This window comes from Pleurodeles waltl, chromosome 5 (assembly GCF_031143425.1).
Source record: "Pleurodeles waltl isolate 20211129_DDA chromosome 5, aPleWal1.hap1.20221129, whole genome shotgun sequence".
Lineage (NCBI taxonomy): Eukaryota > Metazoa > Chordata > Amphibia > Caudata > Salamandridae > Pleurodeles > Pleurodeles waltl.
This window is the reverse complement of record NC_090444.1, coordinates 367,385,298-367,455,742: the sequence shown is the minus strand read 5'-3', so window position 1 is coordinate 367,455,742 and position 70,445 is coordinate 367,385,298.

Sequence of the window (70,445 nt, the reverse complement as noted above, 5' to 3'; positions counted from 1 at the left end):
GCTAGAGGCCAAAATCTACAGGTAGGCACTTCGCAAAAAACACCTCTGTTTTCTTCCAAAAAGATTGATGTGTCCACGTTGCGCTTTGGGGCGTTTCCTGTCGCGGGCGCTAGGCCTACCCACACAAGTGAGGTATCATTTTTATTGGGAGACTTGGGGGAACGCTGGGTGGAAGGAAATTTGTGGCTCTTCTCAGATTCCAGAACTTTCTGCCACAGAAATGTGAGGAACATGTGTTTTTTTAGCCAAATTTTGAGGTTTGCAAAGGATTCTGGGTAACAGAACCTGGACCGAGCCCCGCAAGTCACCCCATCTTGGATTCCCCTAGGTCTCTAGTTTTCAGAAATGCACAGGTTTGGTAGGTTTCCCTAGGTGCCGGCTGAGCTAGAGGCCAAAATCTACAGGTAGGCACTTCGCCAAAAACACCTCTGTTTTCTTCCAAAAATTTGGATGTGTCAACGTTGCGCTTTGGGGCGTGTCCTGTCGCGGGCGCTAGGCCTACCCACACAAGTGAGGTATCATTTTTATCGGGAGACTTGGGGGAACGCTGGGTGGAAGGAAATTTGTGGCTCCTCTCAGATTCCAGAACTTTCTGCCACAGAAATTTGAGGAACATGTGTTCTTTTAGCCAAATTTTGAGGTTTGCAAAGGATTCTGGGTAACAGAACCTGGTCCGAGCCCAGCAAGTCACCCCTCCTTAGATTCCCCTAGGTCTCTAGTTTTCAGAAATGCACAGGTTTGGTAGGTTTCCCTAGGTGCCGGCTGAGCCAGAGGCCAAAATCTACAGGTAGGCACTTCGCAAAAAACGCCTCTGTTTTCTTTCAAACATTTGGATGTGTCCACGTTGCGCTTTGAGGCGTTTCCTGTCACGGGCGCTAGGCCTACCCACACAAGTGAGGTATCATTTTTATCGGGAGACTTGGGGGAACGCTGGGTGGAAGGAAATTTGTGGCTCCTCTCAGATTCCAGAACTTCCTGCCACAGAAATGTGAGGAACAGGTGTTTTTTTAGCCAAATTTTGAGCTTTGCAAAGGATTCTGGGTAACAGAACCTGGTCAGAGCCCCGCAAGTCACCCCTCCTTAGATTCCCCTAGGTCTCTTGTTTTCAGAAATGTACAGGTTTGGTAGGTTTCCCTAGGTGCCGGCTGAGCTAGAGGCCAAAATCTACAGGTAGGCACTTCGCAAAAAACACCTCTGTTTTCTTTCAAAAAATTGGATGTGTCCACGTTGCTCTTTGGGGCGTTTCCTGTCGCGGGCGCTAGGCCTACCCACACAAGTGGGGTATCATTTTTATCGGGACACTTGGGAGAACGCTGGGTGGAAGGAAATTTGTGGCTCCTCTCAGATTCCAGACCTTTCTGCCACAGAAATGTGAGGAACATGTGTTTTTTTAGCCAAATTTTGAGGTTTGCAAAGGATTTTGGGTAACAGAACCTGGCCCGAGCCCCGCAAGTCACCCCATCTTGGATTCCCCTAGGTCTCTAGGTTTCAGAAATGCACAGGTTTGGTAGGTTTTCCTAGGTGCCGGCTGAGCTAGAGGCCAAAATCTACAGGTAGGCACTTCGCAAAAAACACCTCTGCTTTCTTCCAAAAATGTGGATGTGTCCACGTTGCGCTTTGGGGCGTGTCCTGTCGCGGGCGCTAGGCCTACCCACACAAGTGAGGTATCATTTTTATCGGGAGACTTGGGGGAACGCTGGGTGGAAGGAAATTTGTGGCTCCTCTCAGATTCCAGACCTTTCTGCCACAGAAATGTGTGGAACATGTGTTTTTTTAGCCAAATTTTGAGGTTTGCAAAGGATTCTGGGTAACAGAACCTGGTCCGAGCCCCGCAAGTCACCCCATCTTGGATTCCCCTAGCTCTCTAGTTTTCAGAAATGCACAGGTTTGGTAGGTTTCCCTAGGTGCCGGCTGAGCTACAGGCCAAAATCTACAGGTAGGCACTTCGCAAAAATCACCTCTGTTTTCTTTTAAAAATTTGGATGTGTCCACGTTGCGATTTGGGGCGTTTCCTGTCGCAGGCGTTAGGCCTACCCACACAAGTGAGGTATCATCTTTATCGGGAGACTTGGGGGAACACTGGGTGGAAGGAAATTTGTGGCTCCTCTCAGATTCCAGACCTTTCTGCCACAGAAATGTGTGGAACATGTGTTTTTTTAGCCAAATTTTGAGGTTTGCAAAGGATTCTGGGTAACAGAACCTGGTCCGAGCCCCGCAAGTCACCCCATCTTGGATTCCCCTAGCTCTCTAGTTTTCAGAAATGCACAGGTTTTGTAGGTTTCCCTAGGTGCCGGCTGAGCTACAGGCCAAAATCTACAGGTAGGCACTTCGCAAAAATCACCTCTGTTTTCTTTTAAAAAATTGGATGTGTCCACGTTGCGCTTTGGGGTTTTTCCTGTCGCGGGCGCTAGGCCTACCCACACAAATGAGGTATCATTTTTATCGGGAGACTTGGGGGAACGCTGGGTGGAAGGAAATTTGTGGCACTTCACAGATTCCAGAACTTTCTGCCACAGAAATGTGAGGAACATGTGTTTTTTTAGCCAAATTTTGAGGTTTGCAAAGGATTCTGGGTAACAGAACCTGGTCCGAGCCCCGAAAGTCACCCCTCCTTAGATTCCCCTTGGTCTCTAGTTTTCAGAAATGCACAGGTTTGGTAGGTTTCCCTAGGTGCCGGCTGAGCTAGAGGTCAAAATCTACAGGTAGGCACTTCGCAAAAACGCCTCTGTTTTCTTTAAAAAATGTGGATGTGTCCACGTTGCGCTTTGGGGCGTTTCCTGTCACTGGCGCTAGGCCTACCCACACAAGTGAGGTATCATTTTTATCGGGAGACTTGGGGGAACGCTGGGTGGAAGGAAATTTGTGGCTCCTCTCAGATTCCAGAACTTTCTGCCACAGAAATGTGAGGAACATGTGTTTTTTTAGCCTAATTTTGAGGTTTGCAAAGGATTTTGGGTAACAGAACCTGGTCCGAGCCCCGCAAGTCACCCCATCTTGGATTCCCCTAGGTCTCTAGTTTTCAGAAATGCACAGGTTTGGTAGGTTTCCCTAGGTGCCGGCTGAGCTAGAGGCCAAAATCTACAGGTAGGCACTTCGCAAAAAACACCTCTGTTTTCTTCCAAAAAGTTTGATGTGTCCACGTTGCACTTTGGGGCGTTTCCTGTCGCGGGCGCTGGGCCTACCCACGCAAGTGAGGTATCATTTTTATCGGGAGACTTGGGGGAACGCTGGGTGGAAGGAAATTTGTGGCTCTTCTCAGATTCCAGAACTTTCTGCCACAGAAATGTGAGGAACATATGTTTTTTTAGCCAAATTTTGAGGTTTGCAAAGGATTCTGGGTAACAGAACCTGGACCGAGCCCCGCAAGTCACCCCATCTTGGATTCCCCTAGGTCTCTAGTTTTCAGAAATGCACAGGTTTGGTAGGTTTCCCTAGGTGCCGGCTGACCTTCGAGGCCAAAATCTACAGGTAGGCACTTCGCAAAAAACACCTCTGTTTTCTTCCAAAAATTTGGATGTGTCCACGTTGCGCATTGGGGCGTTTCCTGTCGCGGGCGCTAGGCCTACCCACACAAGTGAGGTATCATTTTTATCGGGAGACTTGGGGGAACGCTGGGTGGAAGGAAATTTGTGGCTCCTCTCAGATTCCAGAACTTTCTGCCACAGAAATGTGAGGAACATGTGTTTTGTTAGCCAAATTTTTAGGTTTGCAAAGGATTCTGGGTAACAGAACCTGGTCCGAGCCCCGCAAGTCACCCCATCATGGATTCCCCTAGGTCTCTAGTTTTCAGAAATGCACAGGTTTGGTAGGTTTCCCTAGGTGCCGGCTGAGCTAGAGGCCAAAATCTACAGGTAGGCACTTCGCAAAAAACACCTCTGTTTTCTTCCAAAAATTTGGATGTGTCCACGTTGCGCTTTGGGGCGTTTCCTGTCGCGGGCACTAGGCCTACCCACACAAGTGAGGTATCATTTTTATCGGGAGACTTGGGGGAACGCTGGGTGGAATGAAATTTGTGGCTCCTCTCAGATTCCAGAACTTTCTGCCACAGAAATGTGAGTTTTCTAGCCACATTTTGAGGTTTGCAAAGGATTCTGGGTAACAGAACCTGGTCCGAGCCCCGCAAGTCACCCCATCTTGGATTCCCCTAGGTCTCTAGTTTTCAGAAATGCACAGGTTTGGTAGGTTTCCTTGGTGCCGGCTGAGCTAGAGGCCAAAATCTACAGGTAGGCACTTCGCAAAAAACACCTCTGTTTTCTTCCAAAAAGTTTGATGTGTCCACGTTGCGCTTTGGGGCGTTTCCTGTCGCGGGCGCTAGGCCTACCCTCATCAGTGAGGTATCATTTTTATTGGGAGACTTGGGGGAACGCTGGGTGGAAGGAAATTTGTGGCTCTTTTCAGATTCCAGAACTTTCTGCCACAGAAATGTGAGGAACATGTGTTTTTTTAGCAAAATTTTGAGGTTTGCAAAGGATTCTGGGTAACAGAACCTGGACCGAGCCCCGCAAGTCACCCCATCTTGGATTCCCCTAGGTCTCTAGTTTTCAGAAATGCACAGGTTTGGTAGGTTTCCCTAGGTGCCGGCTGAGCTAGAGGCCAAAATCTACAGGTAGGCACTTCGCCAAAAACACCTCTGTTTTCTTCCAAAAATTTGGATGTGTCAACGTTGCGCTTTGGGGCGTGTCCTGTCGCGGGCGCTAGGCCTACCCACACAAGTGAGGTATCATTTTTATCGGGAGACTTGGGGGAACGCTGGGTGGAAGGAAATTTGTGGCTCCTCTCAGATTCCAGAACTTTCTGCCACAGAAATTTGAGGAACATGTGTTCTTTTAGCCAAATTTTGAGGTTTGCAAAAGATTCTGGGTAACAGAACCTGGTCCGAGCCCAGCAAGTCACCCCTCCTTAGATTCCCCTAGGTCTCTAGTTTTCAGAAATGCACAGGTTTGGTAGGTTTCCCTAGGTGCCGGCAGAGCCAGAGGCCAAAATCTACAGGTAGGCACTTCGCAAAAAACGCCTGTTTTCTTTCAAACATTTGGATGTGTCCACGTTGCGCTTTGAGGCGTTTCCTGTCACGGGCGCTAGGCCTACCCACACAAGTGAGGTATCATTTTTATCGGGAGACTTGGGGGAACGCTGGGTGGAAGGAAATTTGTGGCTCCTCTCAGATTCCAGAACTTCCTGCCACAGAAATGTGAGGAACATGTGTTTTTTTAGCCAAATTTTGAGCTTTGCAAAGGATTCTGGGTAACAGAACCTGGTCAGAGCCCCGCAAGTCACCCCTCCTTAGATTCCCCTAGGTCTCTTGTTTTCAGAAATGCACAGGTTTGGTAGGTTTCCCTAGGTGCCGGCTGAGCTAGAGGCCAAAATCTACAGGTAGGCACTTCGCAAAAAACACCTCTGTTTTCTTTAAAAAATTTGGATGTGTCCACGTTGCGCTTTGGGGCGTTTCCTGTCGCGGGCGCTAGGCCTACCCACACAAGTGGGGTATCATTTTTATCGGGAGACTTGTGGGAACGCTGGGTGGAAGGAAATTTGTGGCTCCTCTCAGATTCCAGACCTTTCTGCCACAGAAATATGTGGAACATGTGTTTTTTTAGCCAAATTTTGAGGTTTGCAAAGGATTCTGGGTAACAGAACCTGGTCCGAGCCCCGCAAGTCACCCCATCTTGGATTCCCCTAGGTCTCTAGTTTTCAGAAATGCACAGGTTTGGTAGGTTTCCCTAGGTGCCGGCTGAGCTAGAGGGCAAAATCTACAGGTAGGCACTTCGCAAAAAACACCTCTGTTTTCTTCCAAAAATTTGGATGTGTCCACGTTGCGCTTTGGGGTGTTTCCTGTCGCGGGCGCTAGGCCTACCCACACAAGTGAGGTATCATTTTTATCGGAAGACTTGGGGGAACGCTGGGTGGAAGGAAATTTGTGGCTCCTCTCAGATTCCAGAACTTTCTGCCACAGAAATATGAGGAACATGTGTTCTTTTAGCCAAATTTTGAGGTTTGCAAAGGATTTTGGGTAACAGAACCTGGCCCGAGCCCCGCAAGTCACCCCATCTTGGATTCCCCTAGGTCTCTAGGTTTCAGAAATGCACAGGTTTGGTAGGTTTTCCTAGGTGCCGGCTGAGCTAGAGGCCAAAATCTACAGGTAGGCACTTCGCAAAAAACACCTCTGCTTTCTTCCAAAAATGTGGATGTGTCCACGTTGCGCTTTGGGGCGTGTCCTGTCGCGGGCGCTAGGCCTACCCACACAAGTGAGGTATCATTTTTATCGGGAGACTTGGGGGAACGCTGGGTGGAAGGAAATTTGTGGCTCCTCTCAGATTCCAGAACTTTCTGCCACAGAAATGTGAGGAACATGTGTTTTTTTAGCCAAATTTTGAGGTTTGCAAAGGATTCTGGGTAACAGAACCTGGTCAGAGCCCCGCAAGTCACCCCTCCTTAGATTCCCCTAGGTCTCTTGTTTTCAGAAATGCACAGGTTTGGTAGGTTTCCCTAGGTGCCGGCTGAGCTAGCGGCCAAAATCTACAGGTAGGCACTTCACAAAAAACACCTCTGTTTTCTTTCAAAAATTTGGATGTGTCCACGTTGCGCTTTGGGGCGTTTCCTGTCGCGGGCGCTAGGCCTACCCACACAAGTGGGGTATCATTTTTATCGGGAGACTTGGGGGAACGCTGGGTGGAAGGAAATTTGTGGCTCCTCTCAGATTCCAGACCTTTCTGCCACAGAAATGTGTGGAACATGTGTTTTTTTAGCCAAATTTTGAGGTTTGCAAAGGATTCTGGGTAACAGAACCTGGTCCGAGCCCCGCAAGTCACCCCATCTTGGATTCCCCTAGCTCTCTAGTTTTCAGAAATGCACAGGTTTGGTAGGTTTCCCTAGGTGCCGGCTGAGCTACAGGCCAAAATCTACAGGTAGGCACTTCGCAAAAATCACCTCTGTTTTCTTTTAAAAAATTGGATGTGTCCACGTTGCGCTTTGGGGCGTTTCCTGTCGCAGGCGTTAGGCCTACCCACACAAGTGAGGTATCATCTTTATCGGGAGACTTGGGGGAACACTGGGTGGAAGGAAATTTGTGGCTCCTCTCAGATTCCAGAACTTTTTGCCACAGAAATGTGTGGAACATGTGTTTTTTTAGCCCAATTTTGAGGTTTGCAAAGGATTCTGGGTAACAGAACCTGGTCCGAGCCCCGCAAGTCACCCCATCTTGGATTCCCCTAGCTCTCTAGTTTTCAGAAATGCACAGGTTTGGTAAGTTTCCCTAGGTGCCGGCTGAGCTACAGGCCAAAATCTACAGGTAGGCACTTTGCAAAAATCACCTCTGTTTTCTTTTAAAAAATTGGATGTGTCCACGTTGCGCTTTGGGGCGTTTCCTGTCGCAGGCGTTAGGCCTACCCACACAAGTGAGGTATCATCTTTATCGGGAGACTTGGGGGAACACTGGGTGGAAGGAAATTTGTGGCTCCTCTCAGATTCCAGACCTTTGTGCCACAGAAATGTGTGGAACATGTGTTTTTTTAACCAAATTTTGAGGTTTGCAAAGGATTCTGGGTAACAGAACCTGGTCCGAGCCCCGCAAGTCACCCCATCTTGGATTCCCCTAGCTCTCTAGTTTTCAGAAATGCACAGGTTTGGTAGGTTTCCCTAGGTGCCGGCTGAGCTACAGGCCAAAATCTACAGGTAGGCACTTCGCAAAAATCACCTCTGTTTTCTTTTAAAAAATTGGATGTGTCCACGTTGCGCTTTGGGGTGTTTCCTGTCGCGGGCGCTAGGCCTACCCACACAAGTGAGGTATCATTTTTATCGGGAGACTTGGGGGAACGCTGCGTTGAAGGAAATTTGTGGCACTTCACAGATTCCAGAACTTCCTGCCACAGAAATGTGAGGAACATGTGTTTTTTTAGCCAAATTTTGAGGTTTGCAAAGGATTCTGGGTAACAGAACCTGGTCCGAGCCCCGAAAGTCACCCCTCCTTGGATTCCCCTCGGTCTCTAGTTTTCAGAAATGCACAGGTTTGGTAGGTTTCCCTAGGTGCCGGCTGAGCTAGAGGCCAAAATCTACAGGTAGGCACTTCGCAAAAAACACCTCTGTTTTCTTCCAAAAAGTTTGATGTGTCCACGTTGCGCTTTGGGGCGTTTCCTGTCGCGGGCGCTACGCCTACCCTCACAAGTGAGGTATCATTTTTATTGGGAGACTTGGGGGAACGCTGGGAGGAAGGAAATTTGTGGCTCTTCTCAGATTCCAGAACTTTCTGCCACAGAAATGTGAGGAACATGTGTTTTTTTAGCCAAATTTTGAGGTTTGCAAAGGATTCTGGGTAACAGAACCTGGACGAGCCCTGCAAGTCACCCCATCTTGGATTCCCCTAGGTCTCTAGTTTTCAGAAATGCACAGGTTTGGTAGGTTTCCCTAGGTGCCGGCTGAGCTAGAGGCCAAAATCTACAGGTAGGCACTTCGCCAAAAACACCTCTGTTTTCTTCCAAAAATTTGTATGTGTCAACGTTGCGCTTTGGGGCGTGTCCTGTCGCGGGCGCTAGGCCTACCCACACAAGTGAGGTATCATTTTTATTGGGAGACTTGGGGGAACGCTGGGTGGAAGGAAATTTGTGGCTCTTCTCAGATTCCAGAACTTTCTGCCACAGAAATGTGAGGAACATGTGTTTTTTTAGCCAAATTTTGAGGTTTGCAAAGGATTCTGGGTAACAGAACCTGGACCGAGCCCCGCAAGTCACCCCATCTTGGATTCCCCTAGGTCTCTAGTTTTCAGAAATGCACAGGTTTGGTAGGTTTCCCTAGGTGCCGGCTGAGGTAGAGGCCAAAATCTGCAAGTAGGCACTTCGCAAAAAACACCTCTGTTTTCTTCAAAAAATTTGGATGTGTCCACGTTGCGCTTTGGGGTGTTTCCTGTCGCGGGCGCTAGGCCTACCCACACAAGTGAGGTATCATTTTTATCGGGAGACTTGGGGGAACGCTGGGTGGAAGGAAATTTGTGGCTCCTCTCAGATTCCGGAACTTTCTGCCACAGAAATGTGAGGAACATGTGTTTTTTTAGCCAAATTTTGAGGTTTGCAAAGGATTCTGGGTAACAGAACCTGGTCTGAGCCCCGCAAGTCACCCCTCCTTAGATTCCCCTCGGTCTCTAGTTTTCAGAAATGCACAGGTTTGGTAGGTTTCCCTAGGTGCCGGCTGAGCTAGAGGCCAAAATCTACAGGTAGGCACTTCGCAAAAAACACCTCTGTTTTCTTCCAAAAAGTTTGATGTGTCCACGTTGCGCTTTGGGGCGTTTCCTGTCGCGGGCGCTAGGCCTACCCACACAAGTGAGGTATCATTTTTATTGGGAGACTTGGGGGAACGCTGGGTGGAAGGAAATTTGTGCCTCTTCTCAGATTCCAGAACTTTCTGCCACAGAAATGTGAGGAACATGTGTTTTTTTAGCCAAATTTTGAGGTTTGCAAAGGATTCTGGGTAACAGAACCTGGACCGAGCCCCGCAAGTCACCCCATCTTGGATTCCCCTAGGTCTCTAGTTTTCAGAAATGCACAGGTTTGGTAGGTTTCCCTAGGTGCCGGCTGAGCTAGAGGCCAAAATCTACAGGTAGGCACTTCGCCAAAAACACCTCTGTTTTCTTCCAAAAATTTGGATGTGTCAACGTTGCGCTTTGGGGCGTGTCCTGTCGCGGGCGCTAGGCCTACCCACACAAGTGAGGTATCATTTTTATCGGGAGACTTGGGGGAACGCTGGGTGGAAGGAAATTTGTGGCTCCTCTCAGATTCCAGAACTTTCTGCCACAGAAATTTGAGGAACATGTGTTCTTTTAGCCAAATTTTGAGGTTTGCAAAGGATTCTGGGTAACAGAACCTGGTCAGAGCCCCGCAAGTCACCCCTCCTTAGATTTCCCTCGGTCTCTAGTTTTCAGAAATGCACAGGTTTGGTAGGTTTCCCTAGGTGCCGGCTGAGCTAGAGGCCAAAATCTACAGGTAGGCACTTCGCAAAAAACACCTCTGTTTTCTTCCAAAAAGTTTGATGTGTCCACGTTGCGCTTTGGGGTGTTTCCTGTCGCGGGCGCTAGGCCTACCCACACAAGTGAGGTATCATTTTTATCGGGAGACTTGGGGGAACGCTGGGTGGAAGGAAATTTGTGGCTCCTCTCAGATTCCGGAACTTTCTGCCACAGAAATGTGAGGAACATGTGTTTTTTTAGCCAAATTTTGAGGTTTGCAAAGGATTCTGGGTAACAGAACCTGGTCCGAGCCCCGCAAGTCACCCCTCCTTAGATTCCCCTCGGTCTCTAGTTTTCAGAAATGCACAGGTTTGGTAGGTTTCCCTAGGTGCCGGCTGAGCTAGAGGCCAAAATCTACAGGTAGGCACTTCGCAAAAAACAACTCTGTTTTCTTCCAAAAAGTTTGATGTGTCCACGTTGCGCTTTGGGGCGTTTCCTGTCGCGGGCGCTAGGCCTACCCACACAAGTGAGGTATCATTTTTATTGGGAGACTTGGGGGAACGCTGGGTGGAAGGAAATTTGTGGCTCTTCTCAGATTCCAGAACTTTCTGCCACAGAAATGTGAGGAACATGTGTTTTTTTAGCCAAATTTTGAGGTTTGCAAAGGATTCTGGGTAACAGAACCTGGACCGAGCCCCGCAAGTCACCCCATCTTGGATTCCCCTAGGTCTCTAGTTTTCAGAAATGCACAGGTTTGGTAGGTTTCCCTAGGTGCCGGCTGAGCTAGAGGCCAAAATCTACAGGTAGGCACTTCGCCAAAAACACCTCTGTTTTCTTCCAAAAATTTGGATGTGTCAACGTTGCGCTTTGGGGCGTGTCCTGTCGCGGGCGCTAGGCCTACCCACACAAGTGAGGTATCATTTTTATCGGGAGACTTGGGGGAACGCTGGGTGGAAGGAAATTTGTGGCTCCTCTCAGATTCCAGAACTTTCTGCCACAGAAATTTGAGGAACATGTGTTCTTTTAGCCAAATTTTGAGGTTTGCAAAGGATTCTGGGTAACAGAACCTGGTCCGAGCCCAGCAAGTCACCCCTCCTTAGATTCCCCTAGGTCTCTAGTTTTCAGAAATGCACAGGTTTGGTAGGTTTCCCTAGGTGCCGGCTGAGCCAGAGGCCAAAATCTACAGGTAGGCACTTCGCAAAAAACGCCTCTGTTTTCTTTCAAACATTTGGATGTGTCCACGTTGCGCTTTGAGGCGTTTCCTGTCACGGGCGCTAGGCCTACCCACACAAGTGAGGTATCATTTTTATCGGGAGACTTGGGGGAACGCTGGGTGGAAGGAAATTTGTGGCTCCTCTCAGATTCCAGAACTTCCTGCCACAGAAATGTGAGGAACAGGTGTTTTTTTAGCCAAATTTTGAGCTTTGCAAAGGATTCTGGGTAACAGAACCTGGTCAGAGCCCCGCAAGTCACCCCTCCTTAGATTCCCCTAGGTCTCTTGTTTTCAGAAATGTACAGGTTTGGTAGGTTTCCTTAGGTGCCGGCTGAGCTAGAGGCCAAAATCTACAGGTAGGCACTTCGCAAAAAACACCTCTGTTTTCTTTCAAAAAATTGGATGTGTCCACGTTGCTCTTTGGGGCGTTTCCTGTCGCGGGCGCTAGGCCTACCCACACAAGTGGGGTATCATTTTTATCGGGACACTTGGGAGAACGCTGGGTGGAAGGAAATTTGTGGCTCCTCTCAGATTCCAGACCTTTCTGCCACAGAAATGTGAGGAACATGTGTTTTTTTAGCCAAATTTTGAGGTTTGCAAAGGATTTTGGGTAACAGAACCTGGCCCGAGCCCCGCAAGTCACCCCATCTTGGATTCCCCTAGGTCTCTAGGTTTCAGAAATGCACAGGTTTGGTAGGTTTTCCTAGGTGCCGGCTGAGCTAGAGGCCAAAATCTACAGGTAGGCACTTCGCAAAAAACACCTCTGCTTTCTTCCAAAAATGTGGATGTGTCCACGTTGCGCTTTGGGGCGTGTCCTGTCGCGGGCGCTAGGCCTACCCACACAAGTGAGGTATCATTTTTATCGGGAGACTTGGGGGAACGCTGGGTGGAAGGAAATTTGTGGCTCCTCTCAGATTCCAGACCTTTCTGCCACAGAAATGTGTGGAACATGTGTTTTTTTAGCCAAATTTTGAGGTTTGCAAAGGATTCTGGGTAACAGAACCTGGTCCGAGCCCCGCAAGTCACCCCATCTTGGATTCCCCTAGCTCTCTAGTTTTCAGAAATGCACAGGTTTGGTAGGTTTCCCTAGGTGCCGGCTGAGCTACAGGCCAAAATCTACAGGTAGGCACTTCGCAAAAATCACCTCTGTTTTCTTTTAAAAATTTGGATGTGTCCACGTTGCGAATTGGGGCGTTTCCTGTCGCAGGCGTTAGGCCTACCCACACAAGTGAGGTATCATCTTTATCGGGAGACTTGGGGGAACACTGGGTGGAAGGAAATTTGTGGCTCCTCTCAGATTCCAGACCTTTCTGCCACAGAAATGTGTGGAACATGTGTTTTTTTAGCCAAATTTTGAGGTTTGCAAAGGATTCTGGGTAACAGAACCTGGTCCGAGCCCCGCAAGTCACCCCATCTTGGATTCCCCTAGCTCTCTAGTTTTCAGAAATGCACAGGTTTTGTAGGTTTCCCTAGGTGCCGGCTGAGCTACAGGCCAAAATCTACAGGTAGGCACTTCGCAAAAATCACCTCTGTTTTCTTTTAAAAAATTGGATGTGTCCACGTTGCGCTTTGGGGTTTTTCCTGTCGCGGGCGCTAGGCCTACCCACACAAATGAGGTATCATTTTTATCGGGAGACTTGGGGGAACGCTGGGTGGAAGGAAATTTGTGGCACTTCACAGATTCCAGAACTTTCTGCCACAGAAATGTGAGGAACATGTGTTTTTTTAGCAAAATTTTGAGGTTTGCAAAGGATTCTGGGTAACAGAACCTGGACCGAGCCCCGCAAGTCACCCCATCTTGGATTCCCCTAGGTCTCTAGTTTTCAGAAATGCACAGGTTTGGTAGGTTTCCCTAGGTGCCGGCTGAGCTAGAGGCCAAAATCTACAGGTAGGCACTTCGCAAAAAACGCCTCTGTTTTCTTTCAAACATTGGGATGTGTCCACGTTGCACTTTGAGGCGTTTCGTGTCACGGGCGCTAGGCCTACCCACACAAGTGAGGTATCATTTTTATCGGGAGACTTGGGGGAACGCTGGGTGGAAGGAAATTTGTGACTCCTCTCAGATTCCAGAACTTCCTGCCACAGAAATGTGAGGAACATGTGTTTTTTTAGCCAAATTTTGAGCTTTGCAAAGGATTCTGGGTAACAGAACCTGGTCAAAACCCCGCAAGTCACCCCTCCTTAGATTCCCCTAGGTCTCTTGTTTTCAGAAATGCACAGGTTTGGTAGGTTTCCCTAGGTGCCGGCTGAGCTAGAGGCCAAAATCTACAGGTAGGCACTTCGCAAAAAACACCTCTGTTTTCTTTCAAAAATTTGGATGTGTCCACGTTGCGCTTTGGGGCGTTTCCTGTCGCGGGCGCTAGGCCTACCCACACAAGTGGGGTATAATTTTTATCGGGAGACTTGGGGGAACGCTGGTTGGAAGGAAATTTGTGGCTCCTCTCAGATTCCAGACCTTTCTGCCACAGAAATGTGAGGAACATGTGTTTTTTTAGCCAAATTTTGAGGTTTGCAAAGGATTCTGGGTAACAGAACCTGGTCCGAGCCCCGCAAGTCACCCCATCTTGGATTCCCCTAGCTCTCTAGTTTTCAGAAATGCACAGGTTTGGTAGGTTTCCCTAGGTGCCGGCTGAGCTACAGGCCAAAATCTACAAGTAGGCACTTCGCAAAAATCACCTCTGTTTTCTTTAAAAAATTGGATGTGTCCACGTTGCGCTTTGGGGCGTTTCCTGTCGCAGGCGCTAGGCCTACCCACATAAGTGAGGTATCATCTTTATCGGGAGACTTGGGGGAACGCTGGGTGGAAGGAAATTTGTGGCACCTCTCAGATTCCAGAACTTTCTGCCACAGAAATGTGAGGAACATGTGTTTTTTTAGCCAAATTTTGAGGTTTGCAAAGGATTCTGGGTAACAGAACCTGGTCCGAGCCCCGCAAGTCACCCCATCTTGGATTCCCCTAGGTCTCTAGTTTTCAGAAATGCACAGGTTTTGTATGTTTCCCTAGGTGCCGGCTGAGCTTGAGGGCAAAATCTACAGGTAGGCACTTCGCAAAAAACACCTCTGTTTTCTTCCAAAAATTTGGATGTGTCCACGTTGCGCTTTGGGGTGTTTCCTGTCGCGGGCGCTAGGCCTACCCACACAAGTGAGGTATCATTTTTATCGGGAGACTTGGGGGAACCCTGGGTGGAAGAAAATTTGTGGCTCCTCTCAGATTCCAGAACTTTCTGCCACAGAAATGTGAGGAACATGTGTTTTTTTAGCCAAATGTTGAGGTTTGCAAAGGATTTTGGGTAACAGAACCTGGCCCGAGCCCCGCAAGTCACCCCATCTTGGATTCCCCTAGGTCTCTAGGTTTCAGAAATGCACAGGTTTGGTAGGTTTTCCTAGGTGCCGGCTGAGCTAGAGGCCAAAATCTACAGGTAGGCACTTCGCAAAAAACACCTCTGCTTTCTTCCAAAAATGTGGATGTGTCCACGTTGCGCTTTGGGGCGTGTCCTGTCGCGGGTGCTAGGCCTACCCACACAAGTGAGGTATCATTTTTATCGGGAGACTTGGGGGAACGCTGGGTGGAAGGAAATTTGTGGCTCCTCTCAGATTCCAGAACTTTCTGCCACAGAAATGTGAGGAACATGTGTTTTTTTAGCCAAATTTTGAGGTTTGCAAAGGATTCTGGGTAACAGAACCTGGTCAGAGCCCAGCAAGTCACCCCTCCTTAGATTCCCCTAGGTCTCTTGTTTTCAGAAATGCACAGGTTTGGTAGGTTTCCCTAGGTGCCGGCTGAGCTAGAGGCCAAAATCTACAGGTAGGCACTTCGCAAAAAACACCTCTGTTTTCTTCCAAAAAGTTTGATGTGTCCACGTTGCGCTTTGGCTTGGATGTGTCCTGTCGCGGGCGCTAGGCCTACCCACGCAAGTGAGGTATCATTTTTATCGGGAGACTTGGGGGAACGCTGGGTGGAAGGAAATTTGTGGCTCTTCTCAGATTCCAGAACTTTCTGCCACAGAAATGTGAGGAACATATGTTTTTTTAGCCAAATTTTGAGGTTTGCAAAGGATTCTGGGTAACAGAACCTGGACCGAGCCCCGCAAGTCACCCCATCTTGGATTCCCCTAGGTCTCTAGTTTTCAGAAATGCACAGGTTTGGTAGGTTTCCCTAGGTGCCGGCTGAGCTAGAGGCCAAAATCTACAGGTAGGCACTTCGCAAAAAACACCTCTGTTTTCTTCCAAAAATTTGGATGTGTCCACGTTGCGCATTGGGGCGTTTCCTGTCGCGGGCGCTAGGCCTACCCACACAAGTGAGGTATCATTTTTATCGGGAGACTTGGGGGAACGCTGGGTGGAAGGAAATTTGTGGCTCCTCTAAGATTCCAGAACTTTCTGCCACAGAAATGTGAGGAACATGTGTTTTGTTAGCCAAATTTTTAGGTTTGCAAAGGATTCTGGGTAACAGAACCTGGTCCGAGCCCCGCAAGTCACCCCATCATGGATTCCCCTAGGTCTCTAGTTTTCAGAAATGCACAGGTTTGGTAGGTTTCCCTAGGTGCCGGCTGAGCTAGAGGCCAAAATCTACAGGTAGGCACTTCGCAAAAAACACCTCTGTTTTCTTCCAAAAATTTGGATGTGTCCACGTTGCGCTTTGGGGCATTTCCAGTCGCGGGCACTAGGCCTACCCACACAAGTGAGGTATCATTTTTATCGGGAGACTTGGGGGAACGCTGGGTGGAATGAAATTTGTGGCTCCTCTCAGATTCCAGAACTTTCTGCCACAGAAATGTGAGTTTTCTAGCCACATTTTGAGGTTTGCAAAGGATTCTGGGTAACAGAACCTGGTCCGAGCCCCGCAAGTCACCCCATCTTGGATTCCCCTAGGTCTCTAGTTTTCAGAAATGCACAGGTTTGGTAGGTTTCCCTAGGTGCCGGCTGAGCTAGAGGCCAAAATCTACAGGTAGGCACTTCGCAAAAAACACCTCTGTTTTCTTCCAAAAAGTTTGATGTGTCCACGTTGCGCTTTGGGGCTTTTCCTGTCGCGGGCGCTAGGCCTACCCACACAAGTGAGGTATCATTTTTATTGGGAGACTTGGGGGAACGCTGGGTGGAAGGAAATTTGTGGCTCTTTTCAGATTCCAGAACTTTCTGTCACAGAAATGTGAGGAACATGTGTTTTTTTAGCCAAATTTTGAGGTTTGCAAAGGATTCTGGGTAACAGAACCTGGACCGAGCCCCGCAAGTCACCCCATCTTGGATTCCCCTAGGTCTCTAGTTTTCAGAAATGCACAGGTTTGGTAGGTTTCCCTAGGTGCCGGCTGAGCTAGAGGCCAAAATCTACAGGTAGGCACTTCGCCAAAAACACCTCTGTTTTCTTCCAAAAATTTGGATGTGTCAACGTTGCGCTTTGGGGCGTGTCCTGTCGCGGGCGCTAGGCCTACCCACACAAGTGAGGTATCAATTTTATCGGGAGACTTGGGGGAACGCTGGGTGGAAGGAAATTTGTGGCTCCTCTCAGATTCCAGAACTTTCTGCCACAGAAATTTGAGGAACATGTGTTCTTTTAGCCAAATTTTGAGGTTTGCAAAGGATTCTGGGTAACAGAACCTGGTCCGAGCCCAGCAAGTCACCCCTCCTTAGATTCCCCTAGGTCTCTAGTTTTCAGAAATGCACAGGTTTGGTAGGTTTCCCTAGGTGCCGGCTGAGCCAGAGGCCAAAATCTACAGGTAGGCACTTCGCAAAAAACGCCTCTGTTTTCTTTCAAACATTTGGATGTGTCCACGTTGCGCTTTGAGGCGTTTCCTGTCACGGGCGCTAGGCCTACCCACACAAGTGAGGTATCATTTTTATCGGGAGACTTGGGGGAACGCTGGGTGGAAGGAAATTTGTGACTCCTCTCAGATTCCAGAACTTCCTGCCACAGAAATGTGAGGAACATGTGTTTTTTTAGCCAAATTTTGAGCTTTGCAAAGGATTCTGGGTAACAGAACCTGGTCAAAGCCCCGCAAGTCACCCCTCCTTAGATTCCCCTAGGTCTCTTGTTTTCAGAAATGCACAGGTTTGGTAGGTTTCCCTAGGTGCCGGCTGAGCTAGAGGCCAAAATCTACAGGTAGGCACTTCGCAAAAAACACCTCTGTTTTCTTCCAAAAATTTGGATGTGTCCACGTTGCGCATTGGGGCGTTTCCTGTCGCGGGCGCTAGGCCTACCCACACAAGTGAGGTATCATTTTTATCGGGAGACTTGGGGGAACGCTGGGTGGAAGGAAATTTGTGGCTCCTCTAAGATTCCAGAACTTTCTGCCACAGAAATGTGAGGAACATGTGTTTTGTTAGCCAAATTTTTAGGTTTGCAAAGGATTCTGGGTAACAGAACCTGGTCCGAGCCCCGCAAGTCACCCCATCATGGATTCCCCTAGGTCTCTAGTTTTCAGAAATGCACAGGTTTGGTAGGTTTCCCTAGGTGCCGGCTGAGCTAGAGGCCAAAATCTACAGGTAGGCACTTCGCAAAAAACACCTCTGTTTTCTTCCAAAAATTTGGATGTGTCCACGTTGCGCTTTGGGGCATTTCCTGTCGCGGGCACTAGGCCTACCCACACAAGTGAGGTATCATTTTTATCGGGAGACTTGGGGGAACGCTGGGTGGAATGAAATTTGTGGCTCCTCTCAGATTCCAGAACTTTCTGCCACAGAAATGTGTGTTTTCTAGCCACATTTTGAGGTTTGCAAAGGATTCTGGGTAACAGAACCTGGTCCGAGCCCCGCAAGTCACCCCATCTTGGATTCCCCTAGGTCTCTAGTTTTCAGAAATGCACAGGTTTGGTAGGTTTCCCTAGGTGCCGGCTGAGCTAGAGGCCAAAATCTACAGGTAGGCACTTCGCAAAAAACACCTCTGTTTTCTTCCAAAAAGTTTGATGTGTCCACGTTGCGCTTTGGGGCGTTTCCTGTCGCGGGCGCTAGGCCTACCCACACAAGTGAGGTATCATTTTTATTGGGAGACTTGGGGGAACGCTGGGTGGAAGGAAATTTGTGGCTCTTTTCAGATTCCAGAACTTTCTGCCACAGAAATGTGAGGAACATGTGTTTTTTTAGCCAAATTTTGAGGTTTGCAAAGGATTCTGGGTAACAGAACCTGGACCGAGCCCCGCAAGTCACCCCATCTTGGATTCCCCTAGGTCTCTAGTTTTCAGAAATGCACAGGTTTGGTAGGTTTCCCTAGGTGCCGGCTGAGCTAGAGGCCAAAATCTACAGGTAGGCACTTCGCCAAAAACACCTCTGTTTTCTTCCAAAAATTTGGATGTGTCAACGTTGCGCTTTGGGGCGTGTCCTGTCGCGGGCGCTAGGCCTACCCACACAAGTGAGGTATCAATTTTATCGGGAGACTTGGGGGAACGCTGGGTGGAAGGAAATTTGTGGCTCCTCTCAGATTCCAGAACTTTCTGCCACAGAAATTTGAGGAACATGTGTTCTTTTAGCCAAATTTTGAGGTTTGCAAAGGATTCTGGGTAACAGAACCTGGTCCGAGCCCAGCAAGTCACCCCTCCTTAGATTCCCCTAGGTCTCTAGTTTTCAGAAATGCACAGGTTTGGTAGGTTTCCCTAGGTGCCGGCTGAGCCAGAGGCCAAAATCTACAGGTAGGCACTTCGCAAAAAACGCCTCTGTTTTCTTTCAAACATTTGGATGTGTCCACGTTGCGCTTTGAGGCGTTTCCTGTCACGGGCGCTAGGCCTACCCACACAAGTGAGGTATCATTTTTATCGGGAGACTTGGGGGAACGCTGGGTGGAAGGAAATTTGTGACTCCTCTCAGATTCCAGAACTTCCTGCCACAGAAATGTGAGGAACATGTGTTTTTTTAGCCAAATTTTGAGCTTTGCAAAGGATTCTGGGTAACAGAACCTGGTCAAAGCCCCGCAAGTCACCCCTCCTTAGATTCCCCTAGGTCTCTTGTTTTCAGAAATGCACAGGTTTGGTAGGTTTCCCTAGGTGCCGGCTGAGCTAGAGGCCAAAATCTACAGGTAGGCACTTCGCAAAAAACACCTCTGTTTTCTTTCAAAAATGTGGATGTGTCCACGTTGCGCTTTGGGGCGTTTCCTGTCGCGGGCGCTAGGCCTACCCACACAAGTGGGGTATCATTTTTATCGGGAGACTTGGGGGAACGATGGGTGGAAGGAAATTTGTGGCTCCTCTCAGATTCCAGACCTTTCTGCCACAGAAATGTGAGGAACATGTGTTTTTTTAGCCAAATTTTGAGGTTTGCAAAGGATTCTGGGTAACAGAACCTGGTCCGAGCCCCGCAAGTCACCCCATCTTGGATTCCCCTAGCTCTCTAGTTTTCAGAAATGCACAGGTTTGGTAGGTTTCCCTAGGTGCCGGCTGAGCTACAGGCCAAAATCTACAAGTAGGCACTTCGCAAAAATCACCTCTGTTTTCTTTAAAAAATTGGATGTGTCCACGTTGCGCTTTGGGGCGTTTCCTGTCGCAGGCGCTAGGCCTACCCACATAAGTGAGGTATCATCTTTATCGGGAGACTTGGGGGAACGCTGGGTGGAAGGAAATTTGTGGCACCTCTCAGATTCCAGAACTTTCTGCCACAGAAATGTGAGGAACATGTGTTTTTTTAGCCAAATTTTGAGGTTTGCAAAGGATTCTGGGTAACAGAACCTGGTCCGAGCCCCGCAAGTCACCCCATCTTGGATTCCCCTAGGTCTCTAGTTTTCAGAAATGCACAGGTTTTGTATGTTTCCCTAGGTGCCGGCTGAGCTTGAGGGCAAAATCTACAGGTAGGCACTTCGCAAAAAACACCTCTGTTTTCTTCCAAAAATTTGGATGTGTCCACGTTGCGCTTTGGGGTGTTTCCTGTCGCGGGCGCTAGGCCTACCCACACAAGTGAGGTATCATTTTTATCGGGAGACTTGGGGGAACCCTGGGTGGAAGGAAATTTGTGGCTCCTCTCAGATTCCAGAACTTTCTGCCACAGAAATGTGAGGAACATGTGTTTTTTTAGCCAAATTTTGAGGTTTGCAAAGGATTTTGGGTAACAGAACCTGGCCCGAGCCCCGCAAGTCACCCCATCTTGGATTCCCCTAGGTCTCTAGGTTTCAGAAATGCACAGGTTTGGTAGGTTTTCCTAGGTGCCGGCTGAGCTAGAGGCCAAAATCTACAGGTAGGCACTTCGCAAAAAACACCTCTGCTTTCTTCCAAAAATGTGGATGTGTCCACGTTGCGCTTTGGGGCGTGTCCTGTCGCGGGTGCTAGGCCTACCCACACAAGTGAGGTATCATTTTTATCGGGAGACTTGGGGGAACGCTGGGTGGAAGGAAATTTGTGGCTCCTCTCAGATTCCAGAACTTTCTGCTACAGAAATGTGAGGAACATGTGTTTTTTTAGCCAAATTTTGAGGTTTGCAAAGGATTCTGGGTAACAGAACCTGGTCAGAGCCCCGCAAGTCACCCCTCCATAGATTCCCCTAGGTCTCTTGTTTTCAGAAATGCACAGGTTTGGTAGGTTTCCCTAGGTGCCGGCTGAGCTAGAGGCCAAAATCTACAGGTAGGCACTTCGCAAAAAAACACCTCTGTTTTCTTTCAAAAATTTGGATGTGTCCACGTTGCGCTTTGGGGCGTTTCCTGTCACGGGCGCTAGGCCTACCTACACAAGTGGGGTATCATTTTTATCGGGAGACTTGGGGGAACGCTGGGTGGAAGGAAATTTGTGGTTCCTCTCAGATTCCAGACCTTTCTGCCACAGAAATGTGTGGAACATGTGTTTTTTTAGCCAAATTTTGAGGTTTGCAAAGGATTCTGGGTAACAGAACCTGGTCCGAGCCCCGCAAGTCACCCCATCTTGGATTCCCCTAGCTCTCTAGTTTTCAGAAATGCACAGGTTTGGTAGGTTTCCCTAGGTGCCGGCTGAGCTACATGCCAAAATCTACAGGTAGGCACTTCGCAAAAATCACCTCTGTTTTCTATTAAAAAATTGGATGTGTCCACGTTGCGCTTTGGAGCGTTTCCTGTCGCAGGCGTTAGGCCTACTCACACAAGTGAGGTATCATCTTTATCGGGAGACTTGGGGGAACACTGGGTGGAAGGAAATTTGTGGCTCCTCTCAGATTCCAGACCTTTCTGCCACAGAAATGTGTGGAACATGTGTTTTTTAGCCAAATTTTGAGGTTTGCAAAGGATTCTGGGTAACAGAACCTGGTCCGAGCACCGAAAGTCACCCCTCCTTAGATTCCCCTTGGTCTCTAGTTTTCAGAAATGCACAGGTTTGGTAGGTTTCCCTAGGTGCCGGCTGAGCTAGAGGCCAAAATCTACAGGTAGGCACTTCGCAAAAAACACCTCTGTTTTCTTCCAAAAAGTTTGATGTGTCCACGTTGCGCTTTGGGGCGTTTCCTGTCGCGGGCGCTAGGCCTACCCACGCAAGTGAGGTATCATTTTTATCGGGAGACTTGGGGGAACGCTGGGTGGAAGGAAATTTGTGGCTCTTCTCAGATTCCAGAACTTTCTGCCACAGAAATGTGAGGAACATATGTTTTTTTAGCCAAATTTTGAGGTTTGCAAAGGATTCTGGGTAACAGAACCTGGACCGAGCCCCGCAAGTCACCCCATCTTGGATTCCCCTAGGTCTCTAGTTTTCAGAAATGCACAGGTTTGGTAGGTTTCCCTAGGTGCCGGCTGAGCTAGAGGCCAAAATCTACAGGTAGGCACTTCGCAAAAAACACCTCTGTTTTCTTCCAAAAATTTGGATGTGTCCACGTTGCGCTTTGGGGCGTTTCCTGTCGCGGGCGCTAGGCCTACCCACACAAGTGAGGTATCATTTTTATCGGGAGACTTGGGGGAACGCTGGGTGGAAGGAAATTTGTGCCTCCTCTCAGATTCCAGAACTTTCTACCACAGAAATGTGAGGAACATGTGTTTTGTTAGCCAAATTTGGAGGTTTGCAAAGGATTCTGGGTAACAGAACCTGGTCCGAGCCCCGCAAGTCACCCCATCATGGATTCCCCTAGGTCTCTACTTTTCAGAAATGCACAGGTTTGGTAGGTTTCCCTAGGTGCCGGCTGAGCTAGAGGCCAAAATCTACAGGTAGGCACTTCGCAAAAAACATCTCTGTTTTCTTCCAAAAATTTGGATGTGTCCACGTTGCGCTTTGGGGCGTTTCCTGTCGTGGGCGCTAGGCCTACCCACACAAGTGAGGTATCATTTTTATCGGGAGACTTGGGGGAACGCTGGGTGGAATGAAATTTGTGGCTCCTCTCAGATTCCAGAACTTTCTGCCACAGAAATGTGAGTTTTCTAGCCACATTTTGAGGTTTGCAAAGGATTCTGGGTAACAGAACCTGGTCCGAGCACCGCAAGTCACCCCATCTTGGATTCCCCTAGGTCTCTAGTTTTCAGAAATGCACAGGTTTGGTAGGTTTCCCTAGGTGCCGGCTGAGCTAGAGGCCAAAATCTACAGGTAGGCACTTCGCAAAAAACACCTCTGTTTTCTTCCAAAAATTTGGATGTGTCCACGTTGCGCTTTGGGGCGTTTCCTGTCGCAGGCGCTAGGCCTACCCACACAAGTGAGGTATCATTTTTATCGGGAGACTTGGGGGAACGCTGGGTGGAAGGAAATTTGTGGCTCCTCTCAGATTCCAGAACTTTCTGCCACAGAAATGTGAGTGACATGTGTTTTTTTAGCCAAATTTTGAGGTTTGCAAAGGATTCTGGGTAACAGAACCTGGTCCGAGCCCCGCAAGTCACCCCATCTTGGATTCCCCTAGGTCTCTAGTTTTCAGAAATGAACAGGTTTGGTAGGTTTCCCTAGGTGCCGGCTGAGCTAGAGGGCAAAATCTACAGGTAGGCACTTCGCAAAAAACACCTCTGTTTTCTTCCAAAAATTTGGATGTGTCCATGTTGCGCTTTGGGGTGTTTCCTGTCGCGGGCGCTAGGCCTACCCACACAAGTGAGGTATCATTTTTATCGGGAGACTTGGGGGAACGCTGGGTCGAAGGAAATTTGTGGCTCCTCTCAGATTCCAGAACTTTCTGCCACAGAAATGTGAGTAACATGTGTTTTTTTAGCCAAACTTTGAGGTTTGCAAGGATTCTGGGTAACAGAACCTGGTCCGAGCCCCGCAAGTCACCCCATCTTGGATTCCCCTAGGTCTCTAGTTTTCAGAAATGCATAGGTTTGGTAGGTTTCCCTAGGTGCCGGCTGAGCTAGAGGCCAAAATCTACAGGTAGGCACTTCGCAAAAAACACCTCTGTTTTCTTCCAAAAATTTGGATGTGTCCACGTTGCGCTTTGGGGCGTTTCCTGTCGCGGGCGCTAGGCCTACCCACACAAGTGAGGTATCATTTTTATCGGGAGACTTGGGGGAACGCTGGGTGGAAGGAAATTTGTGCCTCCTCTCAGATTCCAGAACTTTCTACCACAGAAATGTGAGGAACATGTGTTTTGTTAGCCAAATTTGGAGGTTTGCAAAGGATTCTGGGTAACAGAACCTGGTCCGAGCCCCGCAAGTCACCCCATCATGGATTCCCCTAGGTCTCTACTTTTCAGAAATGCACAGGTTTGGTAGGTTTCCCTAGGTGCCGGCTGAGCTAGAGGCCAAAATCTACAGGTAGGCACTTCGCAAAAAACATCTCTGTTTTCTTCCAAAAATTTGGATGTGTCCACGTTGCGCTTTGGGGCGTTTCCTGTCGTGGGCGCTAGGCCTACCCACACAAGTGAGGTATCATTTTTATCGGGAGACTTGGGGGAACGCTGGGTGGAATGAAATTTGTGGCTCCTCTCAGATTCCAGAACTTTCTGCCACAGAAATGTGAGTTTTCTAGCCACATTTTGAGGTTTGCAAAGGATTCTGGGTAACAGAACCTGGTCCGAGCACCGCAAGTCACCCCATCTTGGATTCCCCTAGGTCTCTAGTTTTCAGAAATGCACAGGTTTGGTAGGTTTCCCTAGGTGCCGGCTGAGCTAGAGGCCAAAATCTACAGGTAGGCACTTCGCAAAAAACACCTCTGTTTTCTTCCAAAAATTTGGATGTGTCCACGTTGCGCTTTGGGGCGTTTCCTGTCGCAGGCGCTAGGCCTACCCACACAAGTGAGGTATCATTTTTATCGGGAGACTTGGGGGAACGCTGGGTGGAAGGAAATTTGTGGCTCCTCTCAGATTCCAGAACTTTCTGCCACAGAAATGTGAGTGACATGTGTTTTTTTAGCCAAATTTTGAGGTTTGCAAAGGATTCTGGGTAACAGAACCTGGTCCGAGCCCCGCAAGTCACCCCATCTTGGATTCCCCTAGGTCTCTAGTTTTCAGAAATGAACAGGTTTGGTAGGTTTCCCTAGGTGCCGGCTGAGCTAGAGGGCAAAATCTACAGGTAGGCACTTCGCAAAAAACACCTCTGTTTTCTTCCAAAAATTTGGATGTGTCCATGTTGCGCTTTGGGGTGTTTCCTGTCGCGGGCGCTAGGCCTACCCACACAAGTGAGGTATCATTTTTATCGGGAGACTTGGGGGAACGCTGGGTCGAAGGAAATTTGTGGCTCCTCTCAGATTCCAGAACTTTCTGCCACAGAAATGTGAGTAACATGTGTTTTTTTAGCCAAACTTTGAGGTTTGCAAGGATTCTGGGTAACAGAACCTGGTCCGAGCCCCGCAAGTCACCCCATCTTGGATTCCCCTAGGTCTCTAGTTTTCAGAAATGCACAGGTTTGGTAGGTTTCCCTAGGTGCCGGCTGAGCTAGAGGCCAAAATCTACAGGTAGGCACTTCGCAAAAAACACCTCTGTTTTCTTTCAAAAATTTGGATGTGTCCACGTTGCGCTTTGGGGCGTTTCCTGTCGTGGGCGCTAGGCCTACCCACACAAGTGGGGTATCATTTTTATCGGGAGACTTGGGGGAACGCTGGGTGGAAGGAAATTTGTGGCTCCTCTCAGATTCCAGAACTTTCTGCCACAGAAATGTGAGGAACATGTGTTTTTTTAGCCAAATTTTGAGGTTTGCAAAGGATTCTGGTTAACAGAACCTGGTCAGAGCCCCGCAAGTCACCCCTCCTTAGATTCCCCTAGGTCTCTTGTTTTCAGAAATGCACAGGTTTGGTAGGTTTCCCTAGTTGCCGGCTGAGCTAGAGGCCAAAATCTACAGGTAGGCACTTCGCAAAAAACACCTCTGTTTTCTTTCAAAAATTTGGATGTGTCCACGTTGCGCTTTGGGGCGTTTCCTGTCGCGGGCGATAGGCCTACCCACACAAGTGAGGTATAATTTTTATCGGGAGACTTGGGGGAACGCTGGGTGGAAGGAAATTTGTGGCTCTTCTCAGATTCCAGAACTTTCTGCCACAGAAATGTGAGGAACATGTGTTCTTTTAGCCAAATTTTGAGGTTTGCAAAGGATTCTGGGTAACAGAATCTGGTCAGAGCCCCGCAAGTCACCCCTCCTTAGATTTCCCTCGGTCTCTAGTTTTCAGAAATGCACAGGTTTGGTAGGTTTCCCTAGGTGCCGGCTGAGCTAGAGGCCAAAATCTACAGGTAGGCACTTCGCAAAAAACACCTCTGTTTTCTTCCAAAAAGTTTGATGTGTCCACGTTGCGCTTTGGGGCATTTCCTGTCGCGGGCGCTAGGCCTACCCACACAAGTGAGGTATCATTTTTATCGGGAGACTTGGGGGAACGCTGGGTGGAAGGAAATTTGTGGCTCCTCTCAGATTCCGGAACTTTCTGCCACAGAAATGTGAGGAACATGTGTTTTTTTAGCCAAATTTTGAGGTTTGCAAAGTATTCTGGGTAACAGAACCTGGTCCGAGCCCCGCAAGTCACCCCTCCTTAGATTCCCCTCGGTCTCTAGTTTTCAGAAATGCACAGGTTTGGTAGGTTTCCCTAGGTGCCGGCTGAGCTAGAGGCCAAAATCTACAGGTAGGCACTTCGCAAAAAACACCTCTGTTTTCTTCCAAAAAGTTTGATGTGTCCACGTTGCGCTTTGGGGCGTTTCCTGTCGCGGGCGCTAGGCCTACCCACACAAGTGAGGTATCATTTTTATTGGGAGACTTGGGGGAACGCTGGGTGGAAGGAAATTTGTGGCTCTTCTCAGATTCCAGAACTTTCTGCCACAGAAATGTGAGGAACATGTGTTTTTTTAGCCAAATTTTGAGGTTTGCAAAGGATTCTGGGTAACAGAACCTGGACCGAGCCCCGCAAGTCACCCCATCTTGGATTCCCCTAGGTCTCTAGTTTTCAGAAATGCACAGGTTTGGTAGGTTTCCCTAGGTGCCGGCTGAGCTAGAGGCCAAAATCTACAGGTAGGCACTTCGCCAAAAACACCTCTGTTTTCTTCCAAAAATTTGGATGTGTCAACGTTGCGCTTTGGGGCGTGTCCTGTCGCGGGCGCTAGGCCTACCCACACAAGTGAGGTATCATTTTTATCGGGAGAATTGGGGGAACGCTGGGTGGAAGGAAATTTGTGGCTCCTCTCAGATTCCAGAACTTTCTGCCACAGAAATTTGAGGAACATGTGTTCTTTTAGCCAAATTTTGAGGTTTGCAAAGGATTCTGGGTAACAGAACCTGGTCCGAGCCCAGCAAGTCACCCCTCCTTAGATTCCCCTAGGTCTCTAGTTTTCAGAAATGCACAGGTTTGGTAGGTTTCCCTAGGTGCCGGCTGAGCCAGAGGCCAAAATCTACAGGTAGGCACTTCGCAAAAAACGCCTCTGTTTTCTTTCAAACATTTGGATGTGTCCACGTTGCGCTTTGAGGCGTTTCCTGTCACGGGCGCTAGGCCTACCCACACAAGTGAGGTATCATTTTTATCGGGAGACTTGGGGGAACGCTGGGTGGAAGGATATTTGTGGGTCCTCTCAGATTCCAGAACTTCCTGCCACAGAAATGTGAGGAACATGTGTTTTTTTAGCCAAATTTTGAGCTTTGCAAAGGATTCTGGGTAACAGAACCTGGTCAGAGCCCCGCAAGTCACCCCTCCTTAGATTCCCCTAGGTCTCTTGTTTTCAGAAATGCACAGGTTTGGTAGGTTTCCCTAGGTGCCGGCTGAGCTAGAGGCCAAAATCTACAGGTAGGCACTTCGCAAAAAACACCTCTGTTTTCTTTCAAAAAATTGGATGTGTCCACGTTGCTCTTTGGGGCGTTTCCTGTCGCGGGCGCTAGGCCTACCCACACAAGTGGGGTATCATTTTTATCGGGAGACTTGGGGGAACGCTGGGTGGAAGGAAATTTGTGGCTCCTCTCAGATTCCAGACCTTTCTGCCACAGAAATGTGAGGAACATGTGTTTTTTTAGCCAAATTTTGAGGTTTGCAAAGGATTTTGGGTAACAGAACCTGGCCCGAGCCCCGCAAGTCACCCCATCTTGGATTCCCCTAGGTCTCTAGGTTTCAGAAATGCACAGGTTTGGTAGGTTTTCCTAGGTGCCGGCTGAGCTAGAGGCCAAAATCTACAGGTAGGCACTTCGCAAAAAACACCTCTGCTTTCTTCCAAAAATGTGGATGTGTCCACGTTGCGCTTTGGGGCGTGTCCTGTCGCGGGCGCTAGGCCTACCCACACAAGTGAGGTATCATTTTTATCGGGAGACTTGGGGGAACGCTGGGTGGAAGGAAATTTGTGGCTCCTCTCAGATTCCAGACCTTTCTGCCACAGAAATGTGTGGAACATGTGTTTTTTTAGCCAAATTTTGAGGTTTGCAAAGGATTCTGGGTAACAGAACCTGGTCCGAGCCCCGCAAGTCACCCCATCTTGGATTCCCCTAGCTCTCTAGTTTTCAGAAATGCACAGGTTTGGTAGGTTTCCCTAGGTGCCGGCTGAGCTACAGGCCAAAATCTACAGGTAGGCACTTCGCAAAAATCACCTCTGTTTTCTTTTAAAAAATTGGATGTGTCCACGTTGCGATTTGGGGCGTTTCCTGTCGCAGGCGTTAGGCCTACCCACACAAGTGAGGTATCATCTTTATCGGGAGACTTGGGGGAACACTGGGTGGAAGGAAATTTGTGGCTCCTCTCAGATTCCAGACCTTTCTGCCACAGAAATGTGTGGAACATGTGTTTTTTTAGCCAAATTTTGAGGTTTGCAAAGGATTCTGGGTAACGGAACCTGGTCCGAGCCCCGCAAGTCACCCCATCTTGGATTCCCCTAGCTCTCTAGTTTTCAGAAATGCACAGGTTTTGTAGGTTTCCCTAGGTGCCGGCTGAGCTACAGGCCAAAATCTACAGGTAGGCACTTTGCAAAAATCACCTCTGTTTTCTTTTAAAAAATTGGATGTGTCCACGTTGCGCTTTGGGGTGTTTCCTGTCGCGGGCGCTAGGCCTACCCACACAAATGAGGTATCATTTTTATCGGGAGACTTGGGGGAACGCTGGGTGGAAGGAAATTTGTGGCACTTCACAGATTCCAGAACTTTCTGCCACAGAAATGTGAGGAACATGTGTTTTTTTAGCCAAATTTTGAGGTTTGCAAAGGATTCTGGGTAACAGAACCTGGTCCGAGCCCCGAAAGTCACCCCTCCTTAGATTCCCCTTGGTCTCTAGTTTTCAGAAATGCACAGGTTTGGTAGGTTTCCCTAGGTGCCGGCTGAGCTAGAGGTCAAAATCTACAGGTAGGCACTTCGCAAAAACGCCTCTGTTTTCTTTCAAAAATGTGGATGTGTCCACGTTGCGCTTTGGGGCGTTTCCTGTCACTGGCGCTAGGCCTACCCACACAAGTGAGGTATCATTTTTATCGGGAGACTTGGGGGAACGCTGGGTGGAAGGAAATTTGTGGCTCCTCTCAGATTCCAGAACTTTCTGCCACAGAAATGTGAGGAACATGTGTTTTTTTAGCCTAATTTTGAGGTTTGCAAAGGATTTTGGGTAACAGAACCTGGTCCGAGCCCCGCAAGTCACCCCATCTTGGATTCCCCTAGGTCTCTAGTTTTCAGAAATGCACAGGTTTGGTAGGTTTCCCTAGGTGCCGGCTGAGCTAGAGGCCAAAATCTACAGGTAGGCACTTCGCAAAAAACACCTCTGTTTTCTTCCAAAAAGTTTGATGTGTCCACGTTGCACTTTGGGGCGTTTCCTGTCGCGGGCGCTGGGCCTACCCACGCAAGTGAGGTATCATTTTTATCGGGAGACTTGGGGGAACGCTGGGTGGAAGGAAATTTGTGGCTCTTCTCAGATTCCAGAACTTTCTGCCACAGAAATGTGAGGAACATATGTTTTTTTAGCCAAATTTTGAGGTTTGCAAAGGATTCTGGGTAACAGAACCTGGACCGAGCCCCGCAAGTCACCCCATCTTGGATTCCCCTAGGTCTCTAGTTTTCAGAAATGCACAGGTTTGGTAGGTTTCCCTAGGTGCCGGCTGACCTAGAGGCCAAAATCTACAGGTAGGCACTTCGCAAAAAACACCTCTGTTTTCTTCCAAAAATTTGGATGTGTCCACGTTGCGCATTGGGGCGTTTCCTGTCGCGGGCGCTAGGCCTACCCACACAAGTGAGGTATCATTTTTATCGGGAGACTTGGGGGAACGCTGGGTGGAAGGAAATTTGTGGCTCCTCTCAGATTCCAGAACTTTCTGCCACAGAAATGTGAGGAACATGTGTTTTGTTAGCCAAATTTTTAGGTTTGCAAAGGATTCTGGGTAACAGAACCTGGTCCGAGCCCCGCAAGTCACCCCATCATGGATTCCCCTAGGTCTCTAGTTTTCAGAAATGCACAGGTTTGGTAGGTTTCCCTAGGTGCCGGCTGAGCTAGAGGCCAAAACCTACAGGTAGGCACTTCGCAAAAAACACCTCTGTTTTCTTCCAAAAATTTGGATGTGTCCACGTTGCGCTTTGGGGCGTTTCCTGTCGCGGGCACTAGGCCTACCCACACAAGTGAGGTATCATTTTTATCGGGAGACTTGGGGGAACGCTGGGTGGAATGAAATTTGTGGCTCCTCTCAGATTCCAGAACTTTCTGCCACAGAAATGTGAGTTTTCTAGCCACATTTTGAGGTTTGCAAAGGATTCTGGGTAACAGAACCTGGTCCGAGCCCCGCAAGTCACCCCATCTTGGATTCCCCTAGGTCTCTAGTTTTCAGAAATGCACAGGTTTGGTAGGTTTCCCTAGGTGCCGGCTGAGCTAGAGGCCAAAATCTACAGGTAGGCACTTCGCAAAAAACACCTCTGTTTTCTTCCAAAAAGTTTGATGTGTCCACGTTGCGCTTTGGGGCGTTTCCTGTCGCGGGCGCTAGGCCTACCCACACAAGTGAGGTATCATTTTTATTGGGAGACTTGGGGGAACGCTGGGTGGAAGGAAATTTGTGGCTCTTTTCAGATTCCAGAACTTTCTGCCACAGAAATGTGAGGAACATGTGTTTTTTTAGCCAAATTTTGAGGTTTGCAAAGGATTCTGGGTAACAGAACCTGGACCGAGCCCCGCAAGTCACCCCATCTTGGATTCCCCTAGGTCTCTAGTTTTCAGAAATGCACAGGTTTGGTAGGTTTCCCTAGGTGCCGGCTGAGCTAGAGGCCAAAATCTACAGGTAGGCACTTCGCCAAAAACACCTCTGTTTTCTTCCAAAAATTTGGATGTGTCAACGTTGCGCTTTGGGGCGTGTCCTGTCGCGGGCGCTAGGCCTACCCACACAAGTGAGGTATCATTTTTATCGGGAGACTTGGGGGAACGCTGGGTGGAAGGAAATTTGTGGCTCCTCTCAGATTCCAGAACTTTCTGCCACAGAAATTTGAGGAACATGTGTTCTTTTAGCCAAATTTTGAGGTTTGCAAAGGATTCTGGGTAACAGAACCTGGTCCGAGCCCAGCAAGTCACCCCTCCTTAGATTCCCCTAGGTCTCTAGTTGTCAGAAATGCACAGGTTTGGTAGGTTTCCCTAGGTGCCGGCTGAGCCAGAGGCCAAAATCTACAGGTAGGCACTTCGCAAAAAACGCCTCTGTTTTCTTTCAAACATTTGGATGTGTCCACGTTGCGCTTTGAGGCGTTTCCTGTCACGGGCGCTAGGCCTACCCACACAAGTGAGGTATCATTTTTATCGGGAGACTTGGGGGAACGCTGGGTGGAAGGAAATTTGTGACTCCTCTCAGATTCCAGAACTTCCTGCCACAGAAATGTGAGGAACATGTGTTTTTTTAGCCAAATTTTGAGCTTTGCAAAGGATTCTGGGTAACAGAACCTGGTCAAAGCCCCGCAAGTCACCCCTCCTTAGATTCCCCTAGGTCTCTTGTTTTCAGAAATGCACAGGTTTGGTAGGTTTCCCTAGGTGCCGGCTGAGCTAGAGGCCAAAATCTACAGGTAGGCACTTCGCAAAAAACACCTCTGTTTTCTTTCAAAAATTTGGATGTGTCCACGTTGCGCTTTGGGGCGTTTCCTGTCGCGGGCGCTAGGCCTACCCACACAAGTGGGGTATCATTTTTATCGGGAGACTTGGGGCAACGCTGGGTGGAAGGAAATTTGTGGCTCCTCTCAGATTCCAGACCTTTCTGCCACAGAAATGTGAGGAACATGTGTTTTTTTAGCCAAAGTTTGAGGTTTGCAAAGGATTCTGCGTAACAGAACCTGGTCCGAGCCCCGCAAGTCACCCCATCTTGGATTCCCCTAGCTCTCTAGTTTTCAGAAATGCACAGGTTTGGTAGGTTTCCCTAGGTGCCGGCTGAGCTACAGGCCAAAATCTACAAGTAGGCACTTCGCAAAAATCACCTCTGTTTTCTTTAAAAATTGGATGTGTCCACGTTGCGCTTTGGGGCGTTTCCTGTCGCAGGCGCTAGGCCTACCCACATAAGTGAGGTATCATCTTTATCGGGAGACTTGGGGGAACGCTGGGTGGAAGGAAATTTGTGGCACCTCTCAGATTCCAGAACTTTCTGCCACAGAAATGTGAGTAACATGTGTTTTTTTAGCCAAACTTTGAGGTTTGCAAGGATTCTGGGTAACAGAACCTGGTCCGAGCCCCGCAAGTCACCCCATCTTGGATTCCCCTAGGTCTCTAGTTTTCAGAAATGCACAGGTTTGGTAGGTTTCCCTAGGTGCCGGCTGAGCTAGAGGCCAAAATCTACAGGTAGGCACTTCGCAAAAAACACCTCTGTTTTCTTTCAAAAATTTGGATGTGTCCACGTTGCGCTTTGGGGCGTTTCCTGTCGTGGGCGCTAGGCCTACCCACACAAGTGGGGTATCATTTTTATCGGGAGACTTGGGGGAACGCTGGGTGGAAGGAAATTTGTGGCTCCTCTCAGATTCCAGAACTTTCTGCCACAGAAATGTGAGGAACATGTGTTTTTTTAGCCAAATTTTGAGGTTTGCAAAGGATTCTGGTTAACAGAACCTGGTCAGAGCCCCGCAAGTCACCCCTCCTTAGATTCCCCTAGGTCTCTTGTTTTCAGAAATGCACAGGTTTGGTAGGTTTCCCTAGTTGCCGGCTGAGCTAGAGGCCAAAATCTACAGGTAGGCACTTCGCAAAAAACACCTCTGTTTTCTTTCAAAAATTTGGATGTGTCCACGTTGCGCTTTGGGGCGTTTCCTGTCGCGGGCGATAGGCCTACCCACACAAGTGAGGTATAATTTTTATCGGGAGACTTGGGGGAACGCTGGGTGGAAGGAAATTTGTGGCTCTTCTCAGATTCCAGAACTTTCTGCCACAGAAATGTGAGGAACATGTGTTCTTTTAGCCAAATTTTGAGGTTTGCAAAGGATTCTGGGTAACAGAATCTGGTCAGAGCCCCGCAAGTCACCCCTCCTTAGATTTCCCTCGGTCTCTAGTTTTCAGAAATGCACAGGTTTGGTAGGTTTCCCTAGGTGCCGGCTGAGCTAGAGGCCAAAATCTACAGGTAGGCACTTCGCAAAAAACACCTCTGTTTTCTTCCAAAAAGTTTGATGTGTCCACGTTGCGCTTTGGGGCGTTTCCTGTCGCGGGCGCTAGGCCTACCCACACAAGTGAGGTATCATTTTTATCGGGAGACTTGGGGGAACGCTGGGTGGAAGGAAATTTGTGGCTCCTCTCAGATTCCGGAACTTTCTGCCACAGAAATGTGAGGAACATGTGTTTTTTTAGCCAAATTTTGAGGTTTGCAAAGGATTCTGGGTAACAGAACCTGGTCCGAGCCCAGCAAGTCACCCCTCCTTAGATTCCCCTAGGTCTCTAGTTGTCAGAAATGCACAGGTTTGGTAGGTTTCCCTAGGTGCCGGCTGAGCCAGAGGCCAAAATCTACAGGTAGGCACTTCGCAAAAAACGCCTCTGTTTTCTTTCAAACATTTGGATGTGTCCACGTTGCGCTTTGAGGCGTTTCCTGTCACGGGCGCTAGGCCTACCCACACAAGTGAGGTATCATTTTTATCGGGAGACTTGGGGGAACGCTGGGTGGAAGGAAATTTGTGACTCCTCTCAGATTCCAGAACTTCCTGCCACAGAAATGTGAGGAACATGTGTTTTTTTAGCCAAATTTTGAGCTTTGCAAAGGATTCTGGGTAACAGAACCTGGTCAAAGCCCCGCAAGTCACCCCTCCTTAGATTCCCCTAGGTCTCTTGTTTTCAGAAATGCACAGGTTTGGTAGGTTTCCCTAGGTGCCGGCTGAGCTAGAGGCCAAAATCTACAGGTAGGCACTTCGCAAAAAACACCTCTGTTTTCTTTCAAAAATTTGGATGTGTCCACGTTGCGCTTTGGGGCGTTTCCTGTCGCGGGCGCTAGGCCTACCCACACAAGTGGGGTATCATTTTTATCGGGAGACTTGGGGCAACGCTGGGTGGAAGGAAATTTGTGGCTCCTCTCAGATTCCAGACCTTTCTGCCACAGAAATGTGAGGAACATGTGTTTTTTTAGCCAAAGTTTGAGGTTTGCAAAGGATTCTGCGTAACAGAACCTGGTCCGAGCCCCGCAAGTCACCCCATCTTGGATTCCCCTAGCTCTCTAGTTTTCAGAAATGCACAGGTTTGGTAGGTTTCCCTAGGTGCCGGCTGAGCTACAGGCCAAAATCTACAAGTAGGCACTTCGCAAAAATCACCTCTGTTTTCTTTAAAAAATTGGATGTGTCCACGTTGCGCTTTGGGGCGTTTCCTGTCGCAGGCGCTAGGCCTACCCACATAAGTGAGGTATCATCTTTATCGGGAGACTTGGGGGAACGCTGGGTGGAAGGAAATTTGTGGCACCTCTCAGATTCCAGAACTTTCTGCCACAGAAATGTGAGTAACATGTGTTTTTTTAGCCAAACTTTGAGGTTTGCAAGGATTCTGGGTAACAGAACCTGGTCCGAGCCCCGCAAGTCACCCCATCTTGGATTCCCCTAGGTCTCTAGTTTTCAGAAATGCACAGGTTTGGTAGGTTTCCCTAGGTGCCGGCTGAGCTAGAGGCCAAAATCTACAGGTAGGCACTTCGCAAAAAACACCTCTGTTTTCTTTCAAAAATTTGGATGTGTCCACGTTGCGCTTTGGGGCGTTTCCTGTCGTGGGCGCTAGGCCTACCCACACAAGTGGGGTATCATTTTTATCGGGAGACTTGGGGGAACGCTGGGTGGAAGGAAATTTGTGGCTCCTCTCAGATTCCAGAACTTTCTGCCACAGAAATGTGAGGAACATGTGTTTTTTTAGCCAAATTTTGAGGTTTGCAAAGGATTCTGGTTAACAGAACCTGGTCAGAGCCCCGCAAGTCACCCCTCCTTAGATTCCCCTAGGTCTCTTGTTTTCAGAAATGCACAGGTTTGGTAGGTTTCCCTAGTTGCCGGCTGAGCTAGAGGCCAAAATCTACAGGTAGGCACTTCGCAAAAAACACCTCTGTTTTCTTTCAAAAATTTGGATGTGTCCACGTTGCGCTTTGGGGCGTTTCCTGTCGCGGGCGATAGGCCTACCCACACAAGTGAGGTATAATTTTTATCGGGAGACTTGGGGGAACGCTGGGTGGAAGGAAATTTGTGGCTCTTCTCAGATTCCAGAACTTTCTGCCACAGAAATGTGAGGAACATGTGTTCTTTTAGCCAAATTTTGAGGTTTGCAAAGGATTCTGGGTAACAGAATCTGGTCAGAGCCCCGCAAGTCACCCCTCCTTAGATTTCCCTCGGTCTCTAGTTTTCAGAAATGCACAGGTTTGGTAGGTTTCCCTAGGTGCCGGCTGAGCTAGAGGCCAAAATCTACAGGTAGGCACTTCGCAAAAAACACCTCTGTTTTCTTCCAAAAAGTTTGATGTGTCCACGTTGCGCTTTGGGGCGTTTCCTGTCGCGGGCGCTAGGCCTACCCACACAAGTGAGGTATCATTTTTATCGGGAGACTTGGGGGAACGCTGGGTGGAAGGAAATTTGTGGCTCCTCTCAGATTCCGGAACTTTCTGCCACAGAAATGTGAGGAACATGTGTTTTTTTAGCCAAATTTTGAGGTTTGCAAAGGATTTTGGGTAACAGAACCTGGCCCGAGCCCCGCAAGTCACCCCATCTTGGATTCCCCTAGGTCTCTAGGTTTCAGAAATGCACAGGTTTGGTAGGTTTTCCTAGGTGCCGGCTGAGCTAGACGCCAAAATCTACAGGTAGGCACTTCGCAAAAAACACCTCTGCTTTCTTCCAAAAATGTGGATGTGTCCACGTTGCGCTTTGGGGCGTGTCCTGTCGCGGGCGCTAGGCCTACCCACACAAGTGAGGTATCATTTTTATCGGGAGACTTGGGGGAACGCTGGGTGGAAGGAAATTTGTGGCTCCTCTCAGATTCCAGACCTTTCTGCCACAGAAATGTGTGGAACATGTGTTTTTTTAGCCAAATTTTGAGGTTTGCAAAGGATTCTTGGTAACAGAACCTGGTCCGAGCCCCGCAAGTCACCCCATCTTGGAGTCCCCTAGCTCTCTAGTTTTCAGAAATGCACAGGTTTGGTAGGTTTCCCTAGGTGCCGGCTGAGCTACAGGCCAAAATCTACAGGTAGGCACTTCGCAAAAATCACCTCTGTTTTCTTTTAAAAAATTGGATGTGTCCACGTTGCGATTTGGGGCGTTTCCTGTCGCAGGCGTTAGGCCTACCCACACAAGTGAGGTATCATCTTTATCGGGAGACTTGGGGGAACACTGGGTGGAAGGAAATTTGTGGCTCCTCTCAGATTCCAGACCTTTCTGCCACAGAAATGTGTGGAACATGTGTTTTTTTAGCCAAATTTTGAGGTTTGCAAAGGATTCTGGGTAACAGAACCTGGTCCGAGCCCCGCAAGTCACCCCATCTTGGATTCCCCTAGCTCTCTAGTTTTCAGAAATGCACAGGTTTTGTAGGTTTCCCTAGGTGCCGGCTGAGCTACAGGCCAAAATCTACAGGTAGGCACTTTGCAAAAATCACCTCTGTTTTCTTTTAAAAAATTGGATGTGTCCACGTTGCGCTTTGGGGTGTTTCCTGTCGCGGGCGCTAGGCCTACCCACACAAATGAGGTATCATTTTTATCGGGAGACTTGGGGGAACGCTGGGTGGAAGGAAATTTGTGGCACTTCACAGATTCCAGAACTTTCTGCCACAGAAATGTGAGGAACATGTGTTTTTTTAGCCAAATTTTGAGGTTTGCAAAGGATTCTGGGTAACAGAACCTGGTCCGAGCCCCGAAAGTCACCCCTCCTTAGATTCCCCTTGGTCTCTAGTTTTCAGAAATGCACAGGTTTGGTAGGTTTCCCTAGGTGCCGGCTGAGCTAGAGGTCAAAATCTACAGGTAGGCACTTCGCAAAAACGCCTCTGTTTTCTTTCAAAAATGTGGATGTGTCACGTTGCGCTTTGGGGCGTTTCCTGTCACTGGCGCTAGGCCTACCCACACAAGTGAGGTATCATTTTTATCGGGAGACTTGGGGGAACGCTGGGTGGAAGGAAATTTGTGGCTCCTCTCAGATTCCAGAACTTTCTGCCACAGAAATGTGAGGAACATGTGTTTTTTTAGCCTAATTTTGAGGTTTGCAAAGGATTTTGGGTAACAGAACCTGGTCCGAGCCCCACAAGTCACCCCATCTTGGATTCCCCTAGGTCTCTAGTTTTCAGAAATGCACAGGTTTGGTAGGTTTCCCTAGGTGCCGGCTGAGCTAGAGGCCAAAATCTACAGGTAGGCACTTCGCAAAAAACACCTCTGTTTTCTTCCAAAAAGTTTGATGTGTCCACGTTGCACTTTGGGGCGTTTCCTGTCGCGGGCGCTGGGCCTACCCACGCAAGTGAGGTATCATTTTTATCGGGAGACTTGGGGGAACGCTGGGTGGAAGGAAATTTGTGGCTCTTCTCAGATTCCAGAACTTTCTGCCACAGAAATGTGAGGAACATATGTTTTTTTAGCCAAATTTTGAGGTTTGCAAAGGATTCTGGGTAACAGAACCTGGACCGAGCCCCGCAAGTCACCCCATCTTGGATTCCCCTAGGTCTCTAGTTTTCAGAAATGCACAGGTTTGGTAGGTTTCCCTAGGTGCCGGCTGACCTAGAGGCCAAAATCTACAGGTAGGCACTTCGCAAAAAACACCTCTGTTTTCTTCCAAAAATTTGGATGTGTCCACGTTGCGCATTGGGGCGTTTCCTGTCGCGGGCGCTAGGCCTACCCACACAAGTGAGGTATCATTTTTATCGGGAGACTTGGGGGAACGCTGGGTGGAAGGAAATTTGTGGCTCCTCTCAGATTCCAGAACTTTCTGCCACAGAAATGTGAGGAACATGTGTTTTGTTAGCCAAATTTTTAGGTTTGCAAAGGATTCTGGGTAACAGAACCTGGTCCGAGCCCCGCAAGTCACCCCATCATGGATTCCCCTAGGTCTCTAGTTTTCAGAAATGCACAGGTTTGGTAGGTTTCCCTAGGTGCCGGCTGAGCTAGAGGCCAAAATCTACAGGTAGGCACTTCGCAAAAAACACCTCTGTTTTCTTCCAAAAATTTGGATGTGTCCACGTTGCGCTTTGGGGCGTTTCCTGTCGCGGGCACTAGGCCTACCCACACAAGTGAGGTATCATTTTTATCGGGAGACTTGGGGGAACGCTGGGTGGAATGAAATTTGTGGCTCCTCTCAGATTCCAGAACTTTCTGCCACAGAAATGTGAGTTTTCTAGCCACATTTTGAGGTTTGCAAAGGATTCTGGGTAACAGAACCTGGTCCGAGCCCCGCAAGTCACCCCATCTTGGATTCCCCTAGGTCTCTAGTTTTCAGAAATGCACAGGTTTGGTAGGTTTCCCTAGGTGCCGGCTGAGCTAGAGGCCAAAATCTACAGGTAGGCACTTCGCAAAAAACACCTCTGTTTTCTTCCAAAAAGTTTGATGTGTCCACGTTGCGCTTTGGGGCGTTTCCTGTCGCGGGCGCTAGGCCTACCCACACAAGTGAGGTATCATTTTTATTGGGAGACTTTGGGGAACGCTGGGTGGAAGGAAATTTGTGGCTCTTTTCAGATTCCAGAACTTTCTGCCACAGAAATGTGAGGAACATGTGTTTTTTTAGCCAAATTTTGAGGTTTGCAAAGGATTCTGGGTAACAGAACCTGGACCGAGCCCCGCAAGTCACCCCATCTTGGATTCCCCTAGGTCTCTAGTTTTCAGAAATGCACAGGTTTGGTAGGTTTCCCTAGGTGCCGGCTGAGCTAGAGGCCAAAATCTACAGGTAGGCACTTCGCCAAAAACACCTCTGTTTTCTTCCAAAAATTTGGATGTGTCAACGTTGCGCTTTGGGGCGTGTCCTGTCGCGGGCGCTAGGCCTACCCACACAAGTGAGGTATCATTTTTATCGGGAGACTTGGGGGAACGCTGGGTGGAAGGAAATTTGTGGCTCCTCTCAGATTCCAGAACTTTCTGCCACAGAAATTTGAGGAACATGTGTTCTTTTAGCCAAATTTTGAGGTTTGCAAAGGATTCTGGGTAACAGAACCTGGTCCGAGCCCAGCAAGTCACCCCTCCTTAGATTCCCCTAGGTCTCTAGTTTTCAGAAATGCACAGGTTTGGTAGGTTTCCCTAGGTGCCGGCTGAGCCAGAGGCCAAAATCTACAGGTAGGCACTTCGCAAAAAACGCCTCTGTTTTCTTTCAAACATTTGGATGTGTCCACGTTGCGCTTTGAGGCGTTTCCTGTCACGGGCGCTAGGCCTACCCACACAAGTGAGGTATCATTTTTATCGGGAGACTTGGGGGAACGCTGGGTGGAAGGAAATTTGTGACTCCTCTCAGATTCCAGAACTTCCTGCCACAGAAATGTGAGGAACATGTGTTTTTTTAGCCAAATTTTGAGCTTTGCAAAGGATTCTGGGTAACAGAACCTGGTCAAAGCCCCGCAAGTCACCCCTCCTTAGATTCCCCTAGGTCTCTTGTTTTCAGAAATGCACAGGTTTGGTAGGTTTCCCTAGGTGCCGGCTGAGCTAGAGGCCAAAATCTACAGGTAGGCACTTCGCAAAAAACACCTCTGTTTTCTTTCAAAAATTTGGATGTGTCCACGTTGCGCTTTGGGGCGTTTCCTGTCGCGGGCGCTAGGCCTACCCACACAAGTGGGGTATCATTTTTATCGGGAGACTTGGGGGAACGCTGGGTGGAAGGAAATTTGTGGCTCCTCTCAGATTCCAGACCTTTCTGCCACAGAAATGTGAGGAACATGTGTTTTTTTAGCCAAAGTTTGAGGTTTGCAAAGGATTCTGGGTAACAGAACCTGGTCCGAGCCCCGCAAGTCACCCCATCTTGGATTCCCCTAGCTCTCTAGTTTTCAGAAATGCACAGGTTTGGTAGGTTTCCCTAGGTGCCGGCTGACCTAGAGGCCAAAATCTACAGGTAGGCACTTCGCAAAAAACACCTCTGTTTTCTTCCAAAAATTTGGATGTGTCCACGTTGCGCATTGGGGCGTTTCCTGTCGCGGGCGCTAGGCCTACCCACACAAGTGAGGTATCATTTTTATCGGGAGACTTGGGGGAACGCTGGGTGGAAGGAAATTTGTGGCTCCTCTCAGATTCCAGAACTTTCTGCCACAGAAATGTGAGGAACATGTGTTTTGTTAGCCAAATTTTTAGGTTTGCAAAGGATTCTGGGTAACAGAACCTGGTCCGAGCCCCGCAAGTCACCCCATCATGGATTCCCCTAGGTCTCTAGTTTTCAGAAATGCACAGGTTTGGTTGGTTTCCCTAGGTGCCGGCTGAGCTAGAGGCCAAAATCTACAGGTAGGCACTTCGCAAAAAACACCTCTGTTTTCTTCCAAAAATTTGGATGTGTCCACGTTGCGCTTTGGGGCGTTTCCTGTCGCGGGCACTAGGCCTACCCACACAAGTGAGGTATCATTTTTATCGGGAGACTTGGGGGAACGCTGGGTGGAATGAAATTTGTGGCTCCTCTCAGATTCCAGAACTTTCTGCCACAGAAATGTGAGTTTTCAAGCCACATTTTGAGGTTTGCAAAGGATTCTGGGTAACAGAACCTGGTCCGAGCACCGCAAGTCACCCCATCTTGGATTCCCCTAGGTCTCTAGTTTTCAGAAATGCACAGGTTTGGTAGGTTTCCCTAGGTGCCGGCTGAGCTAGAGGCCAAAATCTACAGGTAGGCACTTCGCAAAAAACACCTCTGTTTTCTTCCAAAAAGTTTGATGTGTCCACGTTGCGCTTTGGGGCGTTTCCTGTCGCGGGCGCTAGGCCTACCCACACAAGTGAGGTATCATTTTTATTGGGAGACTTTGGGGAACGCTGGGTGGAAGGAAATTTGTGGCTCTTTTCAGATTCCAGAACTTTCTGCCACAGAAATGTGAGGAACATGTGTTTTTTTAGCCAAATTTTGAGGTTTGCAAAGGATTCTGGGTAACAGAACCTGGACCGAGCCCCGCAAGTCACCCCATCTTGGATTCCCCTAGGTCTCTAGTTTTCAGAAATGCACAGGTTTGGTAGGTTTCCCTAGGTGCCGGCTGAGCTAGAGGCCAAAATCTACAGGTAGGCACTTCGCCAAAAACACCTCTGTTTTCTTCCAAAAATTTGGATGTGTCAACGTTGCGCTTTGGGGCGTGTCCTGTCGCGGGCGCTAGGCCTACCCACACAAGTGAGGTATCATTTTTATCGGGAGACTTGGGGGAACGCTGGGTGGAAGGAAATTTGTGGCTCCTCTCAGATTCCAGAACTTTCTGCCACAGAAATTTGAGGAACATGTGTTCTTTTAGCCAAATTTTGAGGTTTGCAAAGGATTCTGGGTAACAGAACCTGGTCCGAGCCCAGCAAGTCACCCCTCCTTAGATTCCCCTAGGTCTCTAGTTTTCAGAAATGCACAGGTTTGGTAGGTTTCCCTAGGTGCCGGCTGAGCCAGAGGCCAAAATCTACAGGTAGGCACTTCGCAAAAAACACCTCTGTTTTCTTTCAAAAAATTGGATGTGTCCACGTTGCTCTTTGGGGCGTTTCCTGTCGCGGGCGCTAGGCCTACCCACACAAGTGGGGTATCATTTTTATCGGGAGACTTGGGGGAACGCTGGGAGGAAGGAAATTTGTGGCTCCTCTCAGATTCCAGACCTTTCTGCCACAGAAATGTGTGGAACATGTGTTTTTTTAGCCAAATTTTGAGGTTTGCAAAGGATTCTGGGTAACAGAACCTGGTCCGAGCCCCGCAAGTCACCCCATCTTGGAGTCCCCTAGCTCTCTAGTTTTCAGAAATGCACAGGTTTGGTAGGTTTCCCTAGGTGCCGGCTGAGCTACAGGCCAAAATCTACAGGTAGGCACTTCGCAAAAATCACCTCTGTTTTCTTTTAAAAAATTGGATGTGTCCACGTTGCGATTTGGGGCGTTTCCTGTCGCAGGCGTTAGGCCTACCCACACAAGTGAGGTATCATCTTTATCGGGAGACTTGGGGGAACACTGGGTGGAAGGAAATTTGTGGCTCCTCTCAGATTCCAGACCTTTCTGCCACAGAAATGTGTGGAACATGTGTTTTTTTAGCCAAATTTTGAGGTTTGCAAAGGATTCTGGGTAACAGAACCTGGTCCGAGCCCCGCAAGTCACCCCATCTTGGATTCCCCTAGCTCTCTAGTTTTCAGAAATGCACAGGTTTTGTAGGTTTCCCTAGGTGCCGGCTGAGCTACAGGCCAAAATCTACAGGTAGGCACTTTGCAAAAATCACCTCTGTTTTCTTTTAAAAAATTGGATGTGTCCACGTTGCGCTTTGGGGTGTTTCCTGTCGCGGGCGCTAGGCCTACCCACACAAATGAGGTATCATTTTTATCGGGAGACTTGGGGGAACGCTGGGTGGAAGGAAATTTGTGGCACTTCACAGATTCCAGAACTTTCTGCCACAGAAATGTGAGGAACATGTGTTTTTTTAGCCAAATTTTGAGGTTTGCAAAGGATTCTGGGTAACAGAACCTGGTCCGAGCCCCGAAAGTCACCCCTCCTTAGATTCCCCTTGGTCTCTAGTTTTCAGAAATGCACAGGTTTGGTAGGTTTCCCTAGGTGCCGGCTGAGCTAGAGGTCAAAATCTACAGGTAGGCACTTCGCAAAAACGCCTCTGTTTTCTTTCAAAAATGTGGATGTGTCCACGTTGCGCTTTGGGGCGTTTCCTGTCACTGGCGCTAGGCCTACCCACACAAGTGAGGTATCATTTTTATCGGGAGACTTGGGGGAACGCTGGGTGGAAGGAAATTTGTGGCTCCTCTCAGATTCCAGAACTTTCTGCCACAGAAATGTGAGGAACATGTGTTTTTTTAGCCTAATTTTGAGGTTTGCAAAGGATTTTGGGTAACAGAACCTGGTCCGAGCCCCGCAAGTCACCCCATCTTGGATTCCCCTAGGTCTCTAGTTTTCAGAAATGCACAGGTTTGGTAGGTTTCCCTAGGTGCCGGCTGAGCTAGAGTCCAAAATCTACAGGTAGGCACTTCGCAAAAAACACCTCTGTTTTCTTCCAAAAAGTTTGATGTGTCCACGTTGCACTTTGGGGCGTTTCCTGTCGCGGGCGCTGGGCCTACCCACGCAAGTGAGGTATCATTTTTATCGGGAGACTTGGGGGAACGCTGGGTGGAAGGAAATTTGTGGCTCTTCTCAGATTCCAGAACTTTCTGCCACAGAAATGTGAGGAACATATGTTTTTTTAGCCAAATTTTGAGGTTTGCAAAGGATTCTGGGTAACAGAACCTGGACCGAGCCCTGCAAGTCACCCCATCTTGGATTCCCCTAGGTCTCTAGTTTTCAGAAATGCACAGGTTTGGTAGGTTTCCCTAGGTGCCGGCTGACCTAGAGGCCAAAATCTACAGGTAGGCACTTCGCAAAAAACACCTCTGTTTTCTTCCAAAAATTTGGATGTGTCCACGTTGCGCATTGGGGCGTTTCCTGTCGCGGGCGCTAGGCCTACCCACACAAGTGAGGTATCATTTTTATCGGGAGACTTGGGGGAACGCTGGGTGGAAGGAAATTTGTGGCTCCTCTCAGATTCCAGAACTTTCTGCCACAGAAATGTGAGGAACATGTGTTTTGTTAGCCAAATTTTTAGGTTTGCAAAGGATTCTGGGTAACAGAACCTGGTCCGAGCCCCGCAAGTCACCCCATCATGGATTCCCCTAGGTCTCTAGTTTTCAGAAATGCACAGGTTTGGTAGGTTTCCCTAGGTGCCGGCTGAGCTAGAGGCCAAAATCTACAGGTAGGCACTTCGCAAAAAACACCTCTGTTTTCTTCCAAAAATTTGGATGTGTCCACGTTGCGCTTTGGGGCGTTTCCTGTCGCGGGCACTAGGCCTACCCACACAAGTGAGGTATCATTTTTATCGGGAGACTTGGGGGAACGCTGGGTGGAATGAAATTTGTGGCTCCTCTCAGATTCCAGAACTTTCTGCCACAGAAATGTGAGTTTTCTAGCCACATTTTGAGGTTTGCAAAGGATTCTGGGTAACAGAACCTGGTCCGAGCCCCGCAAGTCACCCCATCTTGGATTCCCCTAGGTCTCTAGTTTTCAGAAATGCACAGGTTTGGTAGGTTTCCCTAGGTGCCGGCTGAGCTAGAGGCCAAAATCTACAGGTAGGCACTTCGCAAAAAACACCTCTGTTTTCTTCCAAAAAGTTTGATGTGTCCACGTTGCGCTTTGGGGCATTTCCTGTCGCGGGCGCTAGGCCTACCCACACAAGTGAGGTATCATTTTTATTGGGAGACTTTGGGGAACGCTGGGTGGAAGGAAATTTGTGGCTCTTTTCAGATTCCAGAACTTTCTGCCACAGAAATGTGAGGAACATGTGTTTTTTTAGCCAAATTTTGAGGTTTGCAAAGGATTCTGGGTAACAGAACCTGGACCGAGCCCCGCAAGTCACCCCATCTTGGATTCCCCTAGGTCTCTAGTTTTCAGAAATGCACAGGTTTGGTAGGTTTCCCTAGGTGCCGGCTGAGCTAGAGGCCAAAATCTACAGGTAGGCACTTCGCCAAAAACACCTCTGTTTTCTTCCAAAAATTTGGATGTGTCAACGTTGCGCTTTGGGGCGTGTCCTGTCGCGGGCGCTAGGCCTACCCACACAAGTGAGGTATCATTTTTATCGGGAGACTTGGGGGAACGCTGGGTGGAAGGAAATTTGTGGCTCCTCTCAGATTCCAGAACTTTCTGCCACAGAAATTTGAGGAACATGTGTTCTTTTAGCCAAATTTTGAGGTTTGCAAAGGATTCTGGGTAACAGAACCTGGTCCGAGCCCAGCAAGTCACCCCTCCTTAGATTCCCCTAGGTCTCTAGTTTTCAGAAATGCACAGGTTTGGTAGGTTTCCCTAGGTGCCGGCTGAGCCAGAGGCCAAAATCTACAGGTAGGCACTTCGCAAAAAACGCCTCTGTTTTCTTTCAAACATTTGGATGTGTCCACGTTGCGCTTTGAGGCGTTTCCTGTCACGGGCGCTAGGCCTACCCACACAAGTGAGGTATCATTTTTATCGGGAGACTTGGGGGAACGCTGGGTGGAAGGAAATTTGTGACTCCTCTCAGATTCCAGAACTTCCTGCCACAGAAATGTGAGGAACATGTGTTTTTTTAGCCAAATTTTGAGCTTTGCAAAGGATTCTGGGTAACAGAACCTGGTCAAAGCCCCGCAAGTCACCCCTCCTTAGATTCCCCTAGGTCTCTTGTTTTCAGAAATGCACAGGTTTGGTAGGTTTCCCTAGGTGCCGGCTGAGCTAGAGGCCAAAATCTACAGGTAGGCACTTCGCAAAAAACACCTCTGTTTTCTTTCAAAAATTTGGATGTGTCCACGTTGCGCTTTGGGGCGTTTCCTGTCGCGGGCGCTAGGCCTACCCACACAAGTGGGGTATCATTTTTATCGGGAGACTTGGGGGAACGCTGGGTGGAAGGAAATTTGTGGCTCCTCTCAGATTCCAGACCTTTCTGCCACAGAAATGTGAGGAACATGTGTTTTTTTAGCCAAAGTTTGAGGTTTGCAAAGGATTCTGGGTAACAGAACCTGGTCCGAGCCCCGCAAGTCACCCCATCTTGGATTCCCCTAGCTCTCTAGTTTTCAGAAATGCACAGGTTTGGTAGGTTTCCCTAGGTGCCGGCTGACCTAGAGGCCAAAATCTACAGGTAGGCACTTCGCAAAAAACACCTCTGTTTTCTTCCAAAAATTTGGATGTGTCCACGTTGCGCATTGGGGCGTTTCCTGTCGCGGGCGCTAGGCCTACCCACACAAGTGAGGTATCATTTTTATCGGGAGACTTGGGGGAACGCTGGGTGGAAGGAAATTTGTGGCTCCTCTCAGATTCCAGAACTTTCTGCCACAGAAATGTGAGGAACATGTGTTTTGTTAGCCAAATTTTTAGGTTTGCAAAGGATTCTGGGTAACAGAACCTGGTCCGAGCCCCGCAAGTCACCCCATCATGGATTCCCCTAGGTCTCTAGTTTTCAGAAATGCACAGGTTTGGTAGGTTTCCCTAGGTGCCGGCTGAGCTAGAGGCCAAAATCTACAGGTAGGCACTTCGCAAAAAACACCTCTGTTTTCTTCCAAAAATTTGGATGTGTCCACGTTGCGCTTTGGGGCGTTTCCTGTCGCGGGCACTAGGCCTACCCACACAAGTGAGGTATCATTTTTATCGGGAGACTTGGGGGAACGCTGGGTGGAATGAAATTTGTGGCTCCTCTCAGATTCCAGAACTTTCTGCCACAGAAATGTGAGTTTTCAAGCCACATTTTGAGGTTTGCAAAGGATTCTGGGTAACAGAACCTGGTCCGAGCACCGCAAGTCACCCCATCTTGGATTCCCCTAGGTCTCTAGTTTTCAGAAATGCACAGGTTTGGTAGGTTTCCCTAGGTGCCGGCTGAGCTAGAGGCCAAAATCTACAGGTAGGCACTTCGCAAAAAACACCTCTGTTTTCTTCCAAAAAGTTTGATGTGTCCACGTTGCGCTTTGGGGCGTTTCCTGTCGCGGGCGCTAGGCCTACCCACACAAGTGAGGTATCATTTTTATTGGGAGACTTTGGGGAACGCTGGGTGGAAGGAAATTTGTGGCTCTTTTCAGATTCCAGAACTTTCTGCCACAGAAATGTGAGGAACATGTGTTTTTTTAGCCAAATTTTGAGGTTTGCAAAGGATTCTGGGTAACAGAACCTGGACCGAGCCCCGCAAGTCACCCCATCTTGGATTCCCCTAGGTCTCTAGTTTTCAGAAATGCACAGGTTTGGTAGGTTTCCCTAGGTGCCGGCTGAGCTAGAGGCCAAAATCTACAGGTAGGCACTTCGCCAAAAACACCTCTGTTTTCTTCCAAAAATTTGGATGTGTCAACGTTGCGCTTTGGGGCGTGTCCTGTCGCGGGCGCTAGGCCTACCCACACAAGTGAGGTATCATTTTTATCGGGAGACTTGGGGGAACGCTGGGTGGAAGGAAATTTGTGGCTCCTCTCAGATTCCAGAACTTTCTGCCACAGAAATTTGAGGAACATGTGTTCTTTTAGCCAAATTTTGAGGTTTGCAAAGGATTCTGGGTAACAGAACCTGGTCCGAGCCCAGCAAGTCACCCCTCCTTAGATTCCCCTAGGTCTCTAGTTTTCAGAAATGCACAGGTTTGGTAGGTTTCCCTAGGTGCCGGCTGAGCCAGAGGCCAAAATCTACAGGTAGGCACTTCGCAAAAAACGCCTCTGTTTTCTTTCAAACACTTGGATGTGTCCACGTTGCGCTTTGAGGCGTTTCCTGTCACGGGCGCTAGGCCTACCCACACAAGTGAGGTATCATTTTTATCGGGAGACTTGGGGGAACGCTAGGTGGAAGGAAATTTGTGACTCCTCTCAGATTCCAGAACTTCCTGCCACAGAAATGTGAGGAACATGTGTTTTTTTAGCCAAATTTTGAGCTTTGCAAAGGATTCTGGGTAACAGAACCTGGTCAAAGCCCCGCAAGTCACCCCTCCTTAGATTCCCCTAGGTCTCTTGTTTTCAGAAATGCACAGGTTTGGTAGGTTTCCCTAGGTGCCGGCTGAGCTAGAGGCCAAAATCTACAGGTAGGCACTTCGCAAAAAACACCTCTGTTTTCTTTCAAAAATTTGGATGTGTCCACGTTGCGCTTTGGGGCGTTTCCTGTCGCGGGCGCTAGGCCTACCCACACAAGTGGGGTATCATTTTTATCGGGAGACTTGGGGGAACGCTGGGTGGAAGGAAATTTGTGGCTCCTCTCAGATTCCAGACCTTTCTGCCACAGAAATGTGAGGAACATGTGTTTTTTTAGCCAAAGTTTGAGGTTTGCAAAGGATTCTGGGTAACAGAACCTGGTCCGAGCCCCGCAAGTCACCCCATCTTGGATTCCCCTAGCTCTCTAGTTTTCAGAAATGCACAGGTTTGGTAGGTTTCCCTAGGTGCCGGCTGAGCTACAGGCCAAAATCTACAAGTAGGCACTTCGCAAAAATCACCTCTGTTTTCTTTAAAAAATTGGATGTGTCCACGTTGCTCTTTGGGGCGTTTCCTGTCGCAGGCGCTAGGCCTACCCACATAAGTGAGGTATCATCTTTATCGGGAGACTTGGGGGAACGCTGGGTGGAAGGAAATTTGTGGCACCTCTCAGATTCCAGAACTTTCTGCCACAGAAATGTGAGGAACATGTGTTTTTTTAGCCAAATTTTGAGGTTTGCAAAGGATTCTGGGTAACAGAACCTGGTCCGAGCCCCGCAAGTCACCCCATCTTGGATTCCCCTAGGTCTCTAGTTTTCAGAAATGCACAGGTTTTGTATGTTTCCCTAGGTGCCGGCTGAGCTTGAGGGCAAAATCTACAGGTAGGCACTTCGCAAAAAACACCTCTGTTTTCTTCCAAAAATTTGGATGTGTCCACGTTGCGCTTTGGGGTGTTTCCTGTCGCGGGCGCTAGGCCTACCCACACAAGTGAGGTATCATTTTTATCGGGAGACTTGGGGGAACCCTGGGTGGAAGGAAATTTGTGGCTCCTCTCAGATTCCAGAACTTTCTGCCACAGAAATGTGAGGAACATGTGTTTTTTTAGCCAAATTTTGAGGTTTGCAAAGGATTTTGGGTAACAGAACCTGGCCCGAGCCCCGCAAGTCACCCCATCTTGGATTCCCGTAGGTCTCTAGGTTTCAGAAATGCACAGGTTTGGTAGGTTTTCCTAGGTGCCGGCTGAGATAGAGGCCAAAATCTACAGGTAGGCACTTTGCAAAAAACACCTCTGCTTTCTTCCAAAAATGTGGATGTGTCCACGTTGCGCTTTGGGGCGTGTCCTGTCGCGGGTGCTAGGCCTACCCACACAAGTGAGGTATCATTTTTATCGGGAGACTTGGGGGAACGCTGGGTGGAAGGAAATTTGTGGCTCCTCTCAGATTCCAGAACTTTCTGCCACAGAAATGTGAGGAACATGTGTTTTTTTAGCCAAATTTTGAGGTTTGCAAAGGATTCTGGGTAACAGAACCTGGTCAGAGCCCCGCAAGTCACCCCTCCTTAGATTCCCCTAGGTCTCTTGTTTTCAGAAATGCACAGGTTTGGTAGGTTTCCCTAGGTGCCGGCTGAGCTAGAGGCCAAAATCTACAGGTAGGCACTTCGCAAAAAACACCTCTGTTTTCTTTCAAAAATTTGGATGTGTCCACGTTGCGCTTTGGGGCGTTTCCTGTCACGGGCGCTAGGCCTACCCACACAAGTGGGGTATCATTTTTATCGGGAGACTTGGGGGAACGCTGGGTGGAAGGAAATTTGTGGTTCCTCTCAGATTCCAGACCTTTCTGCCACAGAAATGTGTGGAACATGTGTTTTTTTAGCCAAATTTTGAGGTTTGCAAAGGATTCTGGGTAACAGAACCTGGTCCGAGCCCCACAAGTCACCCCATCTTGGATTCCCCTAGCTGTCTAGTTTTCAGAAATGCACAGGTTTGGTAGGTTTCCCTAGGTGCCGGCTGAGCTAGAGGCCAAAATCTACAGGTAGGCACTTCGCAAAAAACACCTCTGTTTTCTTCCAAAAAGTTTGATGTGTCCACGTTGCGCTTTGGGGCGTTTCCTGTCGCGGGCGCTAGGCCTACCCACGCAAGTGAGGTATCATTTTTATCGGGAGACTTGGGGGAACGCTGGGTGGAAGAAAATTTGTGGCTCTTCTCAGATTCCAGAACTTTCTGCCACAGAAATGTGAGGAACATATGTTTTTTTAGCCAAATTTTGAGGTTCGCAAAGGATTCTGGGTAACAGAACCTGGACCGAGCCCCGCAAGTCACCCCATCTTGGATTCCCCTAGGTCTCTAGTTTTCAGAAATGCACAGGTTTGGTAGGTTTCCCTAGGTGCCGGCTGAGCTAGAGGCCAAAATCTACAGGTAGGCACTTCGCAAAAAACACCTCTGTTTTCTTCCAAAAATTTGGATGTGTCCACGTTGCGCTTTGGGGCGTTTCCTGTCGCGGGCGCTAGGCCTACCCACACAAGTGAGGTATCATTTTTATCGGGAGACTTGGGGGAACGCTGGGTGGAAGGAAATTTGTGCCTCCTCTCAGATTCCAGAACTTTCTGCCACAGAAATGTGAGGAACATGTGTTTTGTTAGCCAAATTTTGAGGTTTGCAAAGGATTCTGGGTAACAGAACCTGGTCCGAGCCCCGCAAGTCACCCCATCATGGATTCCCCTAGGTCTCTACTTTTCAGAAATGCACAGGTTTGGTAGGTTTCCCTAGGTGCTGGCTGAGCTAGAGGCCAAAATCTACAGGTAGGCACTTCGCAAAAAACATCTCTGTTTTCTTCCAAAAATTTGGATGTGTCCACGTTGCGCTTTGGGGCGTTTCCTGTCGTGGGCGCTAGGCCTACCCACACAAGTGAGGTATCATTTTTATCGGGAGACTTGGGGGAACGCTGGGTGGAATGAAATTTGTGGCTCCTCTCAGATTCCAGAACTTTCTGCCACAGAAATGTGAGTTTTCTAGCCACATTTTGAGGTTTGCAAAGGATTCTGGGTAACAGAACCTGGTCCGAGCACCGCAAGTCACCCCATCTTGGATTCCCCTAGGTCTCTAGTTTTCAGAAATGCACAGGTTTGGTAGGTTTCCCTAGGTGCCGGCTGAGCTAGAGGCCAAAATCTACAGGTAGGCACTTCGCAAAAAACACCTCTGTTTTCTTCCAAAAATTTGGATGTGTCCACGTTGCGCTTTGGGGCGTTTCCTGTCGCAGGCGCTAGGCCTACCCACACAAGTGAGGTATCATTTTTATCGGGAGACTTGGGGGAACGCTGGGTGGAAGGAAATTTGTGGCTCCTCTCAGATTCCAGAACTTTCTGCCACAGAAATGTGAGTGACATGTGTTTTTTTAGCCAAATTTTGAGGTTTGCAAAGGATTCTGGGTAACAGAACCTGGTCCGAGCCCCGCAAGTCACCCCATCTTGGATTCCCCTAGGTCTCTAGTTTTCAGAAATGAACAGGTTTGGTAGGTTTCCCTAGGTGCCAGCTGAGCTAGAGGGCAAAATCTACAGTTAGGCACTTTGCAAAAAACACCTCTGTTTTCTTCCAAAAATTTGGATGTGTCCACGTTGCGCTTTGGGGTGTTTCCTGTCGCGGGCGCTAGGCCTACCCACACAAGTGAGGTATCATTTTTATCGGGAGACTTGGGGGAACGCTGGGTCGAAGGAAATTTGTGGCTCCTCTCAGATTCCAGAACTTTCTGCCACAGAAATGTGAGTAACATGTGTTTTTTTAGCCAAACTTTGAGGTTTGCAAGGATTCTGGGTAACAGAACCTGGTCCGAGCCCCGCAAGTCACCCCATCTTGGATTCCCCTAGGTCTCTAGTTTTCAGAAATGCACAGGTTTGGTAGGTTTCCCTAGTTGCCGGCTGAGCTAGAGGCCAAAATCTACAGGTAGGCACTTCGCAAAAAACACCTCTGTTTTCTTTCAAAAATTTGGATGTGTCCACGTTGCGCTTTGGGGCGTTTCCTGTCGCGGGCGCTAGGCCTACCCACACAAGTGGGGTATCATTTTTATCAGGAGACTTGGGGGAACGCTGGGTGGAAGGAAATTTGTGGCTCCTCTCAGATTCCAGAACTTTCTGCCACAGAAATGTGAGGAACATGTGTTTTTTTAGCCAAATTTTGAGGTTTGCAAAGGATTCTGGTTAACAGAACCTGGTCAGAGCCCCGCAAGTCACCCCTCCTTAGATTCCCCTAGGTCTCTTGTTTTCAGAAATGCACAGGTTTGGTAGGTTTCCCTAGGTGCCGGCTGAGCTAGAGGCCAAAATCTACAGGTAGGCACTTCGCAAAAAACACCTCTGTTTTCTTTCAAAATTTGGATGTGTCCACGTTGCGCTTTGGGGCGTTTCCTGTCGCGGGCGATAGGCCTACCCACACAAGTGAGGTATAATTTTTATCGGGAGACTTGGGGGAACGCTGGGTGGAAGGAAATTTGTGGCTCCTCTCATATTCCAGAACTTTCTGCCACAGAAATGTGAGGAACATGTGTTTTTTTAGCCAAATTTTGAGGTTTGCAAAGGATTCTGGGTAACAGAACCTGGTCCGAGCCCCGCAAGTCGCCCCTCCTTAGATTCCCCTAGGTGTCTAGTTTTCAGAAAGGCACAGGTTTGGTAGGTTTCCCTAGGTGCCGGCTGAGCTAGAGGCCAAAATCTACAGGTAGGCACTTCGCAAAAAACACCTCTGTTTTCTTCCAAAAAGTTTGATGTGTCCACGTTGCGCTTTGGGGCGTTTCCTGTCACGGGCGCTAGGCCTACCCACGCAAGTGAGGTATCATTTTTATCGGGAGACTTGGGGGAACGCTGGGTGGAAGGAAATTTGTGGCTCTTCTCAGATTCCAGAACTTTCTGCCACAGAAATGTGAGGAACATATGTTTTTTTAGCCAAATTTTGAGGTTTGCAAAGGATTCTGGGTAACAGAACCTGGACCGAGCTCCGCAAGTCACCCCATCATGGATTCCCCTAGGTCTCTAGTTTTCAGAAATGCACAGGTTTGGTAGGTTTCCCTAGGTGCCGGCTGAGCTAGAGGCCAAAATCTACAGGTAGGCACTTCGCAAAAAACACCTCTGTTTTCTTCCAAAAATTTGGATGTGTCCACGTTGCGCTTTGGGGCGTTTCCAGTCGCGGGCGCTAGGCCTACCCACACAAGTGAGGTATCATTTTTATCGGGAGACTTGGGGGAACGCTGGGTGGAATAAAATTTGTGGCTCCTCTCAGATTCCAGAACTTTCTGCCACAGAAATGTGAGTATTCTAGCCACATTTTGAGGTTTGCAAAGGATTCTGGGTAACAGAACCTGGTCCGAGCACCGCAAGTCACCCCATCTTGGATTCCCCTAGGTCTCTAGTTTTCAGAAATGCACAGGTTTGGTAGGTTTCCCTAGGTGCCGGCTGAGCTAGAGGCCAAAATCTACAGGTAGGCACTTCGCAAAAAACACCTCTGTTTTCTTCCAAAAATTTGGATGTGTCCACGTTGCGCTTTGGGGCGTTTCCTGTCGCAGGCGCTAGGCCTACCCACACAAGTGAGGTATCATTTTTATCGGGAGACTTGGGGGAACGCTGGGTGGAAGGAAATTTGTGCCTCCTCTCAGATTCCAGAACTTTCTGCCACAGAAATGTGAGGAACATGTGTTTTTTTAGCCAAATTTTGAGGGTTGCAAAGGATTCTGGGTAACAGAACCTGGTCCGAGCCCCGCAAGTCGCCCCTCCTTAGATTCCCCTAGGTGTCTAGTTTTCAGAAATGCACAGGTTTGGTAGGTTTCCCTAGGTGCCGGCTGAGCTAGAGGCAAAAATCTACAGGTAGGCACTTCGCAAAAAACACCTCTGTTTTCTTCCAAAAATGTGGATGTGTCCATGTTGCGCTTTGGGGTGTTTCCTGTCGCGGGCGCTAGGCCTACCCACACAAGTGAGGTATCATTTTTATCAGGAGACTTGGGGGAACGCTGGGTCGAAGGAAATTTGTGGCTCCTCTCAGATTCCAGAACTTTCTGCCACAGAAATGTGAGGAACATGTGTTTTTTTAGCCAAACTTTGAGGTTTGCAAAGGATTCTGGGTAACAGAACCTGGTCCGAGCCCCGCAAGTCACCCCATCTTGGATTCCCCTAGGTCTCTAGTTTTCAGAAATGCACAGGTTTGGTAGGTTTCCCTAGGTGCCGGCTGAGCTAGAGGCCAAAATCTACAGGTAGGCACTTCTCAAAAAACACCTCTGTTTTCTTCCAAAAATTTGGATGTGTCCACGTTGCGCTTTTGGGTGTTTCCTGTCGCGGGCGCTAGGCCTACCCACACAACTGAGGTATCATTTTTATCGGGAGACTTGGGGGAACGCTGGGTGGAAGGAAATTTGTGGCTCCTCTCAGATTCCAGAACTTTCTGCCACAGAAATGTGAGGAACATGTGTTTTTTTAGCCAAATTTTGAGGTTTGCAAAGGATTCTGGGTAACAGAACCTGGTCAGAGCCCCGCAAGTCACCCCTCCTTAGATTCCCCTAGGTCTCTTGTTTTCAGAAATGCACAGGTTTGGTAGGTTTCCCTAGGTGCCGGCTGAGCTAGAGGCCAAAATCTACAGGTAGGCACTTCGCAAAAAACACCTCTGTTTTCTTTTTAAAAAATGGATGTGTCCACGTTGCGCTTTGGGGCGTTTCCTGTCGCAGGCGTTAGGCCTACCCACACAAGTGAGGTATCATTTTTATCGGGAGACTTGGGGGAACGCTGGGTGGAAGGAAATTTGTGGCTCCTCTCAGATTCCAGACCTTTCTGCCACAGAAATGTGTGGAACATGTGTTTTTTTAGCCAAATTTTGAGGTTTGCAAAGGATTCTGGGTAACAGAACCTGGTCCGAGCCCCGCAAGTCACCCCATCTTGGATTCCCTTAGCTCTCTAGTTTTCAGAAATGCACAGGTTTGGTAGGTTTCCCTAGGTGCCGGCTGAGCTACAGGCCAAAATCTACAGGTAGGCACTTCGCAAAAATCACCTCTGTTTTCTTTTAAAAAAATGGATGTGTCCACGTTTCGCTTTGGGGCGTTTCCTGTCGCAGGCGTTAGGCCTACCCACACAAGTGAGGTATCATCTTTATCGGGAGACTTTGGGGAACACTGGGTGGAAGGAAATTTGTGGCTCCTCTCAGATTCCAGACCTTTCTGCCAGAGAATTGTGTGGAACATGTGTTTTTTTAGCCAAATTTTGAGGTTTGCAAAGGATTCTGGGTAACAGAACCTGGTCCGAGCCCCGCAAGTCACCCCATCTTGGATTCCCCTAGCTCTCTAGTTTTCAGAAATGCACAGGTTTGGTAGGTTTCCCTAGGTGCCGGCTGAGCTACAGGCCAAAATCTACAGGTAGGCACTTCGCAAAAATCACCTCTGTTTTCTTTTAAAAAATTGGATGTGTCCACGTTGCGCTTTGGGGTGTTTCCTGTCGCGGGCGCTAGGCCTACCCACACAAGTGAGGTATCATTTTTATCGGGAGACTTGGGGGAACGCTGGGTGGAAGGAAATTTGTGGCTCCTCTCAGATTCCAGAACTTTCTGCCACAGAAATGTGAGGAACATGTGTTTTTTTAGCCAAATTTTGAGGTTTGCAAAGGATTCAGGGTAACAGAACCTGGTCCGAGCCCCGAAATTCACCCCTCCTTAGATTCCCCTTGGTCTCTAGTTTTCAGAAATGCACAGGTTTGGTAGGTTTCCCTAGGTGCCGGCTGAGCTAGAGGTCAAAATCTACAGGTAGGCACTTCGCAAAAACGCCTCTGTTTTCTTTCAAAAATGTGGATGTGTCCACGTTGCGCTTTGGGGCGTTTCCTGTCACTGGCGCTAGGCCTACCCACACAAGTGAGGTATCATTTTTATCGGGAGACTTGGGGGAACGCTGGGTGGAAGGAAATTTGTGGCTCCTCTCAGATTCCAGAACTTTCTGCCACAGAAATGTGAGGAACATGTGTTTTTTTAGCCAAATTTTGAGGTTTGCAAAGGATTTTGGGTAACAGAACCTGGTCCGAGCCCCGCAAGTCACCCCATCTTGGATTCCCCTAGGTCTCTAGTTTTCAGAAATGCACAGGTTTGGTAGGTTTCCCTAGGTGCCGGCTGAGCTAGAGGCCAAAATCTACAGGTAGGCACTTCGCAAAAATCACCTCTGTTTTCTTTTAAAAAATTGGATGTGTCCACGTTGCGCTTTGGGGCGTTTCCTGTTGCAGGCGCTAGGCCTACCCACACATGTGAGGTATCATTTTTATCGGGAGACTTGGGGGAACGCTGGGTGGAAGGAAATTTGTGGCTCCCCTCAGATTCCAGAACTTTCTGCCACAGAAATGGGAGTAACATGTGTTTTTTTAGCCAAATTTTGAGGTTTGCAAAGGATTCTGGGTAACAGAACCTGGTCAGAGCCCCGCAAGTCACCCCTCCTTAGATTCCCCTAGGTCTCTTGTTTTCAGAAATGCACAGGTTTGGTAGGTTTCCCTAGGTGCCGGCTGAGCTAGAGGCCAAAATCTACAGGTAGGCACTTCGCAAAAAACACCTCTGTTTTCTTTTAAAAAAATGGATGTGTCCACGTTGCGCTTTGGGGCGTTTCCTGTCGCAGGCGCTAGGCCTACCACACAAGTGAGGTATCATTTTTATCGGGAGACTTGGGGGAACGCTGGGTGGAAGGAAATTTGTGGCTCCTCTCAGATTCCAGACCTTTCTGCCACAGAAATGTGTGGAACATGTGTTTTTTTAGCCAAATTTTGAGGTTTGCAAAGGATTCTGGGTAACAGAACCTGGTCCGAGCCCCGCAAGTCACCCCATCTTGGATTCCATTAGCTCTCTAGTTTTCAGAAATGCACAGGTTTGGTAGGTTTCCCTAGGTGCCGGCTGAGCTACAGGCCAAAATCTACAGGTAGGCACTTCGCAAAAATCACCTCTGTTTTCTTTTAAAAAAATGGATGTGTCCACGTTTCGCTTTGGGGCGTTTCCTGTCGCAGGCGTTAGGCCTACCCACACAAGTGAGGTATCATCTTTATCGGGAGACTTTGGGGAACACTGGGTGGAAGGAAATTTGTGGCTCCTCTCAGATTCCAGACCTTTCTGCCAGAGAAATGTGTGGAACATGTGTTTTTTTAGCCAAATTTTGAGGTTTGCAAAGGATTCTGGGTAACAGAACCTGGTCCGAGCCCCGCAAGTCACCCCATCTTGGATTCCCCTAGCTCTCTAGTTTTCAGAAATGCACAGGTTTGGTAGGTTTCCCTAGGTGCCGGCTGAGCTACAGGCCAAAATCTACAGGTAGGCACTTCGCAAAAATCACCTCTGTTTTCTTTTAAAAAATTGGATGTGTCCACGTTGCGCTTTGGGGTGTTTCCTGTCGCGGGCGCTAGGCCTACCCACACAAGTGAGGTATCATTTTTATCGGGAGACTTGGGGGAACGCTGGGTGGAAGGAAATTTGTGGCACTTCACAGATTCCAGAACTTTCTGCCACAGAAATGTGAGGAACATGTGTTTTTTTAGCCAAATTTTGAGGTTTGCAAAGGATTCTGGGTAACAGAACCTGGTCCGAGCCCCGAAATTCACCCCTCCTTAGATTCCCCTTGGTCTCTAGTTTTCAGAAATGCACAGGTTTGGTAGGTTTCCCTAGGTGCCGGCTGAGCTAGAGGTCAAAATCTACAGGTAGGCACTTCGCAAAAACGCCTCTGTTTTCTTTCAAAAATGTGGATGTGTCCACGTTGCGCTTTGGGGCGTTTCCTGTCACTGGCGCTAGGCCTACCCACACAAGTGAGGTATCATTTTTATCGGGAGACTTGGGGGAACGCTGGGTGGAAGGAAATTTGTGGCTCCTCTCAGATTCCAGAACTTTCTGCCACAGAAATGTGAGGAACATGTGTTTTTTTAGCCAAATTTTGAGGTTTGCAAAGGATTTTGGGTAACAGAACCTGGTCCGAGCCCCGCAAGTCACCCCGTCTTGGATTCCCCTAGGTCTCTAGTTTTCAGAAATGCACAGGTTTGGTAGGTTTCCCTAGGTGCCGGCTGAGCTAGAGGCCAAAATCTACAGGTAGGCACTTCGCAAAAATCACCTCTGTTTTCTTTAAAAAAATTGGATGTGTCCACGTTGCGCTTTGGGGCGTTTCCTGTCGCAGGCGCTAGGCCTACCCACACATGTGAGGTATCATTTTTATCGGGAGACTTGGGGGAACGCTGGGTGGAAGGAAATTTGTGGCTCCCCTCAGATTCCAGAACTTTCTGCCACAGAAATGGGAGTAACATGTGTTTTTTTAGCCAAATTTTGAGGTTTGCAAAGGATTCTGGGTAACAGAACCTGGTCCGAGCCCCGCAAGTCGCCCCTCCTTAGATTCCCCTAGGTCTCTAGTTTTCAGAAATGCACAGGTTTGGTAGGTTTCCCTAGGTGCCGGCTGAGCTAGAGGCCAAAATCTACAGGTAGGCACTTCGCAAAAAACACCTCTGTTTTCTTCCAAAAATTTGGATGTGTCCACGTTGCGCTTTGGGGCGTTTCCTGTCGCGGGCGCTAGGCCTACCCACACAAGTGAGGTATAATTTTTATCGGGAGACTTGGGGGAACGCTGGGTGGAATTAAATTTGTGGCTCCTCTCAGATTCCAGAACTTTCTGCCACAGAAATGTGAGTTTTCTTGCCACATTTTGAGGTTTGCAAAGGACTCTGGGTAACAGAACCTGGTGCGAGCACCGCAAGTCACCCCATCTTGGATTCCCCTAGGTGTCTAGTTTTCAGAAATGCACAGGTTTGGTAGGTTTCCCTAGGTGCCGGCTGAGCTAGGGGCCAAAATCTACAGGTAGGCACTTCGCAAAAAACACCTCTGTTTTCTTCCAAAAATTTGGATGTGTCCACGTTGCGCTTTGGGGCGTTTCCTGTCGCAGGCGCTAGGCCTACGCACACAAGTGAGGTATCATTTTTATCGGGAGACTTGGGGGAACGCTGGGTGGAAGGAAATTTGTGGCTCCTCTCAGATTCCAGAACTTTCTGCCACAGAAATGTGAGTAACATGTGTTTTTTTAGCCAAATTTTGAGGTTTGCAAAGGATTCTGGGTAACAGAACCTGGTCCGAGCCCCGCAAGTCACCCCATCTTGGATTCCCCTAGGTCTCTAGTTTTCAGAAATGCACAGGTTTGGTAGGTTTCCCTAGGTGCCGGCTGAGCTAGAGGCCAAAATCTACAGGTAGGCACTTCGCAAAAAACACCTCTGTTTTATTCCAAAAATTTGGATGTGTCCATGTTGCGCTTTGGTTTTTTTCCTGTTGCGGGCGCTAGGCCTACCCACACAAATGAGGTATCATTTTTATCGGGAGACTTGGGGGAACGCTGGGTCGAAGGAAATTTGTGGCTCCTCTCAGATTCCAGAACTTTCTGCCACAGAAATGTGAGTAACATGTGTTTTTTTATCCAAACTTTGAGGTTTGCAAAGGATTCTGGGTAACAGAACCTGGTCCGAGCCCTGCAAGTCACCCCATCTTGGATTCCCCTAGGTCTCTAGTTTTCAGAAATGCACAGGTTTGGTAGGTTTCCCTAGGTGCCGGCTGAGCTAGAGGCCAAAATCTACAGGTAGGCACTTCGCAAAAAACACCTCTGTTTTCTTCCAAAAATTTGGATGTGTCCACGTTGCACTTTTGGGCGTTTCCTGTCGTGGGCGCTAGGCCTACCCACACAAGTGAGGTATCATTTTTATCGGGAGACTTGGGGGAACGCTGGGTGGAAGGAAATTTGTGGCTCCTCTCAGATTCCAGAACTTTCTGCTACAGAAATGTGAGGAACATGTGTTTTTTTAGCCAAATTTTGAGGTTTGCAAAGGATTCTGGGTAACAGAACCTGGTCCGAGCCCCGCAAGTCACCCCATCATGGATTCCCCTAGGTCTCTAGTTTTCAGAAATGCACAGGTTTGGTAGGTTTCACTAGGTGCCGGCTGAGCTAGAGGCCAAAATCTACAGGTAGGCACTTCGCAAAAAACACCTCTGTTTTCTTCCAAAAATTTGGATGTGTCCACCTTGCGCTTTGGGGCGTTTCCTGTCGCGGGCGCTAGGCCTACCCACACAAGTGAGGTATCATTTTTATCGGGAGACTTGGGGGAACGCTGGGTGGAATGAAATTTGTGGCTCCTCTCAGATTCCAGAACTTTCTGCCACAGAAATGTGTGTAACATGTGTTTTTTTAGCCAAATTTTGAGGTTTGCAAAGGATTCTGGGTAAAAGAACCAGGTCCGAGCCCCGCAAGTCACCCCATCTTGGATTCCCCTAGGTCTCTAGTTGTCAGAAATGCACAGGTTTGGTAGGTTTCCCTAGGTGCCGGCTGAGCTAGAGGCCAAAATCTACAGGTAGGCACTTCGCAAAAAACACCTCTGTTTTCTTCCAAAAATTTGGATGTGTCCACGTTGCGCTTTGGGGCGTTTCCTGTCGCAGGCGCTAGGCCTACCTACACAAGTGAGGTATCATTTTTATCGGGAGACTTGGGGGAACGCTGGGCGGAAGGAAATTTGTGGCTCCTCTCAGATTCCAGAACTTTCTGCAACAGAAATGTGAGTAACATGTGTTTTTTTAGCCAAATTTTGAGGTTTGCAAAGGATTCTGGGTAACAGAACCTGGTCCGAGCCCCGCAAGTCACCCCATCTTGGATTCCCCTAGGTCTCTAGTTTTCAGAAATGCACAGGTTTGGTAGGTTTCCCTAGGTGCCGGCTGAGCTAGAGGCCAAAATCTACAGGTAGGCACTTCGCAAAAAACACCTCTGTTTTCTTCCAAAAATTTGGATGTGTCCACGTTGCGCTTTGGGGCGTTTCCTGTCGCAGGCGCTAGGCCTACCCACACAAGTGAGGTATCATATTTATTGGGAGACTTGGGGGAACGCTGGGTGGAAGGAAATTTGTGGCTCCTCTCAGATTCCAGAACTTTCTGCCACAGAAATGTGAGTAACATGTGTTTTTTTAGCCAAATTTTGAGGTTTGCAAAGGATTCTGGGTAACAGAACCTGGTCTGAGCCCCGCAAGTCACCCCATCTTGGATTCCCCTAGGTCTCTAGTTTTCAGAAATGCACAGGTTTGGTAGGTTTCCCTAGGTGCCGGCTGAGCTAGAGGGCAAAATCTACAGGTAGGCACTTCGCAAAAAACACCTCTGTTTTCTTCCAAAAAGTTTGATGTGTCCATGTTGCGCTTTGGGGCGTTTCCTGTCGCGGGCGCTAGGCCTACCCACGCAAGTGAGGTATCATTTTTATCGGGAGACTTGGGGGAACGCTGGGTGGAAGAAAATTTGTGGCTCTTCTCAGATTCCAGAACTTTCTGCCACAGAAATGTGAGGAACATATGTTTTTTTAGCCAAATTTTGAGGTTTGCAAAGGATTCTGGGTAACAGAACCTGGACCGAGCCCCGCAAGTCACCCCATCTTGGATTCCCCTAGGTCTCTAGTTTTCAGAAATGCACAGGTTTGGTAGGTTTCCCTAGGTGCCGGCTGAGCTAGAGGCCAAAATCTACAGGTAGGCACTTCGCAAAAAACACCTCTGTTTTCTTCCAAAAATTTGGATGTGTCCACGTTGCGCTTTGGGGCGTTTCCTGTCGCGGGCGCTAGGCCTACCCACACAAGTGAGGTATCATTTTTATCGGGAGACTTGGGGGAACGCTGGGTGGAAGGAAATTTGTGCCTCCTCTCAGATTCCAGAACTTTCTGCCACAGAAATGTGAGGAACATGTGTTTTGTTAGCCAAATTTTGAGGTTTGCAAAGGATTCTGGGTAACAGAACCTGGTCCGAGCCCCGCAAGTCACCCCATCATGGATTCCCCTAGGTCTCTACTTTTCAGAAATGCACAGGTTTGGTAGGTTTCCCTAGGTGCCGGCTGAGCTAGAGGCCAAAATCTACAGGTAGGCACTTCGCAAAAAACATCTCTGTTTTCTTCCAAAAATTTGGATGTGTCCACGTTGCGCTTTGGGGCGTTTCCTGTCGTGGGCGCTAGGCCTACCCACACAAGTGAGGTATCATTTTTATCGGTAGACTTGGGGGAACGCTGGGTGGAATGAAATTTGTGGCTCCTCTCAGATTCCAGAACTTTCTGCCACAGAAATTTGAGTTTTCTAGCCACATTTTGAGGTTTGCAAAGGATTCTGGGTAACAGAACCTGGTCCGAGCACCGCAAGTCACCCCATCTTGGATTCCCCTAGGTCTCTAGTTTTCAGAAATGCACAGGTTTGGTAGGTTTCCCTAGGTGCCGGCTGAGCTAGAGGCCAAAATCTACAGGTAGGCACTTCGCAAAAAACACCTCTGTTTTCTTCCAAAAATTTGGATGTGTCCATGTTGCGCTTTGGTTTTTTTCCTGTTGCGGGCGCTAGGCCTACCCACACAAATGAGGTATCATTTTTATCGGGAGACTTGGGGGAACGCTGGGTCGAAGGAAATTTGTGGCTCCTCTCAGATTCCAGAACTTTCTGCCACAGAAATGTGAGTAACATGTGTTTTTTTATCCAAACTTTGAGGTTTGCAAAGGATTCTGGGTAACAGAACCTGGTCCGAGCCCTGCAAGTCACCCCATCTTGGATTCCCCTAGGTCTCTAGTTTTCAGAAATGCACAGGTTTGGTAGGTTTCCCTAGGTGCCGGCTGAGCTAGAGGCCAAAATCTACAGGTAGGCACTTCGCAAAAAACACCTCTGTTTTCTTCCAAAAATTTGGATGTGTCCACGTTGCACTTTTGGGCGTTTCCTGTCGCGGGCGCTAGGCCTACCCACACAAGTGAGGTATCATTTTTATCGGGAGACTTGGGGGAACGCTGGGTGGAAGGAAATTTGTGGCTCCTCTCAGATTCCAGAACTTTCTGCTACAGAAATGTGAGGAACATGTGTTTTTTTAGCCAAATTTTGAGGTTTGCAAAGGATTCTGGGTAACAGAACCTGGTCCGAGCCCCGCAAGTCACCCCATCATGGATTCCCCTAGGTCTCTAGTTTTCAGAAATGCACAGGTTTGGTAGGTTTCACTAGGTGCCGGCTGAGCTAGAGGCCAAAATCTACAGGTAGGCACTTCGCAAAAAACACCTCTGTTTTCTTCCAAAAATTTGGATGTGTCCACCTTGCGCTTTGGGGCGTTTCCTGTCGCGGGCGCTAGGCCTACCCACACAAGTGAGGTATCATTTTTATCGGGAGACTTGGGGGAACGCTGGGTGGAATGAAATTTGTGGCTCCTCTCAGATTCCAGAACTTTCTGCCACAGAAATGTGTGTAACATGTGTTTTTTTAGCCAAATTTTGAGGTTTGCAAAGGATTCTGGGTAAAAGAACCTGGTCCGAGCCCCGCAAGTCACCCCATCTTGGATTCCCCTAGGTCTCTAGTTGTCAGAAATGCACAGGTTTGGTAGGTTTCCCTAGGTGCCGGCTGAGCTAGAGGCCAAAATCTACAGGTAGGCACTTCGCAAAAAACACCTCTGTTTTCTTCCAAAAATTTGGATGTGTCCACGTTGCGCTTTGGGGCGTTTCCTGTCGCAGGCGCTAGGCCTACCTACACAAGTGAGGTATCATTTTTATCGGGAGACTTGGGGGAACGCTGGGCGGAAGGAAATTTGTGGCTCCTCTCAGATTCCAGAACTTTCTGCAACAGAAATGTGAGTAACATGTGTTTTTTTAGCCAAATTTTGAGGTTTGCAAAGGATTCTGGGTAACAGAACCTGGTCCGAGCCCCGCAAGTCACCCCATCTTGGATTCCCCTAGGTCTCTAGTTTTCAGAAATGCACAGGTTTGGTAGGTTTCCCTAGGTGCCGGCTGAGCTAGAGGCCAAAATCTACAGGTAGGCACTTCGCAAAAAACACCTCTGTTTTCTTCCAAAAATTTGGATGTGTCCATGTTGCGCTTTGGGGCGTTTCCTGTCGCAGGCGCTAGGCCTACCCACACAAGTGAGGTATCATATTTATTGGGAGACTTGGGGGAACGCTGGGTGGAAGGAAATTTGTGGCTCCTCTCAGATTCCAGAACTTTCTGCCACAGAAATGTGAGTAACATGTGTTTTTTTAGCCAAATTTTGAGGTTTGCAAAGGATTCTGGGTAACAGAACCTGGTCTGAGCCCCGCAAGTCACCCCATCTTGGATTCCCCTAGGTCTCTAGTTTTCAGAAATGCACAGGTTTGGTAGGTTTCCCTAGGTGCCGGCTGAGCTAGAGGGCAAAATCTACAGGTAGGCACTTCGCAAAAAACACCTCTGTTTTCTTCCAAAAAGTTTGATGTGTCCATGTTGCGCTTTGGGGCGTTTCCTGTCGCGGGCGCTAGGCCTACCCACGCAAGTGAGGTATCATTTTTATCGGGAGACTTGGCGGAACGCTGGGTGGAAGAAAATTTGTGGCTCTTCTCAGATTCCAGATCTTTCTGCCACAGAAATGTGAGGAACATATGTTTTTTTAGCCAAATTTTGAGGTTTGCAAAGGATTCTGGGTAACAGAACCTGGACCGAGCCCCGCAAGTCACCCCATCTTGGATTCCCCTAGGTCTCTAGTTTTCAGAAATGCACAGGTTTGGTAGGTTTCCCTAGGTGCCGGCTGAGCTAGAGGCCAAAATCTACAGGTAGGCACTTCGCAAAAAACACCTCTGTTTTCTTCCAAAAATTTGGATGTGTCCACGTTGCGCTTTGGGGCGTTTCCTGTCGCGGGCGCTAGGCCTACCCACACAAGTGAGGTATCATTTTTATCGGGAGACTTGGGGGAACGCTGGGTGGAAGGAAATTTGTGCCTCCTCTCAGATTCCAGAACTTTCTGCCACAGAAATGTGAGGAACATGTGTTTTGTTAGCCAAATTTTGAGGTTTGCAAAGGATTCTGGGTAACAGAACCTGGTCCGAGCCCCGCAAGTCACCCCATCATGGATTCCCCTAGGTCTCTACTTTTCAGAAATGCACAGGTTTGGTAGGTTTCCCTAGGTGCCGGCTGAGCTAGAGGCCAAAATCTACAGGTAGGCACTTCGCAAAAAACATCTCTGTTTTCTTCCAAAAATTTGGATGTGTCCACGTTGCGCTTTGGGGCGTTTCCTGTCGTGGGCGCTAGGCCTACCCACACAAGTGAGGTATCATTTTTATCGGGAGACTTGGGGGAACGCTGGGTGGAATGAAATTTGTGGCTCCTCTCAGATTCCAGAACTTTCTGCCACAGAAATGTGAGTTTTCTAGCCACATTTTGAGGTTTGCAAAGGATTCTGGGTAACAGAACCTGGTCCGAGCACCGCAAGTCACCCCATCTTGGATTCCCCTAGGTCTCTAGTTTTCAGAAATGCACAGGTTTGGTAGGTTTCCCTAGGTGCCGGCTGAGCTAGAGGCCAAAATCTACAGGTAGGCACTTCGCAAAAAACACCTCTGTTTTCTTCCAAAAATTTGGATGTGTCCACGTTGCGCTTTGGGGCGTTTCCTGTCGCAGGCGCTAGGCCTACCCACACAAGTGAGGTATCATTTTTATCGGGAGACTTGGGGGAACGCTGGGTGGAAGGAAATTTGTGGCTCCTCTCAGATTCCAGAACTTTCTGCCACAGAAATGTGAGTGACATGTGTTTTTTTAGCCAAATTTTGAGGTTTGCAAAGGATTCTGGGTAACAGAACCTGGTCCGAGCCCCGCAAGTCACCCCATCTTGGATTCCCCTAGGTCTCTAGTTTTCAGAAATGAACAGGTTTGGTAGGTTTCCCTAGGTGCCGGCTGAGCTAGAGGGCAAAATCTACAGGTAGGCACTTCGCAAAAATCACCTCTGTTTTCTTTTAAAAAATTGGATGTGTCCACGTTGCGCTTTGGCGCGTTTCCTGTCGCAGGCGCTAGGCCTACCCACACATGTGAGGTATCATTTTTATCGGGAGACTTGGGGGAACGCTGGGTGGAAGGAAATTTGTGGCTCCTCTCAGATTCCAGAACTTTCTGCCACAGAAATGTGAGGAACATGTGTTTTTTTAGCCAAATTTTGAGGTTTGCAAAGGATTCTGGGTAACAGAACCTGGTCAGAGCCCCGCAAGTCACCCCTCCTTAGATTCCCCTAGGTCTCTTGTTTTCAGAAATGCACAGGTTTGGTAGGTTTCCCTAGGTGCCGGCTGAGCTAGAGGCCAAAATCTACAGGTAGGCACTTCGCAAAAAACACCTCTGTTTTCTTTTAAAAAAATGGATGTGTCCACGTTGCGCTTTGGGGCGTTTCCTGTCGCAGGCGTTAGGCCTACCCACACAAGTGAGGTATCATTTTTATCGGGAGACTTGGGGGAACGCTGGGTGGAAGGAAATTTGTGGCTCCTCTCAGATTCCAGACCTTTCTGCCACAGAAATGTGTGGAACATGTGTTTTTTTAGCCAAATTTTGAGGTTTGCAAAGGATTCTGGGTAACAGAACCTGGTCCGAGCCCCGCAAGTCACCCCATCTTGGATTCCCTTAGCTCTCTAGTTTTCAGAAATGCACAGGTTTGGTAGGTTTCCCTAGGTGCCGGCTGAGCTACAGGCCAAAATCTACAGGTAGGCACTTCGCAAAAATCACCTCTGTTTTCTTTTAAAAAAATGGATGTGTCCACGTTTCGCTTTGGGGCGTTTCCTGTCGCAGGCGTTAGGCCTACCCACACAAGTGAGGTATCATCTTTATCGGGAGACTTTGGGGAACACTGGGTGGAAGGAAATTTGTGGCTCCTCTCAGATTCCAGACCTTTCTGCCAGAGAATTGTGTGGAACATGTGTTTTTTTAGCCAAATTTTGAGGTTTGCAAAGGATTCTGGGTAACAGAACCTGGTCCGAGCCCCGCAAGTCACCCCATCTTGGATTCCCCTAGCTCTCTAGTTTTCAGAAATGCACAGGTTTGGTAGGTTTCCCTAGGTGCCGGCTGAGCTACAGGCCAAAATCTACAGGTAGGCACTTCGCAAAAATCACCTCTGTTTTCTTTTAAAAAATTGGATGTGTCCACGTTGCGCTTTGGGGTGTTTCCTGTCGCGGGCGCTAGGCCTACCCACACAAGTGAGGTATCATTTTTATCGGGAGACTTGGGGGAACGCTGGGTGGAAGGAAATTTGTGGCTCCTCTCAGATTCCAGAACTTTCTGCCACAGAAATGTGAGGAACATGTGTTTTTTTAGCCAAATTTTGAGGTTTGCAAAGGATTCAGGGTAACAGAACCTGGTCCGAGCCCCGAAATTCACCCCTCCTTAGATTCCCCTTGGTCTCTAGTTTTCAGAAATGCACAGGTTTGGTAGGTTTCCCTAGGTGCCGGCTGAGCTACAGGTCAAAATCTACAGGTAGGCACTTCGCAAAAACGCCTCTGTTTTCTTTCAAAAATGTGGATGTGTCCACGTTGCGCTTTGGGGCGTTTCCTGTCACTGGCGCTAGGCCTACCCACACAAGTGAGGTATCATTTTTATCGGGAGACTTGGGGGAACGCTGGGTGGAAGGAAATTTGTGGCTCCTCTCAGATTCCAGAACTTTCTGCCACAGAAATGTGAGGAACATGTGTTTTTTTAGCCAAATTTTGAGGTTTGCAAAGGATTTTGGGTAACAGAACCTGGTCCGAGCCCCGCAAGTCACCCCATCTTGGATTCCCCTAGGTCTCTAGTTTTCAGAAATGCACAGGTTTGGTAGGTTTCCCTAGGTGCCGGCTGAGCTAGAGGCCAAAATCTACAGGTAGGCACTTCGCAAAAATCACCTCTGTTTTCTTTTAAAAAATTGGATGTGTCCACGTTGCGCTTTGGGGCGTTTCCTGTCGCAGGCGCTAGGCCTACCCACACATGTGAGGTATCATTTTTATCGGGAGACTTGGGGGAACGCTGGGTGGAAGGAAATTTGTGGCTCCCCTCAGATTCCAGAACTTTCTGCCACAGAAATGGGAGTAACATGTGTTTTTTTAGGCAAAATTTTGAGGTTTGCAAAGGATTCTGGGTAACAGAACCTGGTCAGAGCCCCGCAAGTCACCCCTCCTTAGATTCCCCTAGGTCTCTTGTTTTCAGAAATGCACAGGTTTGGTAGGTTTCCCTAGGTGCCGGCTGAGCTAGAGGCCAAAATCTACAGGTAGGCACTTCGCAAAAAACACCTCTGTTTTCTTTTAAAAAAATGGATGTGTCCACGTTGCGCTTTGGGGCGTTTCCTGTCGCAGGCGCTAGGCCTACCACACAAGTGAGGTATCATTTTTATCGGGAGACTTGGGGGAACGCTGGGTGGAAGGAAATTTGTGGCTCCTCTCAGATTCCAGACCTTTCTGCCACAGAAATGTGTGGAACATGTGTTTTTTTAGCCAAATTTTGAGGTTTGCAAAGGATTCTGGGTAACAGAACCTGGTCCGAGCCCCGCAAGTCACCCCATCTTGGATTCCATTAGCTCTCTAGTTTTCAGAAATGCACAGGTTTGGTAGGTTTCCCTAGGTGCCGGCTGAGCTACAGGCCAAAATCTACAGGTAGGCACTTCGCAAAAATCACCTCTGTTTTCTTTTAAAAAAATGGATGTGTCCACGTTTCGCTTTGGGGCGTTTCCTGTCGCAGGCGTTAGGCCTACCCACACAAGTGAGGTATCATCTTTATCGGGAGACTTTGGGGAACACTGGGTGGAAGGAAATTTGTGGCTCCTCTCAGATTCCAGACCTTTCTGCCAGAGAAATGTGTGGAACATGTGTTTTTTTAGCCAAATTTTGAGGTTTGCAAAGCATTCTGGGTAACAGAACCTGGTCCGAGCCCCGCAAGTCACCCCATCTTGGATTCCCCTAGCTCTCTAGTTTTCAGAAATGCACAGGTTTGGTAGGTTTCCCTAGGTGCCGGCTGAGCTACAGGCCAAAATCTACAGGTAGGCACTTCGCAAAAATCACCTCTGTTATCTTTTAAAAAATTGGATGTGTCCACGTTGCGCTTTGGGGTGTTTCCTGTCGCGGGCGCTAGGCCTACCCACACAAGTGAGGTATCATTTTTATCGGGAGACTTGGGGGAACGCTGGGTGGAAGGAAATTTGTGGCACTTCACAGATTCCAGAACTTTCTGCCACAGAAATGTGAGGAACATGTGTTTTTTTAGCCAAATTTTGAGGTTTGCAAAGGATTCTGGGTAACAGAACCTGGTCCGAGCCCCGAAATTCACCCCTCCTTAGATTCCCCTTGGTCTCTAGTTTTCAGAAATGCACAGGTTTGGTAGGTTTCCCTAGGTGCCGGCTGAGCTAGAGGTCAAAATCTACAGGTAGGCACTTCGCAAAAACGCCTCTGTTTTCTTTCAAAAATGTGGATGTGTCCACGTTGCGCTTTGGGGCGTTTCCTGTCACTGGCGCTAGGCCTACCCACACAAGTGAGGTATCATTTTTATCGGGAGACTTGGGGGAACGCTGGGTGGAAGGAAATTTGTGGCTCCTCTCAGATTCCAGAACTTTCTGCCACAGAAATGTGAGGAACATGTGTTTTTTTAGCCAAATTTTGAGGTTTGCAAAGGATTTTGGGTAACAGAACCTGGTCCGAGCCCCGCAAGTCACCCCATCTTGGATTCCCCTAGGTCTCTAGTTTTCAGAAATGCACAGGTTTGGTAGGTTTCCCTAGGTGCCGGCTGAGCTAGAGGCCAAAATCTACAGGTAGGCACTTCGCAAAAATCACCTCTGTTTTCTTTTAAAAAATTGGATGTGTCCACGTTGCGCTTTGGGGCGTTTCCTGTCGCAGGCGCTAGGCCTACCCACACATGTGAGGTATCATTTTTATCGGGAGACTTGGGGGAACGCTGGGTGGAAGGAAATTTGTGGCTCCCCTCAGATTCCAGAACTTTCTGCCACAGAAATGGGAGTAACATGTGTTTTTTTAGCCAAATTTTGAGGTTTGCAAAGGATTCTGGGTAACAGAACCTGTTCCGAGCCCCGCAAGTCACCCCATCTTGGATTCCCCTAGGTCTCTAGTTTTCAGAAATGCACAGGTTTGGTAGGTTTCCCTAGGTGCTGGCTGAGCTAGAGGGCAAAATCTACAGGTAGGCACTTCGCAAAAAACACCTCTGTTTTCTTCCAAAAATTTGCATGTGTCCACGTTGCGCTTTGGGGTGTTTCCTGTCGCGGGCGCTAGGCCTACCCACACAAGTGAGGTATCATTTTTATCGGGAGACTTGGGGGAACGCTGGGTGGAAGGAAATTTGTGGCTCCTCTCAGATTCCAGATCTTTCTGCCACAGAAATGTGAGGAACATGTTTTTTTTTAGCCAAATTTTGAGGTTTGCAAAGGATTCTGGGTAACAGAACCTGGTCCGAGCCTCGCAAGTCACCCCATCTTGGATTCCCCTAAGCCTCTAGTTTTCAGAAATGCACAGCTTTGGTAGGTTTTTCTAGGTGCCGGCTGAGCTAGAGGCCAAAATCTACAGGTAGGCACTTCGCAAAAACACCTCTGTTTTCTTCCAAAAATTTGGATGTGTCCACGTTGCGCATTGGGGTGTTTCCTGTCGCGGGCGCTAGGCCTACCCACACAAGTGAGGTATCATTTTTATCGGGAGACTTGGGGGAACGCTGGGTGGAAGGAAATTTGTGGCTCCTCTCAGATTCCAGAACTTTCTGCCACAGAAATGTGAGGAACATGTGTTTTTTTAGCCAAATTTTGAGGTTTGCAAAGGATTCTGGGTAACAGAACCTGGTCCGAGCCCCGCAAGTCGCCCCTCCTTAGATTCCCCTAGGTCTCTAGTTTTCAGAAATGCACAGGTTTGGTAGGTTTCCCTAGGTGCCGGCTGAGCTAGAGGCCAAAATCTACAGGTAGGCACTTCGCAAAAAACACCTCTGTTTTCTTCCAAAAATTTGGATGTGTCCACGTTGCGCTTTGGGGCGTTTCCTGTCGCGGGCGCTAGGCCTACCCACACAAGTGAGGTATCATTTTTATCGGGAGACTTGGGGGAACGCTGGGTGGAATTAAATTTGTGGCTCCTCTCAGATTCCAGAACTTTCTGCCACAGAAATGTGAGTTTTCTTGCCACATTTTGAGGTTTGCAAAGGACTCTGGGTAACAGAACCTGGTGCGAGCACCGCAAGTCACCCCATCTTGGATTCCCCTAGGTGTCTAGTTTTCAGAAATGCACAGGTTTGGTAGGTTTCCCTAGGTGCCGGCTGAGCTAGGGGCCAAAATCTACAGGTAGGCACTTCGCAAAAAACACCTCTGTTTTCTTCCAAAAATTTGGATGTGTCCACGTTGCGCTTTGGGGCGTTTCCTGTCGCAGGCGCTAGGCCTACGCACACAAGTGAGGTATCATTTTTATCGGGAGACTT